The sequence below is a fragment of the Zootoca vivipara genome, chromosome 7, assembly GCF_965207765.1.
Source record: "Zootoca vivipara chromosome 7, rZooViv2.hap1.1, whole genome shotgun sequence".
Lineage (NCBI taxonomy): Eukaryota > Metazoa > Chordata > Lepidosauria > Squamata > Lacertidae > Zootoca > Zootoca vivipara.
The window spans coordinates 19496020-19556967 of record NC_142590.1 but is presented as its reverse complement, the minus strand read 5'-3'; the positions used below and the strand labels follow the sequence as shown (position 1 = coordinate 19556967).

At 44.9% G+C, this 60948-nt stretch overlaps 1 protein-coding gene across 5 annotated transcripts; it reads left to right on the top strand.

Annotated features, from left to right (window-relative positions):
* The first annotated feature begins 1778 nt into the window (after window positions 1–1778).
* On the top strand, window positions 1779–11815 carry S1PR1 (sphingosine-1-phosphate receptor 1). 5 transcript variants are annotated; one of them, XM_035123380.3, is made up of 3 exons: window positions 1779–2318; window positions 2865–3870; window positions 8594–11815. In XM_035123380.3, the coding sequence occupies exon 3, from the start codon at window positions 8740–8742 to the stop codon at window positions 9877–9879; it is 1140 nt and encodes a 379-aa protein (XP_034979271.1). In that variant the 5' UTR covers window positions 1779–2318; window positions 2865–3870; window positions 8594–8739; the 3' UTR covers window positions 9880–11815. The 5 variants fall into 5 exon arrangements, 4 of the variants coding, with proteins under 4 accessions (XP_034979271.1, XP_034979273.1, XP_060132675.1 ...); XM_035123382.3 differs by lacking the exon at window positions 2865–3870 and having other exon boundaries at window positions 1988–2318; XR_015950963.1 differs by lacking the exon at window positions 8594–11815 and having other exon boundaries at window positions 2216–2469; window positions 2865–3246.
* The last annotated feature ends 49133 nt before the right edge of the window (window positions 11816–60948 follow it).

Genomic DNA, 60948 nt, shown 5'->3' with positions numbered 1-60948 from the left:
TCGTTCTTTCTTTCTTTTCTTTTATTTAACTGGGCTGGCCCAGAGTAAGATGCAGGACCCAGTAGAGTTGCTAGCAGTGAAACAGTATCCCCCTAAGCTGGTGGGGCAAGGAGCCAGAAAAAGGAAGGGCGTTTGACTTTTAGGTTCATGTGTATACATCCCAACGGGAAGTTGCTCACTACTGGGCAATTGCTGGCAGAAGACCCGATCCTCTTCATTTGTGTATGCAACTTTGCAAGAAATTTCCCTGGCTTTATCACACCCCCTTAAGAAGAGCTTGCCAAAGACAGTACAGAGTAGTTTCCTGTTACTTCCCTGTTAACCACCTCGTCTCGCAAATCGAGATGATAAATCAGAATACTTTTTTGCCACCCTGATATTTTCACTCTTTATGCAAACTCGTAGGCGGAGTAAGGACAATTCTGATTTGTGGTAGCAGGGGTTCAGGGGAATGGCTGTTACTCCACGTTGATATATGTGTATATAGCAGCTTTGCACCTCTCCTCTGTTCAGAATGGATGGGGGGGGGAGCATCCAACTTGACGTGGACACATTTAAGGGGCCTTGTTCGATGTAGGAGAGAGCAAGCCAAAGCAAACAGGAACCGAGCAGGAAGAACAGTTTCTCACATTCTGCCCGGACACTGAGGTCCAGCACCGAGGGCCTTCTGGCGGTTCCCTCGTTGCGAGAAGCCAAGTTGCAGGGAACTAGGCAGAGGGCCTTCTCGGTGGTGGCGCCTGCCCTGTGGAACGCCCTCGCAACAGATGTCAAAGAGGAAAACACCTACCAGACATCTGAAGGCAGCCCTGTTTAGGGAGGCTTTTAATGTTTAATAGATTACTGTGTTTTATTTTTCTGTTGGAAGCTGCCCAGAGTGGCTGGGGAAACCCAGCCAGATGGGCGGGGTATAAATAAAAATTATTATTATTATTATTATTATTAATAATAATAATAATTTTTATGGGGATCTTTACGGAGATCTTTCACAGGTGCCATATTGGTCAGTCGGTGCACTGGAACCTGCAGGTGCCACGTTGGCGAGCCCTGAGTTCAAGTTAAGCACAATTCCCCCATTGCTTTCAACAGGGATTTTGGAAGACGTACTACTTTATAACCATCCCATGCGGTCTTAAAGGTCCGGTTCATGTGTGTGGTGTGTACATTAAATAGGGCAGATGCAGAAGGTGGTATTCAGGGCCACAGCACTCTAAACATTTAATCTGAGCATTGCCAGATGGGATGATCCTCCTGCTCCTCCCCTTGCATGCTGTTCTGGGGTCCCCTCGAGCCAATTTGGGGGCTCCAGGGGGGAGTGGAGAGGAGTGCTTCCACCGATGGGGTTCCTTGGGTGACACCCACCCAAGTATTTGCAGCTAGCCTTTTGATCAACCCACGAAGAAGAGTGGAATATCTCATCTATCATTGCGCTGAATGGTAAAGAGGATTTTTAAAATATAAAAAACCCACACATCAAGAGCAGATATATTAAAGCACGTGTAATAAAATGGCAATCTTTACCCATCAAGACATGATTGATAACTTTGACCAGTCCTAGCTCCAATGCCGCATTCAGAACTTCCCAATCACCAATGGGAATACACCAACATGTTTCAGTGGAGTTGGTTCGTGTGTGCCATCGAGTGACAAATGCATGTATGAATCCTTTCCTTTCACTGGATGTGGTTGTGCCAACTTTTCAATCCACCTCTGCTCTCCTTTATCAGTGGTTCCAATCAGCTGAAGAGTTGCCCTGAAGACAGCACAACTTGCACTTCCACAGAATTTGAGAGTCTAGTCTCCACAAGACCTTGCACAAAAAGGAAGGATATTAAGGGCCTGTCCAGACCGCTGCTATTTTCGGATGGGATTCAATTGCATACTGGCAAAGACAGGTTGTGCAATGAAAGTTAATATGAAGCTCTTGCCCAACAAACTTGCTTCTCAAATATTTTGGGGGCTTTTTTTGCGATAAGCAAGAGGAAAAGGCACCAGAGTGTTTGGGATAACATTTGCTCGAAGCAACATCTTCTGACCTCCCAGAAAACAGATCAAGAAGTAATCAGGTTGTTGGGGAGTGATCTATAAGAAGACTGTCCAGATGCTGAGAGACTAGAGAGAGGAATTTGAAGGAAGTGGGAGATGCCTTAAAATTTATGAGATCATCTCCAAGATCAAAGCAGCGTCAGAAACAAAAGGCCACGTCACCTTCCTAAAGGACTTCCTGGAGATGTCGGATCAGGCCAAAGACCAAGCAGGGAAGGAGGAATTTGGTTCTGCCAGAATAAGTGAGAAGGAGTCTGATGAAGAAGAGGCTGAAGGTAAGGAGGAGATAAGTGAAGATGTAGGGATCTGAAGATAATCCAATTGTATGGTGATGAAAATAGTGTGGTACCAAGGTTTCTAGTCCTCAAGAAACTCAAGGGATCGTTGGATTTTGAAGAAATACTGGGATTTATCAAATTCAGGCAGGTGAGCTGATTTCATTCTGCCTTTCCAAGCTGTTCCACTGTGCTGGGGAGGCAGTCTCATTCACACCATCCATTTAAAGCACATTACTTCCCCCAAAGAATCATGGAAACTGTAGGGAATCCTAGCTTTGGGAGGAATAAACTAAAAGCCCCATGATTCTTTGGGAGAATACAAGTATTTTAAATGTATGGTGTGAATGTGACACAGAGAGATTCACCTTGTTTATTAAGCTTATCGGTTGCTTTTTTAAAACACGTAACTCAAGAGTGACAGACTGTTCGACAGTGGAACAGACTGCCACAAGAAGTGAAGGACTCTCCTTCCTTGGAGGTTTTAAAGCAGAGGTCAGATGACCATTTGTCACGTATGATTTAGCTGAAATTCTTGCGTTGCAGGTTGGACTAGATGACACTTGGAACCCTTCTAGCTTTACAATTCTGCGATTCAATGACTTACAACAACCGGAAAGCACTTTAAAGAACTGCTCCAGCACTGTTATCTACTCGGCTTATAACTGAACTGTGACTATTATAATCCCCGCCCCCCATATCAATTATTTTGTGGCAAGTGTGGGTTCAAGCCCCACATTGGGCAAAAAAAAAAAGATTCATGCCTTGCTGTGCAGGGGGTTTGACTAGATGACCCTCGTGTCCCCCTCCGACTCTACAATTCAAGGATTCTATGAAACACGTGCAGATCCACCTAAGAGTTTTCCCAACTGGCCAGGGACGAAAATCCTACTCTTGGTCTGGTGAAGCAGTGTAGCCTCCAGGGAAGTGGGGGAAAAAAGCTTTTCAAGATGAGCCTTAATCAACTCCCGACGTCTTGCAAATCCGGAGGCCGTTAAAAGTCCAGGAGCAGTTTGCAACCAGACGATGGCAACCCTGAGGCGGCAGGGGTCATAGGCAGCCGCGTGGTCCGCGGAAGACTTCGCTCTCGTGTGAAATCCGCCTCTCTCGCTCCGCGCGCGCGCAGTCCCCGCCAGACACGAACTTTTTTGGGGGGAGGTGGGGGCGAGCAGGAAGGAAGGAAACAGGTGTTAACCCTTCCGCAGCCGCCCTCCGTTTAAGAGCCGCCGCCCAAGAGCCGCCGGCCAGTTTTGCCCAGGACTTGGCAGGCGAAGAGCGAGCGCTGCGCCTCCGCGTTGTCTGCGCGCCGTCCCCTCCAGGCTCGCCAAGAGTTAACGCGGGAGAGCCGCGTAAGGAAGGGGGAGGGCGGGGAAGCGCGACAATAATAGGAAACCGCGAAGGGGTGGACGCCACTTTGCAAAAAAGAAAAAGAGGAAAAAAGGGAGACGTTTTTCCATGAGCTTTTCTTCTTCTGCAAAGGAGGCGGCCGGCGGGACGCGCGCCATGCGAAGCGCAGCCGCCTCCGGAGAGACCCGCGTCCTGCCCGAGCGAGGTAAGATTTGGGAGAAGGGGACTGGCTGGCTGTGGGTGCTGGGTCTCGGCGAGGTCCGGTTTGGCTGGGTGCTCTACCACGTGTGAATGTAAGAACGACACGCGTTTGCAAGTGCTCGCGTCAGTGAACTCTCCAGCGTGCATTCGACGGGACTCCCAGCTTTGCATCTCCGTTAATGTGGGGGAATGGACTGGCATTGCGCGGGGGGGGGGGTCGTTCTGTGGAATTGCCTGTGGTTTTTTTAAAAATGCAACCCTATGCAGGCTTACTTGCAAGCGAACCCCATTGTGTTCAGTGAGGCTCTAGGAAAGCATGCGCAATTGCTCAGGATCATAGAATGGTAGAGTTGGAAGGGACACCGCGGGCCATCTAGTCCAACCCCCTGCATGCAACGCAGGCATCTCGACTCAAGCATCCATGACAGATGACCATCCAACCTCTGCTTCAAAACCTCCATGGAAGGAGAGACTTGCCACCTTTAGCTCTGCTTGGCATTTGCCTACCCAATTATATGGGTATTGTGGGGCTTGGGGAGGGGGCTGTGCCCTGGATCTATTTGCTGGGATCTCAAAACCTCAGCCTGCCCCCTGAATGGATGGGGAAAGAAAGTTCAGAATAGACTGTGCTAATCTGGAGCAGCAAACTCCCCCACGGATATTGTGATGTGCTGTGTGTAGTTGGTGCCCTCCTCTCTCAGCTTCCTCCATACTTAGTGCCTAGCAGTTGAGCATGCAAACTGTCCTGCAGGTCCTGGTCTTTGATTCCCGAAGGCTCCTTGCCACATGCCAGTCAGTGGCTGGTACTGCAGGCAACTGAGAACGAACTTGCATTTGTTTGGCGACAAGCTAACTTCAGTTGCGGGAGCTAACTTCCGAGGGCTGCGATGGCATGCGCTTTCACTGCCGGCAGTGCAGACTCCACTGAGAAGGCGATGCCTGGGATGTTATGAAGCATTATGAAGCGAGGCACAGGAGAAGATCGGAATGAATGAATAAGATGTACTAGAGATATGGGCAGTGCATAAACCATATCCTGTTATTTAGAGGTATGGGTGCATCGCTGAGTTTGTTGATGGTGTAGAACAGTGTTTTTCAACCTTTTTTGGGCAAAGGCACACTTGTTTCATGAAAAAAAATCACGAGGCACACCACCATTAGAAAACGTTAAAAAATTTAACTCTGTGCCTATATTGACTATATATAAAGTAATTCTCCCACGGCACACCAGGCAACATCTCGCGGCACACTAGTGTGCCGCGGAACAGTGGTTGAAAAACACTGGTGTAGAAGTTGATATGCTGGCCTCGAGAATGGGAAATGTTCATAAGATGGAGATTTCCCCAAGTATATCTGTGCAATGTTTTTTTAAAAAAAAAATGTGCAAAAAATGAGTGATTTTCAGGAGCCAAAGATCCTGCTGCTTTCTGTGGAAACCTTTCCCAAGGGAGCTCCGTGGTTAGATTAGAACACTTGTCTGACGTACTTGGTATCGAGTTAGAAATGGTAGACTCCAACAAGAAAGTGGTTAGTGGATGGTTTAGTGCAACCGAGGTACTAGAACAACTATTAGTTTCTTTTAAAAGAGGGTGTCCTCTTCCACCCCCCCTCCCAGGGGGAACTGCAGGGAGGCAAACTTGAGAACGGACGTCAAAGGAACAGGACATAAATTTGCTGGAGGATCCAAGCTACAGAGTTTAAAACCCTGCCCTGTCTGGGGACAGTAAGCAATTTTCACCCTGTTCGTTTCGTCTGATGCCCTCAGTTTATTTTCCTCTTCATCGTATGTGGGAGCATCTTACTTGCTCGAAACCCTTTTGTCGATTGGCAGCTCTTGTCCAAAGTCCGCCAGGGCCCCTTCAGCCATCGGCTTCAATCATATGGGCTCATCAGCTCTGAAAAAGGATTGGTCCTGTTTGAGTCCATGGGACCTGAGAATCTTCAGAGCTCTTTCTGTCGTAGGGCATCCCTGTGCCTGTCGTACGTGTGGGAAGCAGGGACGGCTCCACTCTGCTTGCTGTTGCCTCTCACAACTTACCCATCCTGGGCAAAGTGTATACGTGTACTAGCTGTATGCGCATCGGTGCGCGTGGCGCGATTAGGAACTCTGGAGGAGGCATCATTACTGGACTGCATGTGCAACTTGTGGGAACTTAGGTCCTGTTTAGAAGAATGCGTGGAGGTTTGAAGAAGATGCAGAAAGTACAGATCCCCTCCCTCTCTTTCATGCGTTCACAGGGCTTATGTAAGAGCCCAATTATCTTAAATTCCTGAATGTGGTGTGTTTCTAGGGATAGCAATCTGGTAGAGGACTGCATGATTTCTGGGTCTGGAGGTGGGTTCCAAGCCTGACTCAGATTCGTACTTTTGAAACTTCGGTACGTCACGTTTAAATGACGCCGTGCCGATGCAGCCATTGATTCTAGGCTTAAGGTACATGCCATTTGAAATTGATGATTGTGTATGTGTGTGTGTGTGTGTGTGTGTGTGTGTGTGTGTGTGTGTGTGTGTGTGTAACTTAAACTGGTATGTCTTGTAACTCAATGGGAAAGGTCTTGTGTGATTTGGACTTTGTTATGATACTCACTCTTTGAAAAGTCAGTATTATTCAGCCTTGAATGAAGGGTATCAAATGAATAGAGTGAGCTTCACTTTTCCCTTTCCTGAAAAGCTTGTAAAGGGTAGTGCATTCCTAAGCATATTTTGATTATATATTTTGTGGTTTCATATTTTGATTTTGTTCTGTGAACCGCCCTGAGGCCTCCGGGTATAGGGTGGTATATAAATTCAATTAATAATAATAATAATAATAATAATAATAATAATAATAATAATTTCACTGGGATTTACCAGTGTGTTCAGGATTGCAGCCTTAGTGAAGGTTCTAGCTTTACTTCCTCTGTCAAGTTAATTGACCACAATGAATAGTGTGGTCACAATGTTGTGGGTGCCTTCTGTGCTCTGTTAACCCTCAATTCCATATCTCCTTTTACACTTATTTCCCCCCTCCAGCTAACTTAATTGTAGATTGCAAATCTTGCACAGATACGAGTTGGGTTCCTAGAATCCATGGGACAGAAATCTCCAGACTGCATGCAGGGCAGTAGCCAAAGGCCATTTTGTTACCTCTTCCCAACTCCCAAATAGAAAGTCCCGGGAGACTTGCATTTTATTTCCTCACTTTCTGTTAGCTTTGCTGATTTTTATTTTTGCTGACACCACACTTTCTTCAGTTGTTGTTCGTGACAGAGGGCAACTTCCCCATTATTTTTTGCAAGTTATGCCAGGGATGCGGAAGCGGTGGCCGTCCAGATGTTGCTTGACTACAACTCCCATCAGCCTTGACTTTGGGCCATGCAGACTGGGGCTGGAACCTGGGAAGCTGAGTCACAGGTCCACCTATCCCAATATTGTTCACACCAGTGTTTCCCAAACTTGGGTCTCCAGCTGCTTTTGGACTACAACTCCCATCATCCCTAGCTAGCAGAACCAGTGGCCAGAGATGGTGGGAATCGTAGTCCCCAAACAGCTGGAAACCCACATCTGGGAAACACTGGTCTACACTGACCAGCAGCTCCAGAGTTTTGGATGAGTATTTCTGGAGCATACCTGGGGATTGAACTTGAGACGTCTGCATGCAATACGCACGTCTCAAGTTCAGTCTTTCCCCAGTGGCTGATGAGAATCCAATTTCTTCTGGAGGGGAGCAGGATCCTCACCCCTGAATTACACCTTCCTTTAAACCTCTCTTACAAAGCTAATTTAGGATGGGTTCCACTGCAATCCTAAACACACCTCCTTGCTTACCTCTGGGTAGGCGTGTGCAGTGGATAAATTATCCGGTTCCTTTCCGTTTAATCCTTCCAAAAGTCAAATTTGTTTTATGCATTACCCCCCATGTTCTATGAGACAAGCCAGCAGTTTTAGATTTGGGTCATGTAGACCCTGATGTTGGGAAAGATGGAGGGCACTAGGAGAAGGGGACGACAGAGGACGAGATGGTTGGACAGTGTTCTCGAAGCTACGAACATGAGTTTGACCAAACTGCGGGAGGCAGTGCAAGACAGGAGTGCCTGGCGTGCTATGGTCCATGGGGTCACGAAGAGTCGGACACGACTAAACGACTAAACAACAACAGAGAGTGAGCCTTTTTCTTAAAAAAAGGACAGAAGTTTTAACTTTGCTGCTGTGATCTGATTACAAACAGTATGACTTGGCTTTCGGAGTGGAAATCTGGGCAGCTTTTATGTGAAATGAGATAGAGTTTCTCTCGACCTCATGGCTATAAGCATGAATGTATGAACATGTGTCAAAAGTTCTGAGAGCAGAGGATGTCAATGTGGCCTGTTTTACCCATTGCCTTCCCCTGTGCTACTGAGGTGTTATTTATTGGTTAAATAAACCTAATCGACCATCAGTTGAAGTGCTATATTCGGCTAGGTGTTATGTCCTGATATAGGTGTTAACAGTTTCATAAAAGCTGTTAGCACTTCAGCTGATGCTGGATAAGGTTTAGTTAACCAATAAAATCTGAATAATATACCCCATTAGGTACATCATTTTACTTGCCAGTGGGCAAACTTGCAGCAAACTTGCAGGATTTCATGTTTGGGTTTTCAGAATGTTCACTTTGGACTTGCAACAATAGCATAAAGGTAAAGGTAACAACAACAAAAAATCACTTCTCCTAAATTAACTTCTTTTTGCCTGTGTCTCCTGCTTTTAAGGACTGTGGTTACTGAGGTTACCCAGAAGGAGCTAGACGTTGGAAGCCGCAGACATTTGGACCTTGAAGCTGGGGGCAGCTGCTGAACTACCTGCTCTACATCGCCTCTTTGTGGCCGTCTGGAGAACTGCAACTCAGGCTGGCACCATGGACTCCACCAAGGACCCCCACGTGAAGGCCTTCAGTGGAGTCAGCGACTATCTCAACTATGAGATCATCATAGAACATTACAACTTCACGGGGAAGCTAAATGAAAAGGCAGACACCGGGATCAAAGCAAGTTCCGCGGTCTTCATCATCATCTGTTGCTTCATCATCCTGGAGAACATCTTTGTCCTTCTGACCATCTGGAAAACAAAGAAGTTCCACAGGCCTATGTACTATTTCATTGGAAACTTGGCACTCTCTGACTTGCTGGCTGGGGTGGCTTATGTCGCCAACCTCTTACTGTCCGGACACAAGACCTACACCCTCACCCCTGCCCAGTGGTTTCTTAGGGAAGGGAGCATGTTTGTGGCGTTGTCCGCCTCTGTGTTCAGCCTCCTGGCCATCGCCATTGAGAGATACATTACAATGTTGAAGATGAAGCTTCACAACAGCACCAACAGTTCCCGTTCTTTCCTGTTGATCAGTGCCTGCTGGGTCATCTCTGTGATATTAGGAGGTCTCCCTATTATGGGCTGGAACTGCATCCAACATCTACAAAGCTGTTCCACCGTGTTGCCCCTCTACCACAAGCATTATATCCTCTTCTGCACCACGGTGTTCACGGGCCTCTTGTTGTCTATCGTGGTTCTTTACTGCAGGATCTACATCATGGTAAGGACGAGGAGCCGCCGGCTGACTTTCCGGAAGAACATGGCCAAAGCCACCAGGAGCTCCGAGAAGTCTCTAGCTCTGCTCAAGACAGTGATCATTGTTTTAAGTGTGTTCATTATCTGCTGGTCCCCTTTGTTCATCCTCCTCTTACTGGACGTGCGGTGCAAAGTCCGGTCTTGCCCAATTCTCCTCAAGGCCGAATATTTCTTAGTACTGGCTGTTCTCAACTCAGCTACAAACCCGATCATCTACACGCTAACGAACAAGGAGATGCGGAGGGCTTTTGTCAAGATTATGTCATGCTGCAAATGTCCCACCGCAGATTCTGGGACCAAATTCAAGAGGCCCATCATTGGGGGGATCGAGTTCAGCCGAAGCAGGTCCGACAACTCCTCCCACCCGCAGAAAGACGAGGGCGAAACTCCAGAAACTATTGTGTCTTCGGGTAATGTCACCTCGTCATCGTAGGAGCTCTCAAATGGAGGAGGCATGGGCCCGCCGGAGGCCGCCGCGTGGAATGGTTCTGATCACTTGTCTCCCGCCAAGGATAGGCTCGAAGGGAAAGGATAGGCTCGAAGGCTATCCTTTCGAGTGTGGCACTTGCGAGGGGAGACGCGGGGACAGATTGTGTGACTTGAAAACATTTCCTCCCTGGAAGTTGGTTGTGTGTCGTTTGGGTTTGCAATGAGGACACTTAGGGTTGTGCCCTATATAACTCCGAAGACTGAAACCTTGGTAAAACGACACCTGTTGAATGAGAGTGGGTGGGGGTGGAAAATACTATTTCCCTCTCAAGAAAAATGTGAACCTATAAAATAAAGAGTTTACTGGGTTTTTCCTTCTTCTTTTGAGTAACAGCCCTCCCCGCCTTACTGAGCAGCAAGGGGAGCCAGTCTGCCTGTCGATTCTCTTCTGGGCAAATCTAAAGAGAATTTGAGTGTTTTGCTTCAAGATTGGCCAAAGCGCCACTTGACTTTCAATTAAAAGTTGGTGGGAACTGGGACATGGAGGGCTTCAATGGATAGTTTGGAGAGCACTGCCTCCCACTGCATGCTGCCATTGAGTTCCCCTGAATTGAATGGGACTACGCTTGAGTTAGGCTGGGGATGTTTGGAACGGAAGGAGCCCCGTTTGAACCTTGGCATTAAATTGATTTGATAAATGTGCCACTCAATAACAAGGTTCATTTATTGTTAGCAATTTCGATAGCACCTCGGCGCATGAGGGGCCGTACAAACTATTGTCTCACTTATTCTCAGAATAATCCTATCATAGTTTAGGTTGAGCGAGGACTCTAGGAGGCATCTGAAGCCTTGAAAGCTGGATAAAGTTTGGACGAAGCCAATGGTCTGCATTCCACTCCAGATTCTTTTAGATCCCAGAACATTTGCAATTTAAAAAGGTGTTTATAAGTTTGCCGATGTCCACAGAAAGTATTTGTTGTGTTAATTGAATGTAATATGCCACAGCATCAATTGCTGGGCTGTGTGTGTGTGTGTGTGTGTGTGTGTAAATATATATATATGTATAAATATATATTTGACCCGAGTTAAATGGGCTTAATGTGTACAATGTGTAGAGAAGCTAACCAGGATAGTAGCTGTCCTGTGCCAAGAGTAATAGTCTTCCATTTTTATCAGTTTGGGACTCGCCTTAAATCTCATGGGACCTGGGCTGGTTCTAGACACATCAAAGAAGCAATTCAGTTAAACCCGTTGTAAACTTCATAGTGGGAAATCCCTTTGGCGAAAAACGGGACTCCACAGCGCCACCTGGTGTCGCAGTGTTATAACACGCATAAAGTGCTTTATCTTTACGAATGTAGCTGAGTCCCTGGTTTAAATTATTTGGTACCTCTCTCAATCTTTCCCCCCTGCCCTCATCTTCTCCAAAAGGAGTGACTGGATGCAAAGGAGGATAGAAGAGTTGCTGTATTTAAGCTGTGTAGGAAAGGAAATTTCAGCAGGTTGTGCAGATGCAAAAAGTCAGGCCACCTGAAATTACTTTTGTAACGTAGCTGTTAAAAAGTCACCGTGACTCTCTTCCTCCTTTGGGGAGGAGGGGCCATAGCTGAGTTACAGAGCTCATGTTTTGTGTGCCGAAAATTCCAAATCTAAACATTGAAAAGAAATTGGCAGTGGGGTGTTCATAGGTGTGGGCCCAGACCCAGCGGTTGAAGGTTGGTGTCCGAGAGCAATACTGTGGTAATTGGTAATTAATGTACAAATATTGGTTGAATATATAAATGGTTTTTTTTAATAAGACTGTTGGCCTTCTAGTATTCCTAGTGCAATTCTTTTTGTAAAAACAAAAATAGTATTTAACATGTTTCTGACTTTGGTTGTACAATTTGCACATAGCTTCGTTGACCTCTAAATATTAATAAACTGGGGGTTTTGTACAAGTTCTGCCATGAACATTCCTTCTGCCGCATTTTTATCTGTATCTATTCTTACCACCGACTTTTGGACAATTTACAACTCACATTATTTCTATGCCCAGAAGAGGCAGGTCAACATTTGTGTGGTAAAACAGAACACGTAGATGCAAAAAGACCTGTCAAGAGCAGCAAATTCTGGTCAGCGGTTCAACAAGGCAGCATTCAAACCAGGGCAGGTAGCAACTGGAGTAATTAAACTCCCTTTTCCCAGCAGTACATTTGCAGCAATTAAGATCAACCTAAATGCGACAGTGGCAGACCTAGGTCATTCAACATGTCCTGGCCTCAAGCAGGAGGGAAGTGTTTGTGGTTCAAATTAAAGCACAAGAAGCAGGCTCTCTACAGACTTTCACACTGAAGATATTAAAAACCTGGGTGGGGATGACTGGTGGATGGAGAGCAGGAGGCAAGTTCAGCAGTTAGCTGCTTCACACATGCTTTGGGAAAACTCACCTTTAAAGACACCAGCATCGGTGGGCACAAATGCCCTTGCCCTATTGTAGGAGAGAGGACCAGCTACCCTTCTCCTTTGATAAGGCTGTCCTACTGCAACCTCGTGATTTGCATGTTTCCCTTGCCCCTGCAGCAAGAGCGAGTGCCACAGGCCAACGTCCCATCGGATGAAGCAACGGCTTCCGTTTGGCCTGGAGAAATAAGCTGAGTGGCAGATTTTGGGTAAGAACAGGGTGGGAGTTGCAGGGACAGCCTCATTGCGCACAGAAGGAGAAGGGCGATTTCCGAGCTGCAACCTGTTCGCAATGTCAACGTTTGTTCAACCACGCTTGCAGAAGGCAAGACGAGAAAAAAATGCACAAGTCGAAGAGCTGCTCATTAGCGGGTCTGAGGTAATGAAGGGTAGAAAGCAACCCATTTCAAAGGACGCCCCACTGTTTCTCGTGAACACTTCCAATTCTAGTAATTGGGAGGTACAAAAAAAGGACTACTAAAATCACACACACACACACACACACACACACCCTTTTGGAATTGAATCTTCAGTATCCCAGTGACTCTTCAGTCCTGACATACCGAAGGAAAACCTTTGGTCCCCGTTTCCCTACCATAACACCTCGGTGGCCTGTATATTTTTGTTCACTAGCCATGTGGACCTTTTACTTCATTAAACAGGATAGAAGGATATCTCGTGGATACCTTAGCACTGAAAGCTTCTAATGAACGAAATCAAAAGAGCAGCCCTTGCCAGCCATCTGAATGGTTCACTCTTGGGAAAGCTAGCACATGGTTCTGCTGCATTGATATATATCTACGCTCTGAGGTAAGAATATGCAAGGAAGCTAGAGGTTAGGTATGATCTCCTCCCTGATTCCTCCCCCCCCCAGCCCTGTTTTTGTGCTAAGCCAAGGGAAGAAGGGTGCAGACAACCAGACAACAACGACAGACACTTATGTTAATTGCCTGTGCTAGGAGTGGTGGCAAACAGACTTTTCTTCCGACCTGTGGTGTGCAGGATTGACACCTTGATCAGAATATTCCCCCACCTGATGTTTTCATGCAGAGAGCACTAATATTCTATATCTCGTTTTAATTTTTTTAATTAAAAATACATATACAGAATATATCATAATGCTAATAATATATTGCACAATAATGTTAAATGTTACAACAATGTTTCCAATTTCCTTTTGCTTCTCTCATAAAATTGGACTGCAATCTTTCATTAGGGTTTGCTTCAAAGTTGACCTATAGGACGGCACTGTCCCTTTAATTGCAGATGCCTCATTAATCATACACACCACAATTATATTAAAAATCGTTTTCCCGATTGCAAATGATTAATGTCCCAAGCAATATCAAGTAGTCCTGATTAATTGGATAACTTGAACAGTTTCTGAGAGCCAAATTTCTTTCTTTCTTTCTTTCTTTCTTTCTTTCTTTCTTTCTTTCTTTCTTTCTTTCTTTCTTTCTTTCTACAAAACGTTTCTGCAAACTTTTAATTTTGTGCATCTCAAGATGATGTCAATGCGAAACAGGTTTTGTAGCAGATGTAAAACTGTTACAGATGTGTTGTGCAGTGATTTGGAGCTTTGGACTTCGATCGCTTGGTCCTGTATCCCTCCATATGTTGGCGTTTCCTCTCTTCCTGCCCCCTCCACTTCCCTCTCTCTAGGTAATGCCTTGGAATTTTACTGAGACGCACAGGATGCAGTTGGGTTGCAAAGATAATCCTCACCTTCTTAGGCACTGTGCCGTTTCTCTGTAACATTTACGGTGGGAAACTGCGCTGCCTAACCGAAAGAGGTTTTGTAGGTCGCAACCTTTTACTTCCTGGAGGAAATTCCAAAAATGCCCCAAAGACAAAAAGTGGAAACAGACTGGGATTTCTCTCCATCTGTCTGCCTGTACCGGAAGCAATGATCTCATCTGTGATCACTTCCTTTTCTTTTGCTTGTTGGTGGTGATGGTAGGGAAATGTTCTCTTAATGTAGACCTTTTTGAATTCTTTTGTTTCTAAGATTTCTGTTCTGCCCTCAAGATGAAATGGGGGCAGTAGGTGTTGCTGGAAGGGTGACCTCGTAATTCCCCCCCTGTTTTTCACAGCTGTGAAGAAAAAGCTTTGCAAGGCATACACAGTCTACTGCTCCAAAGATAAATAGCTAGAAGGTGATTGAATTAGGGTTGTCACTATATAACATGGATACGAGATGCTCGAAATCTCTCTTGTAATAGAAGAGACAAGACAGCTGAGTCTCACCTATCGTGCCTGTTCCCTTTCCCGCCCCATAGGCAGGCTGGCCCAATACATTTTGGGCCTGTGGCAAACCACAAAATGGTGCCCCCACCACCACCAGCGAAGAACAGACCCTCCGAGTGTCCCTATTTCCCAGGGACATCCCTGGTTTAGAGAAGCTGTCTCAGTTTCTGATTTGATCCCGGAATGTCCCGCATTTCCTTAGGACGTCCCTGTTTTCATTGGAGAAATGTCGGAGGGTATGGAGTTATCTGACCCCCCCGAGACACCTGAAGGCAATCCTGTATAGGGAAGCTTCTTTTTAATGTTTAATGTTTTCTTATGTTTTATATATATGTTGGAAGCTGCCCAGAGTGGCTGGCGCAACCCAGTAAAGATGTGTAGGGTATAAATAGTAAAATTATCTTTATGGAATGGGGTGTCCCTATTGCTGCTGAGAAGGTGGCAGATCCGGCCTCGAAGGGGTGCATCACAGCCGTCAGAGTTGCCACATCAGCAGCAGCTGGTGAAAACTAAGACCCGGGGGCCGGATCCGGCCCAATCGCCTTCTAAATCCAGCCCGCGGATGGTCCGGGAATCAGCGTGTTTTTACATGAGTAGAATGTGTGGTTTTTATTTAAAATGCATCTCTGGCATATTTGTGAGGCATAAGAACTCATTCATATTCCCCCCCCCCAAAAAATTATAATCCGGCCCCCTCCCACAAGGTCTGAAGGACAGTGGACCGGCCCCTGCTGAAAAAGTTATCTAGTTATCTCTCGCTTGGATTACTGCAATGCGCTCTACGTGGGGCTACCTTTGAAGGTGACCCGGAAACTACAACTAACCCAGAATGCGGCAGCTAGACTGGTGACTGGGAGCGGCCGCCGAGACCACATAACACCGGTCCTGAAAGACCTACATTGGCTCCCAGTACGTTTCCGAGCACAATTCAAAGTGTTAGTGCTGACCTTTAAAGCCCTAAATGGCCTCAGTCCAGTATACTTGAAGGAGCGTCTCCTCCCCCATCGTTCTGCCCAGACACTGAGGTCCAGCGCCGAGGGCCTTCTGGCGGTTCCCTCACTACGAGAAGCCAAGTTACAGGGAACCAGGCAGAGGGCCTTCTCGGTAGTGGCACCCACCCTGTGGAACGCCCTCCCACCAGAGGTCAAAGAGAGAAACAACTACTAGACCTTTAGAAGGCATCTCAAGGCAGCCCTGTTTAGAGAAGCTTTTAATGTTTGATGGATTTCTGTATTTTAATATTTTGTTGGAAGCCGCCCAGAGTGGCTGGGGGAACCCGGCCAGATGGGCGGGGTATAAATAATAAATTATTACAATATTATTATTATTAAAAAGTTTGCTGACCCCTGATATTGGAAGCTGGATCTGCTGCCCAAGGCAATTGCCTCACCTTGCCTCATGGGTGGACCAGCTGGGCCCATAGCAGTGTGACGCAACAGGCAGTTCCCTCTGCAGCAGGTAATTCTGCTGCATCTCTGCCTTAGTGGGGCAGCCATTTTTGGCAGCTGTTCTTCTCTGTCATGAAAAGGCAGGAGTTTCAGCTATTATTATTTTCTTTTTTTTACTACCAAGCGGGGAGAAAGAGACAGGCTTGTGGAATTTTCTGCCTCGGGTGGCAAAATAACTTGGTTGGCCTTGGAGGCTCCGCACATTCACGGTGGTGTGAGTTTGTGGCAGGGGTATTATCAGCAGCTCTGCCTCAGGCACCGAAATGTTTTGGGCTGGCCCTGGCCTCAGGAGTCCCTGAATGATCCCATTGTTCCTGAGCCACGAGTGTGATGTTGGAAGGGCAACAGCAAAGATCGTTCGCTGCCTAACTTAAGGGTTAATTTTGTTGTCCGTAAGTCAACCAGCCAAGAGGAAGGCAGGTGGAGGCGTTGCCTAGCAGCCAGGGAAAGTGGCATGATCCTTAGAGAGGCAGAACATGCTCTGATAGGCTGTCCAGCTGTGAGGGAGTTTTCTTGAAGTGTATTGTACTTGAATCTAACTGCTCTGAACAAGGTCTGTCAAAAAAGAAGAAGAAGAAAACCTCTTTGTTTCATTCTGCTCAAGTTGTATTCTCATCTTTTAAGCAAAAATTTCCCAGGATTTCTCCACTGGACTCTATCTGGTTTATTTATCAGCCAAACACACACACGCCTCCCAAGAACGGTGTGGAAAGGCGAACACTCATTGCTGCTAAGATGGCGGACTGTGGTGAAAAACTCTGCGCCTCAGTTGTGGTTTTTCTCCTAAAATAAACAGCAGAGCTTTTTCTTGAGGGAAGCCAAAGAAAGCCTTTGAATCCCTTTTTACAATATTAGGGAGAGCAACACAGGGACATCCCATTGGGTTTCCCCCACCCTGTGTGGAGTTTCTGTGGCAGTCTGTGCAAATGACAATAAAAGAGATGGGAGAATCCCATGCCATGCCGTACTTTCATATCCATAGGCAGCTGCCGACGAACCAGTCTCAGAACAGCTCCTTCCTCTCCTGTTATCACTATGGGATTCCCCACCCCCAGCAGAGTTTGCCACAGCTATTTCCTTTTGGTTTTGTATTCGGTTGCAAATGGCTTCCTTTTACACTTCCCCTAGCCTTAGTATGCGATCCCTTCCATCTTGTATGTGTTTACCTCTGAGCCAAAACAGTCCTCTTGTTTTAGAAACAGCATACCACTTGGGTGCATTGCTAGCCTATTATGCAGATTTAATATTTATACAGTACCCCACTTTTCCCTTAACGGTATAAAATTCTGAAGAAGAAGAAGAAGGAGGAGGAGGAGGAGGAGGAGGAGGAGGAGGAGGAGGAGTTTTGATTTGATATCCCGCTTTATCACTACCCGAAGGAGTCTCAAAGCGGCTAACATTCTCCTTTCCCTTCCTCCCCCACAACAAACACTCTGTGAGGTGAGTGGGGCTGAGAGACTTCAGAGAAGTGTGACTAGCCCAAGGTCACCCAGCAGCTGCATGTGGAGGAGCGGAGACGCGAACCCGGTTCCCCAGATTACAAGTCTACTGCTCTTAACCACTATACCACACTGGCTCTCAGATACTCAAGATACTGAACACAAGATACTCAATTTACTAAAAAAAAAAGTGTAAAAATATCACTGCAATGCAATCCAGCTACTGTTCTTCTTGCTATCCTCAGCAGAAAAAGAGATTCCAGGAGTCCAATCTGAATGTTCACTATCAACTGACTACCCTTTTGGCTTCTGACAGAAACTCTTGACCTTGCCAAGTGTCAACCTTAAATACAATTATTGGGGAGCGGGGAAAAGCAGTCTCGGTTAGGAACCCCAGGTGAACATTGTTCCCTGCGAAAAGCACAGGGCTGCCCTCTTGGAGAGAAGATGCTCGTCTGATTATAGCAAGGCTCTGATCCGCCAAATCCTTGACTTTTTGGTTCTGGATATATAAGCAGCCTGAAATCCTTTCTAAATTATTGCTTCTCCAGTCTGTCAAGAACGTTTACGAAGTAGCTTTGAGGTTTCTGTTCTTCAGGCCAGGATTTGATGGGTGTGGCAGGATGGCTAAAGAATCCCACCAAACTGCATGAATCACTCGGTGCCATCAAATGCCAACAGTGCCCTTCAGCTCTCTACGCCAAAGGATAAATGGACATAAATCTGACATCAGGAACCAGAAGACAGAAAAACCAGTAGGAGAACACTTCAATCTCCCAGGACATTCTATACAAGATCTCAAAGTAGCTGTCTTACTACAAAAGAATTTCAGAAATAGACTGGAAAGAGAAGTTGCTGAATTACAACTTATCACCAAGCTCAAAACCATGGAGGGACCTGGTTTGAACAGAGATATTGGATTCTTATCTCATTATACATGATAAGCAATCTTCAGCCATCTCAACCCTTGCTTTTTCATGCAAAACCATTTGCAGTCGTTTTCGGTCATCAACAGCTATCAGTCAGTCAATCACCCACTTCCACCACCCTTCTGAGTGATCCCCCCTCCCCTCCCCATCCCCACCCCTCCCCACCCCTCCTCTACATAAGTGCCTGGGGACTTCTATTTCACTGTATCTGACGAAGTGTGCATGCACACGAAAGCTCATACCAAAATAAAAACTTAGTTGGTCTTTAAGGTGCTACTGAAGGAATTTTTTTATTTTACTTCGACCCAGACCAACACGGCTACCTACCTGTAACCACTCGGTGTGTGTTACTGTAATCGGAGGGCAGTACTGCTTGCTGCTTCCTTTACATCGTAAGCCATTTGTATGAAAGTTGTTTGGATACCAAAAAAGATTGCGATAGATTGCACGTTCAGAGAATTGCTGTTTCTGGACAGTTGCCTCAGGCTTCCTTTGTGCTTTGTGTGGATGACGGGCAGGGCTGTCGAGGAAAGAAAGAGAGGACCTGCCTGGGAGAAAAACATCCTCCGCAGAGCTGCGGAACGAAATGCATCTAACTCCACTGTGTATGGGAGGCCATAGGTACGTTACATATGAAGACCAGGATTAGTGCCACCAAAACTGGCCTTTTAAAACACACTGTAAGGGGGAGAGAGAAGGGAAGGGTGGACAGGGAAAAAAACGGATCGCATACCCTTTCCCCCGGCACCGGAATTAAGGAGGAGGAGAAAGGGGAGGAGATTTACTGTCCCGAGGCTTTTATGCTGGTCCAAGTCGCGCAAGGGGGCAGTGCCGGATTCTGAGGCGGAATGAGAAGACATGAAACCGACAGCTCACTACACTGAAAATAATGTGCACCAATAAAGACTTTAGAAAGACAAGTACGTGGAGAGTCGTTACTCAGGAGTAGCCGTAACAACCTCTGACACACACATTGCATTTCTATCCCACCTTTCCTCCAAGGAGCTTGAGGTGTATCTCCCTCTCCTGTTCTGCTGCTGTAGGTTCCGATCTATAGCCCACATTTTCTCCAAATGGCACCCAATGATTTTTTTTAATTCAGTAGACAGACACTGTTGGATTCCATCTTAAATTTCTAATGTTGATATTATGGCATGTACTCGAGTTCTTAAATGGTCTGCTTTATCTTCAAGAGTCCATACATTGAATGCATTCCCCACATTAGAGACTGCTCATTACTTTTTATAGAAGATTTTGCTTATTCGATTTGTTCTTTAATACCTCTTGATCTTCCTTTAAAATGCTAAAAAAACGTAAAGCTCTGGACCAGTTAATTCCTTCAGTCTCCTCAAAGTCTAATAAGGATCTTTCAATATCCTTTAATCAACTTTCTAAATCCTTCTTGGTTTCCTTAAGTTTATTGTCAAGCTTTTGCTCAAAATGTTTGAACTGAGATTCTAAAAAGCACCTTAGGTATCTTCCATTACTGCTGCAACATTCTCTGTTATATCCCAAGGGATTTTCCTCAACTGTGTTACAGCATTTATAATTTACTTTCAAACCCCGCAAATGATTCACATTAGGATAGTCCCATGAAAAAATGCCAGACTTATTTTTCATTTTCCTATGTAGTTAACATGTTATATACCATTTTAAAGATAATTTCCCAAAGTTTCATGATCTAGCAACAAAATGGCATTGTACACTTGCATAAAAAAACTGGAAGCATTGGACAGATTGGCAAGACTGCACATCTAGCCCTGCAATGCAGAAATCTTTTGCCCAACATGGGGCTCGAACCCAGAACCCTGAGATTAAGACTGAGCTATCCCTAAGGATTTGTTTTTTCAACCCAACATTTATCATCAATTTCAGGGCAGACAAATGACACAGAAGTCTCCCTTTTTAGGAAGAGGATGTCGTACGAGTGAATTTCATAATGGCCAACAGATTTTCTTTTCGGTTTCCCAGCCTCAAATTCAGCAATAACTAAGTTGTCAGTACTTTAGCAACTGTTTCTGCTGCTGTACTTTCTTTCAGGACAATTTCCACAGGGATATTATTTCCTTTTTTTTGTCAACACTCTTCCATTTAGGACTATAATTATGCAAGAGATCACTAGGTACCGCAGGCAGACCAAAAAAACAACAACCCTCCTCCAATATCGGATAATATCGGCTCTCTCTTTCTCTTGGAAATTGAAATAAACCTTTTGCAATCATCATTCTGGCTAGGCTTCATTAACAGAACAGCACTGAGTCTGCCTTGTCACTAAACTTGTTTGTGCGGAGGGAGAACTCTTGCTGAGGCCCCTGAAGAGGGTTCAGAGAAGGACAACAAAGGCTAAGAGCTTTAATAGGATGAACGAACATAAAAGGCTCAGTGAGCGGAGGCTTTTCCCACCAAGTTCAAGAGATTTCAGAGGATCTGTGCTCAGACGGCTTGCTGGAATTTTTTTTTTACATAGGCAGCAAGGGTGTGTGATGGGGACTTGTGAAAAAGAGAGATGGGGACAGAATACTGAAAGGAATGCCATCAATCAAGATCCCAGGATGTAATCTTAGACTCTGTGAAGGAGACAATGCCGCATTAAACTGTATCTGCATAGTTATTATTATTATTGCTATATTTGTTTGGGTTCTTAGACTGAGTCATCCAAAGCAGAGGAAATACACCTGAATTTGCCCTCCCCAGTGTTCGTCTGGTTTCCCCAGCCACTCTGGGCGGCTCCCAACAAAATATTAAAAGCACAATAAAACATCGAACATTAAAAACTTCCCTAAACCGGGCTGCCTTCAGATGTCTTCTAAAAGTCAGATAGTTGTTTATTTCCTTGACATCTGATGGGAAGGCTGTTCCACAGGGCAGGCGCAACCACCGAGAAGGCCCTCTGCCTGGTTCCCTGTAATCTCACCTCACAGGGAGGGAACCGCCAGAAGGCCCTCGGAGCTGGACCTCAGTGTCCGGGCTGAATGCTGGGGGTGGAGACAGTCCTTCAGGTATACTGGACTCTGGTGCACGTGCTGAGAGTGAGTGGCGAAGGTTGCCGTTCTTCAGTACACCCTCAGAAGCAGGGGTACCAACTGGAATAAGCTATTGGGGTGGCCAGGTAATAAGTGATCACATGACATGGTGCACATGTGCCATTTGAATGGCAATGTCCATCAACTTTTTTTGGGGGGGGCAGCCCCCTCCAACATTTTATTGGAGGGGACCAAAGAGACCTTGGCCCTTAGGAGTTGGCTCCTATGCCTAGAAGGTACATCTCAGTCTCTGATGGCACATGGAAGCATGCCCATGAAATCCCTAAGGAACCATGCAGGGCACATGCTGCCATTTTGCAGGCTTGTTATTTATTTGTTTATTTATTCTTCAGCTGATGGGGTATATTTTGAACGGCTGACAGCCATGCGTTAGGTCAGGACAATGCTGTTGGCTTCTAGTATACCTTTAAGCCAGGGTTGGCCCGAGGCATTTTGGTACCGGAGACCAATCACAAAATGGGCTGCCCCACCTGGCAGGAGGGGTAAGGGAAGATCTACACCAGGAACCATGAGGTAATAGATCTGTTACATTGGGAATAAGGGCCGGAATTAAATCAGGCATCCCCAAAATTCGGCCCTCCAGATGTTTCGGACTACAATTCCCATCTTCTCCAACCACTGGTCCTGTTAGCTAGGGATCATGGGAGTTGTAGGCCAAAACATCTGGAGGGTCGCAGTTTGGGGATGCCTGAATTAAAACAACCTTCCCCACTGGTTGAAGTGGGAATCAACAGCCTTGACAGAGCAGTTGTGGGAAAGGGCTCTACTCTGAATTCTGCTGGGCAGGTGCAGAGCCCAGAGACTCCAGAGGACAGCCTCCATGGTTTCCTTCTTAGAGGTGCCTCCTATTTGCCAAGAGGATGCTATAGGACAGAATTAGTGGGTGGGGCCGGCCAAGGAGGTGTAAGATCCGGCCTCCAAGGACTGTACTGTAACCATTGGCGACACCGCAGCAGCCGCAGTGGGCAATGCTGCCCTCTCCAGTGGGCAAGGCTGGATCTGCTGGCCCTGTGGATCCTGCTGCCCAAGGCAGTTACCGCTCCTTGCCTCCCGGGTGGGCCGGCTCTGCTTTAAGGTAAAGAATGTATATGAGGACAGGCTGGGCAATGATTCCTAGCATAATAATTGGGATGCTGCAAGCAAGGCCCTATTTTCAGTTATGAAACATTGGAAGGCATGTGTTTGGGACACAAGTGGGGTCCTCAAAGCAACTTATATTATATGACTGAAACACAAGATCCCCTCCAATTTAAAACAGTGAAATGCTAGCTGAGCAACAGTAGATGAAATAATAATAATTAATAATAATTTATTATTTGTACCCCGCCCATCCGGCTGGGTTTCCCCAGCTACTCTGGGCAGCTTCGAACAGAGATTTAAATACGAAACACAGGTTGTTGTTGTTGCTTTGCTTTTTTGCAAAAGGCACAAAGCTTTTCCAAATGAATTTTAAAACATTCCTGAAAGACAGGGAGACAGAAATAAAGAAAAACCTCAGTAAACTTTCTTAAAAGTTATGAGCAAGTTGGTCGGGTAAGTTTTTCTAGGTTAAACAAAATGTCATTGGGTGATTACAACTGCTTCATTATGCTTTCAGGAAAAGAGCAGAGAACAGGAAGAAACCAAAGGTGCTTCGAGCTTCGAAATAGCTCTCTCTCTCTCTCTCTCTCTCTCTCTCTCTCTCTCTCTCTCTCTCTCTCTCTCTCTCTCTCGGTTTTTTTTAATGGGGGTCTAACATAATGTGTAGCTTGGCCATCCATTTTAATGAAGGCAACCAGGAAATGGAGGGTTGATCAGAGATAATGACAGCACCTAAGCCAAAGGGTAGACCAGTGGGCCAACTCCTTGAAACATTTCCAGCCTGTGTGGAAATTAGCTCATCCCATTAGTGCAAAGCTAAGTGTGCAGGCATAATTGTTCATCCCCTCAAGAGCATCACCCATCATCTTGTCTTTTGGTTTTCTCCTGCTTTTTTGTTTCCACCTCTTTCCTCCTTTCTTTACCGACTTTGCCATTTATTCTTCTACTTCCCTCTGCTTTTTTTGGTGTTCTCTCTCTCTCTCTCTCTCCCCCTCCCGCCTTCCCTCACGTTTTCCTGTTCTGTGATTTCTCTCCCCCCTCCCTTGCTTCATATGTCTTGTTCTCTCCGACCCTGACCCCTTTCTTGCCAGCCACCATTAAGGTCTGTCCTCTTGTGCTGGCAGAAGAGAAGAATCCTCTTGGAATTCCGATCTCTGAATCAGAGAGAGAGAGATCGCTCCTTTGAAGTGTTTGCTTTGCTGTGTCTACACCGCAGCAACCCAATTACAATTGTACCCTTGTACCGCTGGGAGGTGGGAGTATGAAGTCTGTTGCTGTGCCTCTTGCATGTTGAAGCTTTTCATCCTGGCAGGAGCATTCACCAAATCTCTCTCTCTCTCTCTCTCTCTCTCTCTCTGGACTAAAGCTTATTTTCAGAGTTTAAAGACTTCTACAAAAGATTGCAGGTTGCTGCTTTCTCACATTTACATGGAAGAGGCAGAAAGAGCTGAGTGAAATTTTGTTTGCACCAAAGGCCTAACTCTGACCGACAGGATAAATCAGTGCAAGCCGGTCTGCTTCCCAAGCTCCTCAGCTTCAAAGTCTCTGACTGAAACAGAATATAAAATGTTGCTGTCTGCACTGTCTTAAGAGGCGATGAAATAATATATAAAAAAGATTGGTGCCTGGCCTTGAATGGATTCCAGTTTAGTCAAAGAAATGACTTTGCTCACTCAATAAAAGGCTCTAATATAGGGCTCCTTCAAAATGCAAGTAGATAAATAGGGAAGGTAAACGGCGTTTCCATGTGCTGCTCTGGTTTGCCAGAAGCGGCTTTGTCATGCTGGCCACATGACCTGGAAGCTGTACGCTGGCTCCCTCGGCCAATAATGCGAGATGAACGCGCAACCCCAGAGTCGGTCACGACTGGACCTAATGGTCAGGGGTCCCTTTACCTTTACCCATTAATTTACCCAGGTTGAATGGGGGCACTTTGCATCTCTGTGAGATAAGTGGAACCTCTTGTTACGCACCGTCCTCCTTGCGAACGCCGAGGGTTACAAGCTCAGCTAACCCGGAAGCAGGTGCGAACTTTGCCCCAGGATGAGAGCAGAAGTCGTGTGCCGGCAGCGCGGCAGCAGTGGGAGGCACCTTTAGCAAAAGTGCGCCTCATGTTATGAGCAGTTTCAGGTTATAAACGGACCTCCGGAATGGATTAAGTTTGTAACCGGAGGTACCACTGTGGATGGCTTTGTCTTCCCCTGCTTCATGTCGGAAGGAGAGAGAAGTGTGCATTCTCTGCAGGATATGTGTCTGTGTCAGAGGAATGCATGGGAGAGGTGCACATCTCCCCTAACTTGGATGTGTTCCTGGAAGCATGAGTCACTTACGCTTTCTCTCTTGCCATTTCTGGAGAATGTCCAAAATTACCCTAAGGCAATTGGTGTTACTGATTCAAAATTTAACGTTGTTGTTGTTGTTTAGTCATTTAGTCGTGTCCAACTCTTCATGACCCCATGGATCAGAGCATGCCTCCCGCAGTTTGGTCAGACTCATGTTGGTAGCTTCAAGAACACTGTCCAACCATCTCGTCCTCTGTCGTTCCCTTCTCCTAGTGCCCTCAATCTTTCCCAACATCAGGGTCTTTTCCAGGGAGTCTTCTCTTCCCATGAGGTGGCCAAAGTATTGGAGCCTCAGCTTCAGAATCTGTCCTTCCAGTGAGCACTCAGGGCTGATTTCCTTCAGAATGGATAGGTTTGATCTTCTTGCAGTCCATGGGATTCTCAAGAGTCTCCTCCAGGACCATAATTCAAAAGAATCAATTCTTTGGCAACCAGCCTTCTTTATGGTCCAGGCCAGATCTCACTTCCATACATCACTATTGGGAAAACCATAGCTTTAACTATATGGACCTTTGTCGGCAAGATGATGTCTCTGCTTTTTAAGATGCTGTCTAGGTTTGTCATTGCTTTTCTCCCAAGAAGCAGGCATCTTTTAATTTTGTGACTCCTGTCACCATCTGCAGTGATCATGGAGCCCAATAAAGTAAAATCTCTCACTGCCTCCATTTCATCCCCTTCTGTTTGCCAGGAGGTGATGGGACCAGTGGCCATGATATTGGTTTTTTTGATGTTGAGCTTCAGACCATATTTTGCGCTCTCCTCTTTCACCCTCATTAAAAAGTTCTTTAATTCCTCCTCACTTTCTGCCATCAAAGTTGTGTCATCTGCATATCTGAGGTTATTGATATTTCTTCCGGCAATCTTAATTCCGGTTTGGGATTCATCCAGTCCAGCCTTTTGCATGATGAATTCTGCATATAGGTTAAATGGCTAAAAGAGGATATTAAAATACTTGGCAAGTTTGGAGTCGCATATTAATGTCACGTCATTTCTGGGGCAGTGCATTTTGATCTTACTTTCAAGTGGAGCAGGGATGTGGAAACCTGTGGCACTCCAGGCGTAACTGCCACCACCCCTGACTATTTGCCATGCTGCTTGGGACCGATGGGACCTGAAGGCCAACCAGAGGCGGTTTTAGGGTAGTGTGACCGCTTTGGTTGCACTGGGCATTGCGCTGCAGGGGGCACACAACAATGCTGTAGAACAGAGCGCGAGAGCCAGGGGGCACCAGTGAGATTTGAGAGCCTAAAGTCTACCCCCGAGTCCAACAACAAATGGATGTCCACAGGTTCTCCATTCCTGATGTAGAGGAGCACTGCATATCCATCATCTTACAAAGACAGACACTTAAGTCCGTTCGCCCCCTGCTCCGTGGGTCACAAGCGGCATCAAAATTTTATATTTTGTTTAAGAGAAAGATAACAAGATAAAATGTTGCTGTATTTCACAGTCAAATGGCTTCCGGAATGAAAAAGCTCAATGCTCCCAACAGCAGAAGCTGCACAGGTCTCAAATGCCTTGGCTTCTGAACAAATTGGCTCCCCAATGATTGAAACCCGGAAGTGAGTGTTTCGGTTTCTGAAAGATTTTTGGAAGCCGAATGTCCGCTGGAGCTTCTGTGGCTCCTGCAGCCAATCAGAAGCCGTGCTTTGGTTTTCAAACGTTTTGGAAGTCGAACAGACTTCTGGAACGGATTCTGTTCAACTTCCAAGGTACGACTGTATAGTGAATCTCCAGAAGAGGACAGTTTCAATGGTGAATTGGCTTGCTATAAAAGCAGCTCTTTGTGAACTCTCAGCATACCACTTGATGCCACGACGATGTGACCAAAAGTTCTTTCTTGATTGCAATGGGACAAGAAGATGGTCTCTCACCATGGCAGGGAGAAGAAAAGGGGGCATTCAAATCCCCTCATGAATGTCAATTGACCCTGCTCTCAATGCAAGCAATGAGAGCACCATGAGCTTCACAGATGCAAGGAGGATTGCTTATATTCCCATGTTTGTTTGCATGGGTGTTCGATTCAGAATCTACCTTACAAAACTCCAACACGTTTTATTAAAAAAAATCCCAGCCTGGTTTCACGAAGTGATTTAAGGTTGTTTTTTAATTGAGAGCTCCCCTCCCTGCAAAATATTCTTTTCAATGTCTTTGATTACAAATAAAGTTACAGGGTGCCTGTAGACGGATCAGGAAGCTGCAGGAAAATCAGATGGCACATTTTCTTCCTTGTCTTGCCAGGATTTTTGTAGACATGTGCCAGCTTCGTGCATTGTGCTGTCTCTCTCACTAAAGTAGATTGGACCAGAGGAATAAAAGGAGGGAGACACTTAGGCATAGAGGCAGACCTTTCCAGCGCTCGCTCACAATATTTTGCTGCCTGAGGCAGAGCAGTAAATTACACCTCCTCCCTTTACTCAAGTTTATATAGTACCCCAGGCCAACCCAGTTATTTTACCACCCGAGGCGAAACATTTTAACAGTTAAAAAAAAAGCAGTGAAAAATTACAATAACACTAAGTTAAGCAATGAATAATTTGCTGCCATTTCATGACACCCTTAGTCAGTTGCCCAAGGTGGTTGCCTCACTCTGTCTACTCATAGGGGTGGCCCTTTGCTTCTCCTCAAGTTTCTGGAACAGTCTATCCATACGGTCCCTGTGCAATCTCTTCAGAAGTATGGTGAATCATCGCTATGTGGTTCTCCTGAGGAGATGACATCTTTATGAACCTGTGTGCCATGTGACTGCTACCCACAATCCACTGCAATTGTGAAGGCTTTTTAAAAAAGCAACTGTTTGGGCAAATAATGGCAGTTGCCCAGTTTGCCGTTGTGTGAATGTCTCCTAGCTGCGAGTCCAGCAGGATCCTGCCCACCCCCTGCCACTAGGTGCTCCTGGAAGTAATCAGTGGAAATGGACACGGTATTGACTCAACCCATGGAATTGGAGAGCTGAATCAATCTTCTGTGTATGTAAGGACATGATAGCCTCCCCTCACCAAGAAAATCAAAGTCTGCATATAAGCGAATTTCTCGTGCAGCTACTGACTCATAGAATTGGTGTCTCTCCCATCTCTGAGGCTGTATTGAGGAAATGGCATTGGGGCTTTTGAGATTTTGAACCGGCCCAGAGGTTATATGAAATAGGAGTTTGGTAGGCTGGGAGATCCCAAAGTGCTAACATCATAGGAGAGTTTCAGAACTCCTCCATGTGGCCTAACCACAGCTGATGCAAAAGCTTGACACTGATACTCTAGGCTTTGCCAGAAGTTTTCTGGTTGTATGTTCAGGACAGGAAGGCAATTAGGAAATGCATTTAAATGGCTTCTTTTCCATTTTTTAAATAATAAAAAAAAAAGTTTCTAAACGGCAGCAGATGTAGGAACTGACCGCAACCAGTACTGCGGTTACATTTGCTATAAAAACAACTGATGGGGCGAAGAAAGGAAATCAAGCCCCAAGTTCTACAAAGCAACTGAGGCACAAGTGAAACTTCAGACGAAAAATGAACAATGACCATGCCATTTTTCTTAGTAGCTGCAGCGCGTTAAATTTCGCCACCTCTCTAAAAAAGGTAAAGGTAAAGGGGCCCCTGACCATCAGGTCCAGTCGTGTCCGACTCTGGGGTTGCGGCGCTCATCTCGCTCTATAGGCCGAGGGAGCCGGCGTTTGTCCGCAGACAGCTTCCGGGTCATGTGGCCAGCATGACAAAGCTGCTTCTGGCGAACCAGAGCAGCGCACGGAAACGCCGTTTACCTTCCTGCTGGAGCAGTCCCTATTTATCTACTTGCACTTTGATGTGCTTTCGAACTGCTAGGTGGGCAGGAGCTGGGACCAAGCAACAGGGATTTGAACAGGGATTTGCAGGGATTTGAACCGCCAACCTTCTGATCAGCAAGCCCTAGACTCCGTGGTTTAACCCACAGCGCCACCTGGGTCCCTCTAATGCAGCCCAATTAACATATGATATGAAAAGCTAGGACTGCTCATTTCTCTTTGCAATCCAAATGATTTCATGCTGAAATATAACACCTATCTTAACTGTTGTTTTCTGGTCACCGAGGTGAAAATGTGTGGTACTGGGCGGGTATGCAACACCTGGACATCCAGTCCTGAATATTTATTTAAAATAATTTTACCCTTTTCTTCAGCCGAAAAACTTCCCAGAGTAACTTACAGGTTAATAATAATAATAATAAATAATAATAATAATAATAATAATAATAATAATAATAATAATAATAAGGCATGCCCTGCTCTTTGGCTCACAGTCTAAAAGACATGCGCCACACAAGGAAAAAAGAGATGGGGAAGGAGTGGGGGGGGGGAAGGAAACTTGGGAACCAGTTCTTAAAGTTAAGGTCCTCTGACGGCTTGCGTGCCTACAACCTGAGACTTCTCCTGCACAAAAGTCATCTCTGCTCTGCTCTTTTCAAGCCCCTCCTCATTCTAGGAGACAGTGGGGGAAGGGAAGGTGGGGGAACCTATTGATCCATCCATCCCTCGCCTGAACTGTTCTGTCTTCCTTTGCCACATCCTGCCTGCCTTCCTCTGCCTTGGACTGCCCTGACTCTCCCTCCTCCCCATGCAGGTGGCGTGACACCCTATAAATCACTGGTCCCCTCTCCTGGGGGACCCCTGCATCTGCCACACACTCTTTGGAGCCCTGCCAGTCCCTGGCACTAACAATCACCACCACCACAACAACTAACTTTAAGATGCAGAGATGCTGTCCTTTCAGCATCTTTGCAATTCCAGAGGTATTGCACAAATGTCCCCCACTGAGGGAACTGCCCAATATGGCAAAACTATGTTCGTGTCGGAACGTTTGGCTCCGTTCGGCTACCAAAACACGTAACCAGGTTAGCATTTAAGGTTCTTTGGTAATAATAATAATAATAATAATAATAATAATAATAATAATAATAATTGTTGTTCTCTTTGACCTCTGGTGGGAGGGCATTCCACAGGGTGGGTGCCACTACTGAGAAGGCCCTCTGCCTGGTTCCCTGTAATCCCTGATTGATAATCAATCAATCAAAACCTTTATTGGCATTGTTGTGACGTGAGGTTCGTGATTTCAGCTCTCTTGACATAATACGCTGGAGACAGTTCTCTAGTAACACTTCTTTATTAAAGCAAGCAAGACTGAGCTCTGAGGGGAGGAAAGCTACATTTATAGGGACGGGGGACTAGCTAGAAAGGGATACATTTTGGAGGGAACAATATCAGGCAATCACAGTGCTGCCTTTTGGAGGAAACCAATAAGACAGAGGATCCAAATACAGCAGCTTAAATGAACCAATAGTAGCTGTACCCTCTGGAACCAAAAGGCAGTTACCGTGTTTCTCATATTATAAGACACGTCTTATATTTATTTTTTCCTCAAAAAAACACACTATGGCTTATTTTCAAGGGATGTCTTAATTTTTTCCTCCTCCTCCTGCCGCGGCCGGCATTGCTGCTGCACCTATCACTATGTCTTATTTTCGGGGTATGGCTTATATTCCTTGAATGCTTAAAAATCCTGCTATGGCTTATTTTATGGGTATGTCTTAAAATATGAGAAACAGGGTACTTTACCCTAATGCAAATACATACAATAGTAGTACAGATATAAAATCCTTTGACTCAGTACACAACAGGCATCATCCACAAACATTCACAAACATTCAAAACCAATAGGTCAGTACAATCACATCGCCATAACAGTTTGGTGATAATGCAGGGCTGGTGCACATTCATTTCTGCAGCAGTAAAAAGCCACACACTCAGATTCATGACTTTGGTTTCACACGGGGGAAACTATGGCGAGGAAGTGTAAAGTTTTCACGCGAAGCTGAAGCTGAAGCATTACCGAGTTGGTAGCCTCTGTTTAGCAGAAACAGCTCCTCAGGCAACAGTGAGGTGGTTAAACCACTGCAGGCAGACTCAGGCCTCTGAAAGAAAGGTGTGAAATTGAGCACATTCTGAGGGAAATTATTCTGTTCAACCTTTAGCATTGAGCAAGAAACAGAAAAGATAACCCATAAGTAAGCAACAAGTATAGTAATGCCTTACGGGTGGTACCTAATGTTAGTTCTACTCAGAGAGGACCCATCCAAATAAATGGACGCAGCTAACCTAGGCCCACTAATTTCATCCATAGACTCATAAAATCACGGAGTTGGAAGGAAACCCCAAGGGTCATCTAGTCCAACCCCCTGCAATGCAGGAATCTCAGCTAAGGCATTCAAGAACGATGGCTAACCAAAACCTCTGCTTAAAGACCTCCAAGGAAGGAGAGTCCACAACCTTCTGAGGGAGACTGTTTGTGACTTCTAGGCATGGGTTTCAAAGGTGTTTCTTTTGTCCCATTGCTTTACCTAGGAAAAGCTGCCGTTTACCACTTGGAATTAGGTCAACACACAGAAAATCTGACTCAAGTTCATTCCGATTCAATGGTAAGACAACAAGTTTTCCTGGGGGAAGTGGCAGGAGGTTAAAAAAACCCCAAAAACTCTCAGACTTGTGCCTATAAATCACAGGACAACCAGAAGTGTGATTGAACCCTGAGCTGAAGTAACATTGGATACAACCCAAAAGGTGGAGCTACTCTGCCTGGTCATGGTGAGTGTTGTACAATACAGTACTGAGCTTAGGGTTGCCATATGTCCAGAATTTCCAGGACATATCCGAAATGCTTAAGTCGCAAGCAGTTTCTGCAAAATGTCCGGGACAGTGTCACTTTGACTGATTCTCCCCAGAAATAGCTCAAGAACTTTGATTCTGGGGGAAAAAAACCTCAACAATTTAGGGCAAAACTAAAAACTAAAAAAAGCTCTCCCTGCCCCCATACTCAACTAAGGGTGGAAATTTGTGTGATGGGGCAGACTCCCTGTTTCAGATCTTCCCTCTTAATCCATGGGGGTTGGAGGAGGGCAAGGGGGGGTGCACAGCCAGTGAGCATGGCCCCAACCTCTCCTTACAAGCAACCTCTCCTTGAACAAGCTGCGGTTTTATTTATTGGCATTTTATTATTGGCTAGTCGTTTTCAATTGCATTTGTGTGTGTGGGGGGTTGTCATTTCCTGCTTTGAGAAAACATATGAAATGAAAAGCCAGACTATGCATTTTCAAATTCATAAAATTTGACCCCAAAGGACTCAAAAGACACGCTTGAACATTACAAAAGCTATTCGTTCATCTCTGTAAAAGCAAAGTTCTGCCCAACGCACACATCTTTGAGAGCCCTTCCATATCACCAAATGGTTTGCTGCGAAAGTTGCTGCTATGATGTGCAAGGACACAGGCAGGCAACCAAGCTCTTTTCTTCTCCTGGAAAATCCGCGAGAGATCTCACATGTAAATAAATTGGTAGATTAGACAAAATGTCCCAGACGGATGGATGGTACACAAGCAATTAACTGACCAAAGAAAGCCCTTGTAGTTCTGTTGTGCTTAGCTAACTGCACTCCAGCATCATTAAGACATAATTAGAGTTGTTTGGAAAAGTAGAGATGGTTGGAAAATATCAGGTTGAGGGCTGATCAAGCTTTTAGCAACAGGCTTTTTATCTAGATAACAAGACAAGGGGGCCATCTAGTGGCTAGACACTCAAGAAATAACACAACTACTGTAGTAAGCTAATAAATATCGTTTCTGATGGGAATGTCAGTTGGTGCAAGGTTTTTGGTATTTAATTTTGACAGAAATGATAAACGTTACCAAATAAACTCTTGTTGTTGTCCAAAATTAATGTTACTGAATATTTTTGATGATACCCATCTTCTTCTTTGGTGATCACTTGTAGCCGAGATAAGATTGTCTTCCATGAACACAGTCTTAACAGTGAGTCCGTAAGTGACTGTGGAGGCCAATTCTGGATCCACACGTCCTTCTACAGTGGGGACATAGGTTTCTAGGTGGGAGTTGATCACGGTGAGGGTTTCCCAAGCGTGCCTTCCTCTTAGCATATTTCTCCTTTTCGTCCTGAGTTCGAGTGTCTTCAAAGCCCATGAAACCTTTGGTAAAGGCTGCTCTCCAGTTGGAGCGCTCGCAGGCCAGTGTTTCCCAGTTGTCAGTGGGAATGCCACATTTTTTTTAGATTTGCCTTGAGAGAGTCTTTAAACCTCTTTTGTTGACCACCAGCATTACACTTTCCATTTTTAAGTTCAGAATAGAGTTGTTGCTTTGGCAGGCAATAATCAGGCATCCGCACAACATGAACCAGTCTAACAAAGTTGATGTGGAAGAATCATTGTTTCGACACTGATATATTGTTAAAATAATTGGTCTTATACATCTAGCCTGAAGAAAAGCGGCTGGCCGTTTTGGTTTGGTACAGATCCAGTGCATTTTTTTCTGGGGGGACGCAGGTGTACGCATACCCCTAAACATTTTGTGAATCTAGGTTTGGCCTCATTGAGGGGCAGTATTTCAATACGAGCAGGAAAATGAAAGTACCCCTAAACATTTTTTTAAAGAAAAAAGCACAGTACAGGTCTATAGAGACTATGGAGCTGAAACATTTTTGCAGGACTGGGATTGTAAAAGGGTAAAATAAGTGAAAAAGAAAGAAAATATTATTAAGAACTCTCCTGTCCCCTGCCACCAGGCAAAATTCTGGCCTATCAGGAATATAATGAACTGAGAAGCCAGGAAACCGTCAGTCCAGTGACTTGATTTAAGAACAGCACGGCCCCCTAGAGATTTCGGGTGCCAATTCTCAGCTGACTTCCCTATATATAAGCTTGTCAACTGAGAAGGTAGTGGGCACTAGAGCTGAATGAATCTGTCAATTTTTGCTTCTCGCGGTTTCTCATTTCCCCAGTCTTATGCTCAGTTCTCCACATTTCCACCTCAGTCGGTGGTTTATTATTATTGTTTCAAAAGAAGTCCTCACAAAGATTCCTCAGCTTTGTAGTGCATACGCTTCCTAATATACACAGTTCATCCTAATATCCTAAAATATCCTAATCTCCTAATCCTAATCTCCTAATCCTAATCTACACAACAATATACTAATATACACTCCTAATATACACAGCAAGCACTTTCTCCTAATATAATGTACGTTATTTTCACTATTATATGTGTTTTTATGCACATCCCCCCCTAATGTGCCCATTTTTGTACACATTATTTCCTTGGAGAACTGCGTCACAAAGGTCCCATCTGCACTATCTGTTTAAAGCAGTATCGTCCCACTCTGAACAGTCATGGCTTTCCCCCAAATAATCCTGAGGCTCATAGTTTGTTAGGGATGCTGAGATTAGTCAGTAGACTGGAATTCTAACAGAGCTACAATTGCCAGAGTAGTTCGGTCCCACTTCCCTGGGAAAATGTACAAGAATGCATATACTCGGGTATACTCATGCATGGAAATACATTTAGCAGTGAAGATAGCAAACAAGAAACCCTGCCTGATATTAGGGGGAATCGCCTTGTGAAAATGCTGATGAATTCTCACGAGGACTTTTAAAAAAACAATAATCTCAAGCAGATGTGGAGAAGGAATTGAGAGAAACCGAAATGTACATATTTGCCAACCCCTTCTGTGAAACAGCCTCCCTCACTGCATCCCAGAGACAGAAAGAGGGACAGTGCCCACATACAGTTTTATTTCCCCCCCCCCAATGGATCAGGTGAAAGTCGGGTCCAGTAGAGCTAATCTGAGTCACGGAAAGCACACAGAGCTGACAGAGAAAGTGGGAAAGAACATCACTCTTCCAACTTCCTCGTTTAGCTTTCTGGGAGAGAAAAAGGGGACAGCCAACTTCACCAGCCCATGGCCAAGCAAGTATTACATTGGTTTAAATTGCTCTGTTACTATCTCCAGAAGAAAAGGAGACATCTGTGCAATGGGGTGGCAGTTCAGATCTTGACAACACATCTACAGGATTCTGACTGTACCAAAAAGGGAAGCCTGGACAATGTTAGGGTGATGACTTTTTCATTTTTTTTCCTCAAAAATTATTTCCTGTAGCACAAATGGATGAACTTTTGCCAATTAATGACTAAAATGAGGTATATTCCACTGAAACATTTAAAAAAGGTTACGCACAAACCGTTTTTAATTTTTTTCAATGCCGTTTTCTACCATTTCATAAAATTGTATTAACAATTCTATATATATTTCATATCAAATTTGGACACAACACCACATTCCACAGTGTTCTTAGCAACATAGGGTATACAAATGTCACACCTGCGCAAGGTAAAAGCCCCTTTTTGGGAACTCAAAACTCAGCCAGCAGACCCTGCCGGACATGCTGGGAAAAGAACCTACAGGAGAGGTAGCAAAACATCGTCCTCTAGCGGCGTCTATACTGTTACTGCAGCTAAAAAAAGCTTCCTTGTGTGTTTGATGACCCTATATAATGTTGTATATATGTGACGCCAAAGCTTGGGTTCAATTTTATATCTGCCTACAGTGACTTCAAAAATGGTAAAAAAACTGATATATTTTTTTAAAAGAATCATTTTGTGCGTGAGTTTTTTTTAAAATCAAATCTCTTTGATAAAATCTTTAATGAAAGCTCATCAAATTATGATACAGGGTAATGAGGTTGTAAAAAAGTCATCACCCTACTGGACATCATAACCATAACTTTTCAAAAAAACAAGGCTATATACAAACCCAGGGGTGCCATATTTCAGAGAGTGAAAACCTGGATAGAAAAGTTTTTGAGGATTTCCCCAGACATTTCCGCCCGGACACAGTTCCCGATGGCTGAATCCCAGGCATGTCCAGGAAATTCAAGACGTATGGCAACCCTGCAACCCTAACAAACCCGTATGCTTGCCCATATGTTTGTTCCTGTTTTATTGTCTGTAAAGATATTTTTTTTGGAAACCCCATAAAAATAATGTGGAAAAATAAATTGCTCTGTTGGAGGCACTTTTTATTGGTGCGCAGATAAGGGTGCATTCTGAAGGAAAGAAATGTATCTGGAGATATGGGCTAGGAAAAGAGGCTTGATTAAAAATGAATTAGCCATAACATCCTGAGACGCCAAGTCTCATGTTTTATTGAGCAAGGCTTTACTGTCCTGTGTTTCTGTTAACATGGGGTTTTATTTGCGAAAGTGAAACCCATACGAAGCAATTCAGCCAGTATGCTGATTCTTATGGGAGGGTAGAGCTCGAGGGAAGAAAGTAACAGCATCTTATTCCTCCTTCCAGTTTTTGAAGCATAGAATCATAAAAGTGTAGGGTTGGAAGTGACCCCAAGCAAGGTCAAATCTGAGTAACTGCAGACCCTCCAAGTGCCCCTATTTTCCAGGGACAGTCCCGGATTTACAGAAGCTGTCCTGGTTTCTGATTTGATCCCAGAATGTCCCGCTTTTCCTTAGGATTTTCATCGGAGAAATGTTGGATGGTATGGAGTTATGTAACCCCCCGAACCAAGTAGAGAAGTAACGATACAACCTTTAGAACAGCGTTTCTCAACCGCTGTTCCGCGGCACACTGGCTGGTGGTGTGCCACGACGTGCGGCGACGAGAAGGGCGATTTGCGTTGTCATGTGCCTGGCGGCCGCCAATTCACAACACTGCCCCGCCGGAAAGGAAGCCGGCCGGGTCACGACGCGGAGCGAGCGCAGCTCTCAACAGCCACCACCACGGGAGGGGGGTTTTAGACAAACTTAAAGAAGCTGGCTGGATGAGCTCAACCTGAAACTTGCTGAGCAAAGGATTGTGCTGGCAGAGAAATCAGCGGCTTGTGAAGCCTTATTACAGGAGATTGCAACCAACACAGCAATTGGCAAGTGTTTCTTACAGTCATAATTATATAGTCAATATAGGGCGGCACAGAGTTAAATTTTTAAACTTTTTTAATGGTGGTGTGCCTCGTGATTTTTTTCATGGAACAAGTGTGCCTTGGCTCAAAAAAGGTTGAGAAACACTGCTTTAGAAGACATCTGAAGGCAGCCCTCTACAGGGAAGTTCTTTAGCATTTAAAGTTCTATGATGTTTTTATATATGTTGGAAGCCGCCCAGAGTGGCTGGGGCAACCAAGTCAGATGGGCGGGGTATAAATAATGAAATTATTATGGAATAAGACGCCCCCTATTTTCATGAGAGAAATGTTGGAGGGTATGTAACTGCGGTTCATTCTTCTATTTGGGTCTGGGGAGTCTTGTCATCTGGGCAGTCCAGGACCTCCATACACACTGCCCGGGCTTGTGCCCCGGACAGGGGCATATGAAGTGGGGGGTGGCGCCCCAGGCTCCACTCGGGGGGGGGGGTTGACAAGATGGCCCCTGCCTCTCCCCAGCTGTAGAGCGGCAGAGGGTGCGCGCAGCCCGAATGGGATGCCGTACATGCGCAGTCTGTACAGATGTTGCACGTGCATCACTGGACGGTTTGCCCCGCCCTTTGGCGTCCCGCCCCGGGTGCCAGAGAGGGTTCCTCTGCCACTGGCCCCGGAGAGGTCACTTAGGTGCTGCTAACACAACAGTTTGTCTTCATCTATTGTCTCTCGAGACTGACAGATGCCAACAATATTTATATCCAAAGGAATTGTAATTGGATCAGCCCAGCTTGACCGAATACACTTTCCTATTAGAACAACAGCAACAAAAAGACAGCATAAACCAATTCTAACCAATCACCAGAATCGCATGGTACAGTCATCACAGGACCATACCACTTTGGAATGCTGGGGAGGCACCACGTGGCTGAATGCTTCTCCACTTAAAAAGGCTCTGCAGGTGGAAAGACCACTTGCCAAGGTTGGAGTTTGCTCCTAGTAACATCTCTGACATCGTGCTAGCTCTCCAACTTCATGGGAAATCAGCTGTAACAGTTATTTCAGGTGGACACTCTCCTTACTGCTGGCTGTGCAAACTGGAAGGGTGGAAAGCACTGTGGGATTTGTGCCGCACTGCTGTTGCTAAGTCCCATTTGGACTGTGCTACCAGTCGTGGTCCTGCTAATTCCTGAACCTAGAGTAACGGGATCAGCATAATTGTACTGGGAAGAGTAGTAGTACTGGGAAGACTCAGTAGTTAAAGGGAGAGCAGGATTTTCCTCCCTAGCGTAAGGTTACCAGATTTTTTTTCAATGAATCCGGGGACACTTTAATTATTAAATAAATAAATACTACACGTTTGGGATGTTGATGCTGCAGCGATGGCAGTGGCAGAGGGGTGGCCGCCGCCTTGACCTCAACCGCCACGTTTCCCCTTCCTCCGAGGCTTCTATCTCCTTTCTCCATGAGCCTGGGCAGCCCCTGAGTTGTTGGTTCTTCAGTGGTGGTGGTGGTGGGGAAGCAGTGTGTGGTGGGTCAGGCATGGAAGGCAGAGAAGGAGGGCTGAGAGGCGGCGGCAGTGAGGCTCGAGCAGCGCGATGCCTCCCTTCCCATTGGAGCAGCCCCAACCCCATTCCTACTTGTGTGCAAGCAGGAGGGAGTGGGGGTCCCTCAGCTGGGAAGGGAGGCTTCCCGTTCCCTAACTGAGAGATCCCTGCCCCCTCCTGCTTGCACGCAAGCTCTGATAGGCAGCATGAAGCCTCCCTTCACGGCTTAGTTGCTGGGGTCAGGGAAGGTGGGGGGCAGCCCGGAAGCTGCATCTTAGAGCCCCTGCACCACCGTCATATGGGGACTTCCGAGCAGCTCCTGAAGCCAGCCAGAGCCAACTGCTCCGGGCTACTGAGACTGCCGCTGCTGCGTTTCCCAGGGACATTAGATGAAATCCAGGGACATTCCGGGGATGGAATTTGTCCAGGTACTTATTCGCAAATCCGGGGACTGTCCCCGGGAAATGGGGACATCTGGTAACCCTACCCTAGTGGGCAAATGAGATGGCTGCCATAGTGAGCTGGTCTTGGCTCGGTTGCAGGTAATTCCTAGTCACAAACAGTCTTAATCCGGATCAGACAGGTGTTCCTCTGCTCTCTTAAAGCTACCTGGACCATAGCTTTGAGTGCTAGATGACAGTCACGATCCTGCTTTAAATATTTATAATCCAAAATAAAAGGTAGTACAACTTCCATAACAAAACCTGATAAGCATTGGCTCTCTCCCTCCTTTAGACGGCAATGATAATCTGATTGAAAGAGTCCCCCTGGAGATTTGCTGAATTAAAGACATATAAGAATTCAAATCCCATTCTTGCACAGGACCTTGGAAAGCTCAAGGTCCAAGGTGTCTCCAGAGCAATTAAGATTTTGCACCAATCTGTTGGTTCTAACTTCCAAGTAATGCTTTTCACGTGTGTGTGTGTGTGTGTGTGTGTGTGTGTGTGTGTTTTGAACTGTATAGACTGAGGAATACCACAGTAGGAGCAAAAACGTGTGCTTGGATATTGAAGATATTCCACATTACTTATTGTTTTGTCTTTCATGTACTGAACCAAGGGACAATCTGATCAGCTATTCTTGTACAGTATACTTGGGTAAGATGCCACAAGATACTGTGATAAAATAGTTAATAGATAAACGATGGTAAGATGGTACATTACTGATAAGGTGGCGCTGTTTGCCACAGCAGCTAGTAAACTACATGCAAGGTTTTTTGATTTTTTTAAATGGTATTTAATGAATTGATATATTGGTGCCCTGATGCACTGCAGATATAGGTGTTAATTATGATGGATCTTACAGATATTGTTAAGGCCCATTATATTCTGCTAATGGCTAAAGAGATTATGTATGAACAAGATGTGAGGTTTTCCTTTTTCTCCTTTCAAAGGCCTTTGGTTACGTGCAATAAAGTTTATTAATTCTTCCCTATGCACGGCTAAAAATTAAACCTATTGAGCAAACGAGTTGCCGGTTTTCTCCCAGCAGAGGGTGCTTTTTCTTCTTCTTTCCCGGCAGCATATAAGTCATTGGGAAGCCGAAAGCCCCAGTTTGAAATAAATAAGTAAACCTGTAGCAGCAAACGTGATATACTGCAGCAATAAATTATGACTGGCTTTAAACAAAAATGAAAGGAGAGAGAAAAATGTCAAAGCACTCTCATACGAAAACAGTTCTTAAAGAGGAGCCAAAACCTCACAGCAGGGGGGAGTCACGTGACACCTTGCTTTTGGTTTTGTAGTGCACCACTCTTTTGATTTACTTGAGCCACGACCTCAGCTCTTGTTCCCTTACTGGACGTTGCCCTTCGTAGGGTCTCTGGTGTTGTAGCACTTGCACAATGAAACACAAACAAGCATGCAAGGTCTTTGCTTTGGCTCAGATTCTCCTTCTCTTACAATGGAAAAAAGGGGAAATTTCCCATTCATATGGTCTCACACATTGCATGAATCATAGAGTTGGAAGAGACCACAAGGGCCATCCATTCCAACCCCCTGCCAAGCAGGAAACACCATCAAGGCATTCTTGACATTTGGCTGTCAAGCTTCTGCTTAAAGACCTCCGAAGAAGGAGACTCCCCCACACTCCTTGGCAGCAAATTCCACTGCCAAACAGCTCTTACTGCCAGGAAGTTCTTCCTAATGTTTAGCTGGAATCTTCTTTCTTGTAGTTTAAATCCATTGCTCCATGTCCGCTTCTCTGGAGCAGCAGAAAACAACCTTTCTCCCTCCTCTATATGACATCCTTTTATATATTTGAACATGGCTATCATATCACCCCTTAACCTTCTCTTCTCCAGGCTAAACATACCCAGCTCCCTAAGCCGTTCCTCATAAGGCATCGTTTCCAGGCCTTTGACCATTTTGTTTGCCCTCCTCTGGACACGTTCCAGCTTGTCAGTATCCTTCTTGAACTGTGGCGCCCAGAACTGGACACAATACTCCAGGTGAGGTCTGACCAGAGCAGAATACAGTGGTACTATGAGTGGACCTCCTCCTTCTCACTCAACAACTGAGCTGAATTCTTCCCTGCATGTCAATCACCTTACAAAAATGGATAATTGCAAGCCATTTCCCCCTAAACCCACCCCTTTAAGGGTTCTGAGGAAAGTTTAGGTATATCTGACAGGAGTGAGCCAGCAGTAAATTGCACCAAACAAATCTGAGTTCTCTTTATTAGCAAGAACAGGATGGCCCCAGGAGGCCTGGTGAGCAAAGCGACTCATCTCTGACAGGTCTTGCTTCCATGAAGCAGTTGCTAAGACCGAAGGTCCCCGCCTCCCCACAGTTGCCTAAGTTCCTTCCTCTTCAGGGTTTCCCCGCAAGCAATCTGAGACTACGCCTGTAGGAAGCTAACTTCTCCTCCACCCTCTTCATGCCTCTCCTGGCCTTGGGAGACCAGCAGGGAGGGGAGCTTGTTGCAGGATGATAATAACAATACTTATCTATTATTGATACCCCGCCCATCTGGCTGGGTTTCCCCAGCCACTCTGGGCGGCTCCCAACAGAATATTAAAAACACGATAAAACATCATACATTAAAAACTTCCCTAAACAGGACTGCCTTGAGATGTTCTAAAAGTCAGATAGTTGTTTATTTCCTTGACATCTGATGGAAGGGCGTTTCACAGGGCGGGCGCCACTACCAAGAAGGCCCTCTGCCTGGTTCCCTGTAACCTCACTTCTTGCAGTGAGGGAACCGCCAGAAGGCCATCAGCGTTGGACCTCAGTGTCTGGGCTGAATGATGGGGGTGGAGGCGCTCCTTCAGGTATACTGGGCCGAGACACCTGTGCCTCTTCACCTGTGCCTGTTACCGTTTCAGCTTCCAACACCACCTCTTCTGAGTCCTCTCCCTCTTACCCCTCATTGTCACCCTACCACCACTCTGAGTCTTCTGCCCTTGGGGGTTCCCCAGCTGGTTCCGCCCACTATTCCTCTGTGTCCAACCAGTCTGTGAGATCGCCCTTGTCAAGTAGGGATGGAGTACTTGTGGCTTTCAAGATGTTATCGGACTCCAGCTCCCATCAACGTCTGGCCAATATGGTCAGTGACCAGGCACAATGGGATCTGCAGTGTGATGGCCACTGGCACCTCACCCCTGTATTAAAGATACAGGGGTATCTGTTCTCTGCTACATCTGGTCTCCTTACATGGGTTTCTGCAAAATCTGTCTTTGCATAAGTCAACATATACATATATATATTATTACATTTTTTCTGTTTTACAATTTACAACCTTAAAATATCAATGACTTTCCTTCTTCTCTTTCCATGGTTCCTTTTGCATAGCATAAATCCCTGCATATTTTATTTAAACTACTGTAAACCATTCAGTATTCCATTATTACTTCCATCAAAACTTATTTACACTGTTGAATTTATCTTAATGCTGCCAACATTTTCAAGTGTACACAATTCCCCCCCCATATATTCAATAAACATTTTCCCCATCTTCTTTAAACAAATGTTCTTCTTGTTCTCTTATTCTCTAAGTTAGATCTGCAAACTGCGCATATTCCATCAGTTTAAGTTGCCATTCTTCTTTGGTTGGGACCTCACTCGTTTTCCATTTTTGCACTAACAAAACATGGGCTGCCGTAGTGGCATACATAAATAACCTTTTTTTGCCACCTGGGAATTTCCATCTGAATTATCCTCAACAAAAGGGACTCTGGTTTTTTTGGAAAGGTGTTTTAAACATTTCCCCCCCAATTCATTATAAATTATTTCCCAATACTCTTTTACCCTTTTACACAGTCCCTCCTCTGTTGTAGGCAGAGCGAGCCTGTTGTTGTCAGTTTTGTATCCTGCAGAAGTGAATGGCAAACAGCTACAGTACAAAGATGTTTAAGATGACCACCCCTGCCCCCAGGCCTTCCTTTTAGGTATAAAAAAACTCTGATATTCCCAATGAGGTACTTAATCTTTTCCTATAGGTGACAACAGCAGCAACAATCATTTGTGCACAAAGGTGGAAAGATCAAGAAATTCTGACTAAGAAGGAATGGCAAAACAAATGGACAAGATGCATAGAGTGGGCAAGTATGGCAAAATAATAATAATAATTAGGGATCAAGAGGGAGCATTGCTAAGGGAGGAGTGGAAACCATTTATGGATTATCTGAAGAAGTGTAATAGTCTGATAAACATGCGAGTAGGACTAGAACTGTGAGCAGCAGTTACAAACAATTAGGATACTAAATTAAAAGAAAGAGGGAAAGAAAGTAGGATATGCAGTGGGACAAGGAGGAATTGGGAAACTGGGAAGGGATGGGAATGGGGAGTTCAAATACACTAGAACGATGAAGGTAAGTAAAAAATATATGTATTAAAACTGTGGAAAACTCTCAAATAAAAATAAAGTAAACAGTTGTTGCACAGTTCTACAAGTGTCTCAATCCTATACACACCCTTAACTGGGCTTACTTCTGAGTAGGCATGCATACTGTAGGATTGCACTGGATGTAAGAAACAGATGTAAGAAACCCAACACAACAGGGCAGCCTAGGATCCAAGTTTTTAGTTGACAGCCCAGATTTTAGCTAGGCAGCTGCAGTAAAAATGTCTGAGGCTGGCATATGGATAGTTTATTTGGCTTTCATTCAAGGGAAGAACATTTTCTTTGATCTAAGAGAGAGAAAAATGACACACACACACCTGGCTAGCTATTATTGCATAAACAGACCTATTTAGCTTCCCAGATCCCTGTGTTTCATCATAATCCTTCTCCGCAATTCCAGTGTGTACGTTTTTAAACACATTTTTTCAGTTTCATGAAATTAAAAACAGAGTCTTATTTCTACCCCGGACACAGCATGGTCATAAATGGCAACTGAAGGGTAGAGTGTATGTGTGAAAAGCAGTTCATTTTCAGAACATTTGTATCCTGCTTTTCTCACAGGGGCTCGAAGTAGCTGGTGACAAATGACACTTCATAATGCCCATAAATTGTGAATCGATACTCCATTTTCAAAGTACAGAGCTACCAGCTGTTGCTGCAGAAACTCTCATTCTCTCGCCCACCCAGATTCTGTCAATTTCTTGGTGCACGTTTCTTGATCCTGAGCACAAAATCCTACCCCTGCCTGTCCTTTCATTGCATAGGAATAAACAAGGAAACTTGATTTGCTTTTCAGTCTTGCTCCTAAAATCAATTATCCCAGGTGGCTGCCAGCAGTGTGGGTTGCCCTGAGGCAATACCTGGTCAGACCCTTAAGATACACCAAGACTGTCACTATGTTTGAGTGGGAATCAGTCACATATTGGCCAAATCAGCCTGTGCAATTAAAGCTGATTTATCTTGTGCAACAAACCCACTCCCCTCCCCAAAGCAGCCTTTTTTTAAAAAAAATATATATGATAAGGAACATGATGGGGAAATGCGCAAGAACGTGTGGGTTGAAATTTTCTTAAAGTGCAAGGAAAACCAATCAGAGAGAATGCTCAATAAATCACACACTCTTTGTGCATACAAATCAGGATTCATGCTCAGCTCTCCAGAAGTTACCTGAGACTTGATAATGCATCTCCATGGGAGCTAAGATCGCCCAAGAAGGTTGGGTGATAGAGGTCCACTACCATCCCAGGGTTGAACTTGGTGTGAGGTTGCTCCTTGTTGTGGTGCCGTGTCCAGTTCTGCCATCCTGCAAAGTTCCGTGACGAGACAGGTAAAATATACTTACGGTAGATGGTTAATTCATTTAGGTCAGTATTGTCTACACTGACTGGCAGCAACTATCCAGGATTTCAGAGAGGGAGTTTATCCTTAGTCCTACCTGGAGATGCCAAGGATTGAACCGGGGATGTTCTGCATGCAAAGGAGGTGATCTACCAGTGTGTTAGGGCCCTTCCCTAGAGCAGCGCCTTCAGTCCGAACTATATGAATTAGAGGACTTTTGGCTAAGCTCTTTACTTCACATGACACACACACACTTTCCGCTGGATCCGAACAGCCAACAGATTTGCAGTTTGCTCAGTTATTTAGAGTGCATCGCTTAATTTAAGAAGGCGAGGAGAAAAATCACACTCTGTTGTAAAAGCTTGCCACTGGGCATGGGTGGCGAAGGAATGGATAAAAAGATATGTGCTCCAACACTGATGATCTCCTTCCAATCTAGTCACATCCTGCCACTTTGAGAGAGCAAATGTTTGCCAGACATAAACCTTCCACCCTACCAAAGCCATTGATGGCAATAGGAGCTGTATAACCTTATTGTTATCAGCTTGGGGGTCACTATTTCAGGTCCTATTGGTGATTTATATGGAAATCTATTTTATGGCAGTCATAAAGCGCCCATAAATCAACGAGTAAGTCTGAAGCACCTTGACTTCTTCTCCGTTCAAGTAGTGGTGGGTCTTGGCAACTGCTTGTCCCTGCGGATGTGCTCGCAGAGTTAATTACAGGTTTTAGAAAACAGACAAGAAGATACACACACTCTATATAAATATATATATGATTGATTTGAAAGAATCTGTCCTGTTTTTAAAAATTCCTTTTCAATATAATATAATAATAATAATAATAATAATAATAATAATAATAATAATAATATATTATTATTATTTTTACCCCGCCCATCTGGCTGGGTTTCCCCAGCCCCTCTGGGCGGCTTCCAACAGAAAAATAAAACACAGTAATCTATTAAACATTAAAAGCCTCCCTTAACAGGGCTGCCAACAGATGTCTTCTAAAAGTCTGGTAGTTGTTTTCCTCTTTGACATCTGTTGGGAGGGCTTTCCACAGGGCAGGCGCCACCACCGAGAAGGCCCTCTGCCTAGTTCCCTGCAACTTGGCTTCTCGCAACGAGGGAACCGCCAGAAGGCCCTCGGTGCTGGACCTCAGTGTCCGGGCAGAATGATGGAGGTGGAGACGCTCCTTCAGGTATACTGGACCGAGGCCGTTTAGGGCTTTAAAGGTCAGCACCAACACTTTGAATTGTGCTCGGAAACGTAGCATAGCCTGTGCTAAAGGCAATTGCTTTCTCTTACAGACTGTCCACTTCTTCTTCATCATTATTTTAAACAGTGTCATCAGCATACATGAAAGATGGCGAGGCTTGTGGTCCTACAGAGTTTGCTGGGCTCCAATTCCCATCAGCCCCAGTCAGCCTAACTAATGAGTCAGGGATCATGGGAGCTGGAGTCCAACCATCCCAGCATACACGATGCTTCACATATGGGAAAAGTCCCATTTAAGAGAAGTTTACAATCTAAATTTTTGACAGAGTGTGGCGGGGAAGACACAGATGCAAGTGATCTCTGCATTTCTAATGGTTTTGTGATTTTATAGGTACTAAAGAGTCAAGAGGGCAATCACCATCTATGTTTTTTAAAATAATTATTTATGGATTTATGGATCCATGGATACATGGATGGGTGAGTATTTATTACTGACTGACTGATGTATCTTGTTATTTTATTTTTCATTGTGCTTTGTCCTGGACTTTTCCTGGAGGAAGGGTGATTTGTAAATGCAATACGCACGCACGCACGCACGCGCGCACACACACACAATCTTTGGGCAAATATTTGAAAATGCCTGGGGAAGCTGTAGATCTGGTTCCTTGGCCGGAATTCAGTGGCTTTTAAGCCTCCTGTATTTCTCAATCCAAAGCACTGGAATGTGGCCAGATGATAATACTCCTTGCATATCGCTCACCCAAAAATGCCTGTCGCTTCTATGACAACAGATGGCATTGCCGTTTCCTAAGACCAGGCAATGCAATAGATGCTCAGCTGTGTAACACCAAACGTTGCGGACTGGAGGACAAGCAATACCTCATGTACTTTGGTCTGCACTCCGCTTTTATTCCTCTATGCTTATTTCTTATATACAGGCGCATATATATATATGTGTGTGTGTGTGTGTGTGTGTTGAGATTTTTTTGGGCAAAGTTGTTGATTTCCGCCCGGGCACTGCTTAAGAGGGCTGAATACTGACTATGTCTGCAAAATCCTGGAAGCAATACCTCACATTGATTTGGATTTTCATCATCTTTTGATCCCCTGGTCTTCAAGCAGTACATTTCATAACTACGAAATGGACATATGACTGGCTGATGTATGTATAAGTATTTGGAGTCTTGGTCAAATGGCACATTTTGTCCAATGGTAGGCTGCTCCTGACAGGCCAGATTACCATTCCTTTTACGTGAGAGCAAGTCTGAAATATCTATGTTGCGTCATCTGAATCACACAAACTGAAACAACCCCTCCAAAAAAACCCTGGTCAGTGCAAAGCGGACTGCAAAGTAGAAATAATTTCACTCGGGTGATCTGTTTTTGAATAGGACCACTTGCAGGCAAATAGCCTTTGAAAGTTTCATTTCCGTTAAAATTTTGACACTGACAGGTCTCCGAAACAAAAAGGAGAGGAGAGAGGGAGATGTTCAAGGGATGAGGGAAAGTGATTGAGCTTTGTCCAAGACGCCAGTGAGGAGTTATTTAACTCAGAGGGAATTTGGAGACCCAAGCTGAACTATAGCTGTAATTGGCTTTAAAGTGTATCCTCCATGAAATTGTCTCCTTTTTGGAAATCTTATTTGTTCTGGTTAGAGTGTAGCAGAGAGCTCTTTTCTACAGGAAAAAAAGAGAGCAGAGAGCAGAGAGATGAACCGAACCTTTCCCCCCTTGTCCTTTTTACAATTCCTGCCCCCTCCGATGCTGACAGCAGAAAGAAGGCTAGGCATGAAAAGAGATTTTTTGAGCAAAAGCCATTCTGTTCCACAGGCCAGTCAGAAATCTGAAAGTATAGCTTTATTGTGAGAGGCAGCTGTGTTGAGGAGTGCTCCTAAGCCATTTAAAATAAAAAAGAATGCAGTGACTGACAGTATGAATATTTTTTAAAGAACAAAACAATCCCTTGAATGATAACCAACTATCTTTAGTTCATACACCCTCAAAACAAGTAAGGGACAGCTGTGTGTATATGTGCGTGAACCAGAATACAGAACCAGCAGCTCAGCATAAACACGTGTGTCGCTAAGACACTTCACTCTACATGCAGCAGAGTCAAGGAATGTTGGCTCCTGGGAGTAAATCCATGATGTGAGAAGAAGCAGAGTTCGATGGTAGCATACCTGCTTTCATTTCATTTCTATTTTAATTTTTATATCGCCTTTCTATATTGCAATACACAATGTGGTTGAAAACAACAACAAAATAGACAGCAAAGATCATCATCTTCATAATAAATTTATTAATTATACCCCGCCCATCTGACTCCCCAGTGTTCGTCTGGTTTCCCCAGCCACTCTGGGCGGCTCTCAACAGAATATTAAAAACGCGATAAAACATCAAACATTAAAAACTTCCCTAAACAGGGCTGCCTTCAGATGTCTTCTAAAAGTCAGATAGTTGTTTATCTCCTTGACATTGATGGGAGAGCACTCCACAGGGCAGGCGCCACTACCGAGAAGGCCCTCTGCCTGGTTCCCTGTAGCTTCACTTCTCGTAGTGAGGGAACCGCCAGAAGGCTCTCGGTGCTGGACCTCAGTGTCTGGGCTGAACGATGGGGTGGAGACGCTCCTTCAGGTATACTGGGCCGAAGATGTTTAGGGCTTTAAATAATAATGCTAATTTTATCTAATAACCATCTGATCATAGCTGCCAAGTTATCCCTTTTTTTAAAGGGAAATTCCATTATGCTGAATAAGCTTCCTCGCAAGAAAAGGGAAAACTTGGCAGCTATGCATCTGATCCAATAAAAAGAATCAGAATAAAAACGTAAAACAGCTCATATCAAATAAAGCAATATTCAATATTCCATTAGACGATAATAGTATAATTTAATAGCTTTGCATCTGGAAGGTCCCATGCAGCGGGGTGGGGTGGAAAGAGACCCTGGATAATTGCTGCCAGTCAGAGTGGACCGCACTGGCTCATTATAAAGCACCTTCTGATATGTCAACCCTCTGTACTTTGAAAGGTGCCTTTCAGGGAGAAGGCTGCAGCTGCTTCCTCTTTGCCCCATGCCACAGAGCCAGCTGGTCTGTAAATAGTTCAAAGCTGGAGTTAACTTTTTATTAGCAAAAACACAGTCTTCACAGATTTGGCTGGGTTTCAGGCCTAATGAGCACAGCAGCTCATGCCCTGTAGCATGGACATAGCCAGGATTTTTCGGGGGGGGGCAGGCTTTTGTTAGGCGGGGCAGAACCTCAGATTTGTAGTGATTTGTATTGATTTAGGGGGGCAGCTGCCCCTGCCCTCCCTTGGCTACGCCCACACCCATGAAATCAGTTGCTGAAACTAAAAGTCCCCTCCTCCCCACAGCCATCAAAGTCACCTCCTCTTGAGGGTTTATTGCAAGCAATTGGAGACGCCGCCTGCATGCAGCCTATATTTGCTCCACCCTTTTCATGCCTCTTCTGGTTCTGGGAGACAAAGGGGGAGGGAAACCTGAATCATCTCTGCCTCTTAGCCTCCCTCATCGCACTCTCCTGCTTCATCTTCTGCCTTTGATTCTGGACTTTTCTCTGCCACAGACTTACCCTACTCACTAAACTAGGGGTCAGCAAACTTTTTCAGCAGGGGGCTGGTCCACTGTCCCTCAGACCTTGTGCGGGGCTGGACTATATTTTGGAAAAAAAATATGAACGAATTCCTATGCCCCACAAATAACCCAGAGATGCATTTTAAATAAAAGAACACATTTACTCATGTAAAAACATGCTGATTCCTGGACCGTCCGTGGGCCGGGCCGGATTTAGAAGGCGATTGGGCTGCATCCGGCCCCCGGGACTTAGTTTGGGGACCCCTGAACTAAACTCTGCTTCCTCTTCAGCTTCCAACACCTCCTCCTCCCAGACATCTCCTTCTGACCACCCATTGTCAGGGACTGGGCAGAGGAGGAGGAATGGTGGAGACCGCCTCTTCATCCTGACCCTTCTAGGGAGGAGGAAGAGGAAGACAGTATAGATTGACAACAGTGCTTTGCGGGAGGTCACAGCTCTGCGGCAGATGAGGGGGAAAGTTGGGAAATAATGGGAGAAGCAGTGTCTGACACGGTGTCACTAGAAAGCATTCCAGATCCATCATCTCCCTGAACCCGGCGAGCCTTAAAAGTAGGAGAGCAAAGAGCTCAAAGACAGAGGGCACTTAGCAGCACCTGTAGAGGAGGTGATGATGATGATGATGGATGAGGAAGTGGGAGGGATGATGTGTGTGTGTGGAAATTCACTCGGGACAGCACCATTATCCAAGAGGCTGGGTTCTATAGCCTCTCTCTGTAAAGTTTGGAATAAAAAAGGGCTGTAAGAAACTTTTCCTTGTCTTTATAATTTCCTGGGCAACCAGCCGGGAGCCACTGACCACTCATTGTTGTCCCACCACTGCTCCCCCTGCTCTGAACTATCTTCCCTTGGTGGTCCCCCAGCTGATTCCTCCCACTGGTATAGACTGTAATGAGGTAGATGGACCAATGGCCTGATTTGGCAGCTTCCCGTGTTCCTTTGTGAGCAGGACAGGAAGCTAGCTGCTGCAAACTTTCAGCCCACCAACTTGTGGAAGGTGAGAGGGCCTACAATGGAGGGAGAGGCGCTTGCATTCTTGTCCCTGCTCTCCCTCACCCAATTCCAACTGCAAGGGGATTGAGGTGCCTGAGCAAGGCTACAGGGCGAAGAGTCCTGCATTCTGACTCCCCCCCCCCAACTAACCATCTCTGTCTCTTCTGTGCTCTTGAGAGCTGCACTTTGGACGAGTTCCTCTTCCGCCCACTCCTCTGGAGCAGCTTTGACTTCCACTGATTCAGAGCAGGATGAAGAAATTATATAGCAATTATCCAATTTTAATTCTTACAGCAAATGATAGAGTAGGAAACAGGGGAAGTAATGAGCACGCAGGAGCGCCAGCATTTATACTGTGTGTTCAAAATGCCCTCAAAGAAAAACTTGTTTGTGATAGCTGTCCTCCGGCTCAGTTGGAATTGAAGGGTAAGTGGCGTTAGGGACAAGGGAAAGAGGAGAAAAAAGATTTGAAGTGACTTTCTCCCGCCGACACGTCGGTTTCATGGTGGCAAATCAGCAGACACTGCCAAGCAGCATTGTCTGAGCTTATGAAACACACCCGTGACTAAACAAGGTTCATTTGCCTGTTGAAAATGCAAATGCTGTCCTCCAAAATATCGTTCATACAAACGTGGCAGTTTTGATTGAAAATAACGCATGGAGTGTGCCATTCTTGAAAGTGTTGTGGGGGCTGGGATTAAATTTGGGAGGGGGCTATGTACTAGGGATGAGTGAATCTCTCAATTTCACTTTCTCATTTTCCCCATCTTAAGTCCAGTTCTCCATATTTCCAGTTTGCATTTTTATTTATTAAAAAAACTCACCAAAAATTTGTCAGTGCTTTAGTGCAAATATATCCCAGTGTACGCATTTGTGCATGCGATTTTGCTTAAAGTACATTTTAGTATATGCACTTTTGCACATATTACTTGCCTGCAGGGCCGCATCACAAATTTCGGAGAAGGGTGGCTGTGCTTCAGTTCACATATGGTTTTAGGAAGTTCAAATTATTTTACCTCACCTTTAAATTAAAGGAAATTCAGTTTATTCCCCATCTTTACTCCTTCCTCTTTCCATAACCCTGACTGTGTCCTATGGCTCCTGGTTGTCTGGCGGAAACGGCTGTTGTTTCCACTCTCCCTCATCTTGTTTCTGCAGTGTCTTGCTGGTAGTGACTTCATACTTGCTAGTCGATTGGATGCCTTTTTAAAAAAAATCTGATGAGACTCTGGGACATTTAAGAGAGGCCTGACACAGAAACCTAGCTGGTGCAAAGAAAAGCCATCTGGGGGAGAGGAAGTAGCTTCACTTCCTAATTTCTGTGTGCTGGGCTGGTGGAAACAGTGGACAAAGCTTAGAATCATAGAATCGTAGAGTTGGAAGAGACCACAAGGGCCATCCAGTCCAACCCCCTGCCGAGCAGGAAACACCATCAAAGCATTCTTGACATATGCCTGTCAAGCCTCTGCTTAAAGACCTCCAAAGAAGGAGACTCCACCACACTCCTTGGTAGCAAATTCCACTGCCGAACAGCTCTTACTGTCAGGAAAGCTTGTCTTTCTCCCCAATCGCCATCCATTTTTAATTTCTCTCATTCATATGACTCACATTCCAGAACAGTATTTCCCTCCAGGAAGTTATTGGAACAGTTTCTATGCACTTAATAGTGAATATAAAAATGGCCACGGCAGGTAGGGGCAAACCAAGACATTTTGTTGATGGAGGTGAAAGACAAGATGGCGACCTCTTCTCATTCCATATTCAAAAGCGGACCTGACAGGGAGTTGAATCTTAGTTTAGCACTGGTGATGGGATAGCAGCATCTTCCATGGCATTTGAGACAGCAGACTAGTTTACCTGTAATAAAAAAGGCAAAGGACCCCTGGACAGTTAAGTCCAGTCAAAGGTGACTCTGGGGTGTGGCGCTCATCTTGCTTTCAGGCCGAGGGAGCCAGCGTTTGTCCACAGACAACTTTCTGGGTCATGTGGCCAGCAGGACTAAACTGCTTTCGGGTGCAACAGAACACCGTGACGGAAACCAGAGCGCATGGAAATGCCATTTACCTTCCTGCCGCAGTGGTACCTATTTATCTACTTGCACTGCTGTGCTTTCGAACTGCTAGGTTGGCAGGAGCTGGGACACAGCAATCGGAGCTCACCCCATTGCGAGGATTTGAACCGCTGACCTTCTGACCGGCAAGCCTAAGAAGCTCAGCGGTTTAGACCACAGCACCATGCATAGCTCTGTCCCCCACAGAGTGGCTGGTGGCTTAGGAAATGCAGTCAGAGGACTGCCACTGTTTTCATGATACACGTTTGTGTATAGCTTGACTGTGTTCGTAACTAAGGTTTGTTTTGTAGTTTTGTATACTGTTTTCTATCCAGCATCTACTGCCTGAGGCAGTAGCTTCAGTTTGCCTAATAATAGGGTTGGCTCTGGCTAACAACTAGGCAGATCTGTCAAGCAAAAGTGTCTCTTAATTTGAGAGGGGGGGCACCTTTACAATAAACCATTTTTTGCCCCTATGTAGGGTGCAAAAAGTCTAGCTATCTTAAAACGGACAAAACTCTAGATGCAAATGAACAAGTCACTCCATATTGCGTGAGTGTGCGGGGAATATATAGAAACTAAACCATAATTTATTTTAAATTGCCAGCATTTGCTTATAAACTGTTCCTGAATGGATGAGCCTACACACGGTTTGTCATTTCCCAAACACCACATAGGGAAACGCTGCTTCTTGTTAATTGCATCGACCTCGGACAGATTTAAGATGTCAGGTGATGCTAATACTTTTTATGGGGCTTGAACACTCCCAGCTTATTGTTGCCGGTCTGTCCATTGTAGCACAGGTAATGACAAAAGGAGAGACATCAGGAAGCAAATTCATTTAAAAAGTGCATTGGGGAAAGGACAAAGCACATTAGACGGCAATCAAACCTGGTTATGGGAAAGATTAAAGCCAGTCTTTCAGGGCTAAAATGCAATACAAAGTTTAGAGGAACCGCTTCTTTTTTAAAAAACAATAACAACAACAATGAAATAAACTTTTAAAATCAGACAATTCTATATCCTAGACAGGTGGAGCAATCCAAACTATAGGAAGGCGATGGCTTATTTCACCTGCCTTGCCCCACCTTCCAGCCCTAGGAGCCTCTCCTGGACCATGACTTTGAGGACAGCAGAAGCAGATGGATAGAGAGAAGAGTTCAGGGATAATTTTTTTAAAAAAATAATTTTATAAGCCAGCATGGTGTAGTGGTTTAGAGCAGTAGACTCGTAATCTGGTGAACAGGGTTCGTGTCTCCACTCCTCCACATGCAACTGCTGGGTTACCTTGGGCTAGTCACACTTCTCTGAAGTCTCTCAGCCTCACACACCTCGCAGAGTGTTTGTTGTGGGGGAGGAAGGGAAAGGAGAATGTTAGCCGCTTTGAGACTCCTTCAGGTAGTGATAAAGCGGGATATCAAATCCAAACTCCTCCTCCTCCTCCTCCTCCTGTTTCTCAATTTGATCCTTTTACATGGTTTTGTACGTTTTGTGGTATTTTATGCATTGTGACTTGCCGTTATTTTTATTGATTACAGTTTAGTAATTATTTATTGTAAGTGAAAACTGTCAAATTATTATTTGCTGACATTTAATTTTACTGTTTATTATTATATTCTAAAAGATTACTGAATATTGCTTTATTTGACCTAAGTTGTTCCTCTGAAAGTTATTGCAACTTTCTGGTATTGGATCCAATTTTCATTACGTGTGTGATCTTTGCTGTCTGCTTCGTTGTTTCCTCAGCTCGTAAAAAAAGAAACCCTGCCTTGTGTATAGTAATATAGAAAGGCGGTATGCAAAATAAAAGTGAAATGAAAAAGGAAATATCCATAACTCCTTTCAGGAGTGGGGCTACTGCTGGCTGAATTGGCCTAAACCTGGCAGGGGAAATCGAAGCCTTTAAAATAGCATTTGAGATTTTGCCATTGTAACTTCTCTTGGCTTGCTAGGCCATGTGGCTGAGCTGAAAGGAGTTTTGACTAGTGACAAGTCACCCCTGCCCTGTACTGCCCATTCTGCACCCCTGGAACCTATACCTTTGGGGGCTTACTCTCACCTGGGCTCCTTGGCTGAGCAGCAGCTGAGTAAGAAAGAAAGGCTTATATTGGTGCCTCTCCAGGTAAGTCAGGGTGACAAATTCTGCCTATTCCAAGCCCCTGCATCTTGGTGGATCTTGGGTTTGGATTAAAGGAACCCAAAGGTTGTCTAGCCTGCCTACCCAACACCAGGTTGGACCACCCTGCCATTTTCTCCTCCCACGCCAAGGATATGTGACTGATGGTTTGAGGGGCCCACTTTCCCCTGAACTCAGATGAAAGGAAAAGGCTCTTTAAATCCTTCCTTTGCAGTGTGATGAACAACAAGAAAGGTTCTGTCAGCTGCTCACTCCTGTGCATCGGCCTAGTAGACGCAAGGAAAGGTGTCTGAGTAATTGAGGTTCATAAAAGGACTCTGGCATGTCCCAGATTCCTCAAGAGAGTGATTCTGAGGCAGAGATCACCTCTGTCAACACAGCTCCATTATTCTATGATTCCTGGCACAGGCAATGCAGTCACCCCCCCCCCAATTATATTTTATTAAGTTTCAACATTTTAAACATATACAGTCAAAACACAAATTTGCCTATTCTCTTATTTATGTTGCCTTCTCATCCCCTTTTCCATGGAGTTGTTGTTTCTCCTATCTCTCTCTCTCTCTCTCTCTCTCTCTCTCTCTCTCTCTCTCTCTCTCTCTCTCTCTCTCTCTCTCTCTCTCATCAAATCATAGCCACAATATTACAATCTAATTACTTCTGTTGCTCATAGCTCAAATCCTGCTCGCGAGTTCATCATACTATATTTCTTTAAATAGTCAAAAAATACATCCATTCTTCCATATAACACTCATCATTAGGTTCTCTTAACTTTGCTCTTAATTTTACAAGTCCTGCACAGTCCATTATCTTATTTATCCATTCTTATTTTGTTGGAACTACTTCTTCCTTCCATTTCTGCACATATCAAACCCTAGCTGCTGCTGTTGTTACATACATAAACAATTGTAACATTTTTGGGGTCATTTCTACCTCTATAATCCCTAACAGAAACGTTTTGGGATTTTTAAATATATACAGTATACTCATTTTAAACATCTTTTTAAAATCTCATTATGTATCATTTCCCCAAATGCACCATGCAGTCATTTCCTTGATCTCACTGCCCTCTGAAAAGAAGATGAAGTGTGGCTGCTTGAGGGTGTGTAGGTCAACACCATTGATGAATGAGGTAGAGACAAAAAGTTATTGGATTTCCGGGAGACCAAGGCAAGACATGGGCTGGAGCCTCTTTAGCTCTGGATTCCTGTATTGGCTTGCAAATCCATGGGCTACTACAAGTACAAAGAAAAGGAGGCTTCCGCACGATACACGGCACCTCATTAAGAGTCTAACGTGTGAACCAGCTGTCGGTTATTCAGTATGCAGCAACAAAACTGTTGAGAATAATCCTCCATTTCCTCTTGATTTAAGCAGACAAATAGGTGATTCAGTAGAAAGCCGAGGAATGCAAAGATGCAGCCACAATGTGTCAATCAGCATTAGGAGAAATGTTCTAGCTTGTCAAGAATGATAAATCAGTAAATGTTCTAGCACTGCAAAGGTTGCTGAAGTCCGAACTGTTTAAAGATTATGCCAATCTGTTGTCTATGCTGCTCTTGAGGGTATTTGTGTGTGGAGAAAGTTCCTTCAGGTTCTTAGAAGCCTAGCTCCTAAGTCCTATTTTCGTGGTATTTACAGTGCTGGTTTTTCAGCAGTGCGATCTTCCTGAAATAAGTAGCTAAAGAAAATAATACGCTGGTCTTAAAAAAGAAAATGGTGGAAACTGGTCATTATTTATTGGGGAGGAGCCCAATAAACCCAAGGAAGAACCAAGAACAGGAATGAAAGATCAGTCTAGAAATCATGCCCTGTTATTATTATACTAAAGGAAGTTGATATATGATCAGCACCTATTGCAGAGATGGGGACATTGGGAAGACCAACATCTGTGGCCCTCCAGATGTTGCTGAACTACAACTCCCACCAGCCCCAGACAGCATGGCCAGTGATCAGAGATGATGGGAGTTGTGATCAAAGGTTCAAACACCAACCAGAGCTACCTGAGAACAATAATGGTTAATTATCAACCCATCAAGGCAACTCTTTTTGCTCTGAATTTAGTTTCAATGGAATCTACCAGTTAAACCCTTTCACCAAAACACATCGCCCTTCCCATTCCGGTGTGAATTAAACCAAATATACCTCACGTGAACAACAAATTATTGGGGTACAAATGAGGATGAGGCGCTCGGCGGGGAAAGAGCTGGCCCAAACAGTTCTCAATTCACAGAATATGCTGTATCAGGATGGGAAAGCGGTTCAGAATAAAACCATGGTTAGAGCATGGTGCTGAGAACGCCAAGGTTGCAGGTTCGATCCTCGTAAGGGAGGCAGCTGCATACTCCTGCATTGCTTGGGGTTCAACTAGATGAGCCACAGGGCCCCTTCTAACTTTATGATTCTATGAGAGGAGTATCTATGAAAACTTGAACGTGGTTATTGGGGGAAATCCTGCATTTTGAAATGCCCTGTTAGACGTCTGACAGTCTTGTGTGAATAGGCTGATGGAGAAAGTTCAGTCATTCATATTTTTCTTTTAAATAGACTTGTAAAGCTGTTATCTATGAAGCTTTTAAAGGCACAGGAAGAAAGCTTTAATTCTTGCAACGCTACATTTGACAGCCTGGTGTGTGACAACTTTGACAACTTTGTCAAAGTTGACAACTTTTTTTAACCCTCTAGGTAAACAGTTCTTCACTTACCACCTTGGGAGTTCTCCCCCCCCTCTAGGCCTCACAACATGCTAGAAAATCCAATTGCAACCCAAATTTTTCCATGTGCATGTCTATGTGGGAGTAAACTAAAAAAAAATATGACGCCTGCATACAGTCATACCGCAGGTTGCGAACATGATCCATGCGGGAGGCACGTTCGCAACCCGCAGCCTGAAGCGTAGCGAGATGCGCATGCACGTCACACGATTCGGCGCTTGTGCGCATGCACGTGATGTCATTTTGCGCTTCTGCAAAACCCGGTACTTCCGGGTTTGGCGCAGTCCGCAACCTGAAAACACACAAGCTGCAGCGTTCGTAACTTGAGGTATGACTGTACACTGCAGCTGGCATTGCCCCGCCTTAAAAATATGCTCTACAATGCATGGCCATTTATACTGGATGAACATTGGCTCTTATATGGCAGGGAACAGACTTCTAAATATCATCAACTCTTTCAATAAGGCTCCTTGAATTGCCACAAGTCCTTTCCTTAGCAATTGCGAGGCCCTTCAAATGAGATCCTGAGCCAGGGGCTAACTCCTTAGCTGTTGAAGAAAGGCAGAGATTTGTTGCAGTCAGTTGAGTGAGGCCACTTGTCTGAACTGGGGCCGAAACAAAATTAAGTGCACTTAACGCAGAGTCACCGCTCGTACTTTGGGAAGAGTACTCTGCTGCGAATAGCAAGCTTTGCACAATGTCGGCATAGCTGCCAAGTTCTCCCTTTTTTTCAGGGAAATTCCATTATGCTGAATAGGCTTCCTCACGAGAAAAGGGAAAACTTGGCAGCTATGAATGTCGGGTGATTGCATCTCGCAAACAGGAGCGCTCTCATTTTCCCAGTTGTTGTGAATCGTGTTAATTATGAATTAGGGCTCTTTCCTGGTCTCGGGTACTGAGTCCCTTGAAGACTTGGCTTGTGATGTTCCTTGCTGCTGGCCGTGACAGCTGAGTCGTTTCTGTGGCTAATTTGGAAACTGCCGGTTGCAAACAAAGGCTCCACTTGGGTCCCTTTATGGACTAAGTGTAACTAGCTGCCTATCAATTATAAACAGGCATTTCCTGAAGCGGAAAGCTCTCTGACTTCCACAGTGAGGAAGACAATTGATGAATTTTGCCTGCTCCCAGGAGAAGTGGGGATCTGGACTTGCTGCCTCTGCTCCAGTCAGCCTTCTCCCATTATTAGTTGTTGTCCTTGAGTTTTCTGAAAACTTACTGTCATTTTTCCTGCAGAGGTTTCTCTCTCTGCCTCTGCCTCTGCCTCTGCCTCTGCCTCTCTCTCTCTCTCTCTCCCTGCCCCTGGTTCTCCATTGTCTTCTCCAGATGTATCCCCAACCATTTCTTCTTGTTGTTTGGGAAACAGTCCAGATCTAATTTTTCTCAGGCATGCCAGGCTCTGGATAGAGCAGATCCTACAGTGATACTTCCACGGCGAACCATATATCTAGGGTGGTGTGTGTGTGTGGATTTCTCTCTCTCAAGGGCCACATTCCATCAGGGGTAACCTGTTAGGGGCCACATGTCTGTGCTGGGTAGGGGTGGAGCTGCTGTTAGGTAGGGCACCTCATTCTCTCTCTCTCTCTTTCTGCCACTTTCCACCCTTCCTCACCACCTCCTTTTCTCTCCAACCCCCAGAGATATTACCTGATCACTTTCAGAGGGCTTCTCTCCCTGTCCATTGGTCTATCAGTTTTGTCTCTGTTCTTCATTTTCCCCTTCCCTCTTTCTCTCCCTCCCCTACATGAGACTAGGCTGCAGAATCCCCACTCTTGATGTAGGATACCCCTAGCCCTGTAGTGATGATTCTCATGCTGTTGTAAGGTCTCCTGCATTTCAGAAACATCTCCTTTGTCACATGACAGGAGAGCTGTGTTGTTCACAAAGAGACAAGAGTGGTAGTTAGCAAAAAAAAAAAGTCTCCCAGGGAGCTCAAACTGCCATACAGAAGGTTCCCAGGTAGTCAGTCACCCAGGCCCTGGCTGGATCTACACTGTCCTGTTTAACATTAGTAGAACAATATTATATATATATATCGTTCTAAAACATCACAAGTGTAAGTGGTTTTTTTACCTTGTTGTTGTTGTTGTTGTTTTTTGTCAAAATGCTGTCGGTTGCTCTGCAGTGTCCTCTGATGTCTCATTTTAATAGCGCTTTATGAATGGTAAAGGCAGAATGTAATGTGTCCATCTACATTATAAAAAACATCCTTTAACCCTTCCTTTGCATAACAAACCCTGAGTGTAGATCTGTCCCCTGTCCAGACCTAGAGTTGCAGGAATGTTGCAGCGCCACATGCTTGCCCACTATAACTTGAGTCTTATTGCACGATACAGTGAAATTTGACTGGCTCAGTCAACACACATCTGGCTTGTAAATGAAATACTGAAGCACAGTAGTGCCGCTACCTAGTTACCAGGTTTTTGTTTCTAAACCTGTATTGTTTATGAAGGGTGCCCTCAGGAGGGACAATTTTGGTTGAAGCCTTTCCATCAGATGAAATGGAATGGAATCTCTCGCTCAGTTACATCTTTGCTCCCAGCCAATTCATGCTACACTCCAGTAAATACAAACATGCATGGGGGGAAATCCCCAAAAAGTTCAATGCAGGGGAAACAAGTTCTACCACTGTAGCTTCTGATTATTATTTTAATAATGTATATCCAGCTATTGAGGCTTGATTGGGGCTGCATGGCTGCAATATCTCTAGGAGGAGGTAATAACCTGAAGGGGGAAATGACTTTAAATTCTAATGATAATCACAGCACCAGGGAAAATATGTTTCAGCATAGCAATTGGTTGATCCATTTTCACTTTTATTGTATTCAGTTAAAATTCATGGACTGCTTTTCCTCAATGCCCCCTCCCAAGCAAACCAAAGCATTTTACAAAGCAAAGAGGAAGAAAGAAGAAGGCAAGGAGGATCAACATGATGGCGTAAAAACCCAATATAAAACCACTGTGCCCAGACATTCCACTGAAAACTATAGCCTAACCATTAGCAAGGGTTAAAAGCATAGTACAAGGGTATTCCGGATCTTCTGAACTACAGCTTCTGTCATCCCTGACCACTGGCCATCCTGCCTTAGACTGTTTTATTGGAAAGCTGCATTTACCCATCCTTACTTCCACAGAGCCTGGGATAAAAGATTAAAGGCAAAACCCTTCAAAATGGTGATTTGCAATTCAATGCCTCTCATGCAATCTAAGGGTAAACACTCATGTGTTAGTGAACAGAAAACAACCACAGTTAATTACTGACTCAGTTAGAGCTCAAAGACCCTCTTAATTTAACTTCTGTGGAATCTCCCTACGTTAAACCTTTTCACCAATACACAGCTATTCCCATTTCAGTATTAATTAGATCAATTGTACTTAACAGGAACTACATGTATTGCCCACTGTCTATGTGCACGGTTGTTGTGTATGTAAAAGAGAGAGCTGGGGTGTAGGGGGAAGAACCACACCTGGAATCCCACTAGCAAGAAAGAAGAAGAAGAAGAAGAAGAGTAGTTTGGATTTGATATCCCGCTTTATCACTACCCGAAGGAGTCTCAAAGCGGCTAACATTCTCCTTTCCCTTCCTCCCCCACAACAAACACTCTGTGAGGTGAGTGGGGCTGAGAGACTTCAGAGAAGTGTGACTAGCCCAAGGTCACCCAGCAGCTGCAATTATTGGGGGGGGGGCAGGGTGAAGGGGAAAAGTGGTGATATGATGGGAAAGGTTAACGTAAGAAGACACCGGCTGGATGAGGCAGAAAACCCAAAGTGCCCTCTCCTTCCACTGATCTTACAGCTGAGAGCAGTCGGAAGGGTTTCCCAGTATGCATTGCAGGCAGAATATGTGGTTCTACCGTAATTCAAACTACCCTTCTAACGATACCACTATCATAAAACCGAGGAGGGAAAAAGTCTACTTTCTA

What these genes read in the sequence shown, in the direction of transcription:
- S1PR1 (XM_035123380.3), top strand. Translation starts at nt 8,740, where the DNA reads ATGGACTCCACCAAGGACCCCCACGTGAAGGCCTTCAGTGGAGTCAGC.